Genomic DNA, 65,381 nt, shown 5'->3' on the forward strand with positions numbered 1-65,381 from the left:
AACTGTGACATGGCAAAAATACCAGAAGTAAGGCAAAGATTACGTGAAGTTTTACCATTCTTTTTTCTGTTCCTGGTGGGTTTGTCGTTACAGTTTGGCTATAATAATCTGTGTCTTCAAGGCTTCTGGGAAGTTGAGGGAACACTATCGTCACCTAACAGGGTGAACCAAAAATTTTTTTCGTGCCGTATCTGTAGATTTTATGAAATACAATGTCATATGAGCTTATCTCATGTGACTAGTTCTCTTTAAACTGTCACTTTTGTCACCCCTTAAGCCCATGCTGTAATGGTTGCGCTTCACGAGGACGGACTCAAGTGCAGAATTTCTTAAAAAAGACGTTTAATAAAGCCAAAACGGAATCCAAAAACAAAGTAGTGGGACAGGCGAAGGTCAGACAATCAGCAAACGTAGTACAGAGGACTAGACAAAGAACGTGGTCAGGAAATACACAGGCAAAGCTCGATGTCGGAAAGGTTCACTGTAACACTGGCGGAGAAGAAACAAAGGAAGCAAAATAAGATTCCGCATCCAGGCTTCCTCGGCGTCCCTCTTTATAGTCGTTTCCATTAGGAAACAGCATGTGTCACCCATGTGCCGGCTGCGAGGGACGTGACACACATGCTCTCATGTTTCATCAAACATTTACCTAATAATTATGTTCTCTTGGCTTTAAGTCGACCTGGAGTGTTGGCGCAGCCATCTCTGCGTTAGAGAAGAGATAAATGCATTATACTTAACGGAGGTAACAAAGTACACGCTCACACCATCGGTTTGCTTAAACCGGAAGAGAAGAACATTCATTTACATACGTGCTTCATCAGAACACATCACGTACAACAAAGGTCATGTGATCGATACTTCACCAACATGAGAGCATACTGAATAGAATCTCCAACACCCCCACTTGCTCTCATTCTCTACAAGCCTAATTACAATACAACACACAGTTACATTCCTGTATCAGCAACATTTATGCCCCAAACATAAAGCTTTCAAACTTTTCTTTCTTATACTTCGTCATTGGTTTAGTCATCACATCAGCAACCATTTCTGTTGTTGGACAGTACTCAGTTGTTATTTTACCATCACTAATTGCTGATCGAATAAAGTGGTACCTAACGTCAACGTGTTTACATCTTTGTCGACAAACAGGGTTTTTGGAAAGAGCAATTGCACCTTGGTTATCCTCAAAGATTTTTACCGGTGCATACTGACATCCATTTTCCAGTCCATTCATCAGTTGTACAAGGTACAGACTTTCTTGTGTGGTCGCAGCCAGTGCCATATATTCCGCCTCGCATGTTGACAAAGCAACTGTAGGCTGCTTCTTTGACTTCCAGGAAATGAGGGGACCATTTTTGGTTAGACTAAAACAGTATCCAGTCGTACTTCGTCTGTCATTTGGATCTGATGCCCAGTCAGCATCGCTGTATGCCGTAAGTTTCAGCTTCTCGTTACTCTTCTTGTACATCAGTTCTTGGTTTACTGTACCTTTCAGATACCTCATCACATGCTTCACTGTACACCAGTGTTGCTCATTTGGTTTTGACATAGATTGAGAGAATTTACTCACAGGTTTTTCACCAGTATCTGACTTTACCTCAAAACCTTCTGGCTGTTCCACATAGATCTCACAATCAATTGGAGCATGTAAGTAAGCCGTTTTCACATCCATCTGATGTAGAACAAGGTCATACTGTGCTGCCATTTGCATCAAGACACGAACTGATGTGATATTTGCTGTCGGAGAAAAAGTTTCCTTATAGTCTCTTCCCATTACTTGACTATAACCCTTAGCAACATATCTAGCCTTATACGTTTCATTGTTATCTGCATTGTTCTTGATTGCATAGACCCATCTACCCCCCACTGCATGTTTGCCTTCGGGTAGAGCCATCAATGTAAAAGTTCCATTTTCTTTTAGAGAATCCATCTCTTCTTCCATGGCTTTAATCCAGACCTGTGATTTGGTTGAACTCATGGCTTCCTTGAAGGTTTGTGGTACATTACACATTCTGTAACAGTAGTCAATATTAGTAAGTATCTGATCATCATCTTCAATATCAGTTACGTAGTCAGATAAGTATTGGGGAGCTTTCCTGTTCCTTTTGGGGTTGCATCTATTCTGAATATTTTCAGTCTGATCATCATTTTGAAGATCTGTTTTGTCTCCACTATCTTGAAACTTCCCTGAACTCTGTTCAGTGATGTTTGTTGTTACCTTAGATGGCAAACAACTTCCCCCATAAACATCCTCATCTGGTATTTGTGGGTCAGTTTGAGTTTGCTGCTCGACAGCACATTTCTTGAAGAATTTGACAAGCCTGTGTTTAAGGACTCTTCCAGTGTCTGTGTAATACACTAGGTATGAAGGGCTATTCTTGTCATACCTAACAAATATTCCCTTCTCACAACGTGAATCTAGCTTCTTTCTGTCGTGTTTGTATGCATAGCACATGGATCCAAAAACTCTCATCTTTGAAAGATCCGGTTTTCTTCCTGTCAACATGTAGTATGGAGTCTGCTTTACTCTGTTATTAATGCATCTGTTGCGAATTACTGCAGCAGTCATCACAGCGTAAGTCCATAACTCTTTTGGTAATTTACTCTCAAGGAGCATGCATCTGGCCATTTCAAACAATGTTCGCCAACTTCTTTCAGCAGTACCGTTTTGGTGGGGTGAATATGGTGCAGAGGTCTCATGTTTAATGCGATTGCTGCTTAGCAATGACCGAAAATCTGTTGCTGTGAATTCAGTGCCATTATCTGACCTAATGCACTTTTCAGCACCATAAGGAGCAGTGTCTGCTAAGAATTTTTCCGTAGCCTTTACAGTGTCACTTTTCGCTTTCAGGAAGTAAACAAATATTGTGCCTGAGAAATCATCAACAAATACAAGTGCATACCTGTGACCGTCTTTAGCCTCTGGTTGAACAGGACCAGCCAAGTCTGTGTGCACAAGTTCAAGTGGGACTTTGGCACGTGCATCGGGTTCTCCGTTCCTGCTTTGCGCAAATTTGCCTTGTGTGCAGACTTCACAGTGCAGTTTGGACTTGTCAATCTTTCCTTTGATTTCCATTCCTTCCACAATATCTGGCAACTTGGAAACATCATCATAGTTGCAGTGGCCGAGGATTTCGTGCCAAGTTTGAATGTCGTAACAGCCGTTACAATAATCTCCTTCCTTATCTATAGTGTTTAGATAGTACAGTCTATTATACTCTTTTATTTCAAATCTCGTGCCATCCTTGTGGATGAGCTCGTCATGTCCTTGTCGAAAACGAACAGAAGCCCCGTTGGCAGTCGCTGCTTTAACAGAGAATATGTCTTGTGGATATGAAGGAATGTACAGTGCTTTCTTTAGCGTTGTGCTCACTTGCTTTCCTTCACTGTCAATCAAACATATCTCCGCGTCACCTCTCTTCAGCGCAACGCCACTCGCTCTTGTCCCGTCCGCAAGCTCAATGAAATGTTTGCCCGTTTGGAAAGTCTCGTCAAATTTCTTAAACTTTCCGATGTCGGTAATTATGTGTGATGTTGCCCCCGTGTCAACCATTAGCCCTTTATGTTTCAGCCCGTCTAGTTGATAATCACACGTTTTGAAGACAAATGCATGTTTATCTGCGTCCTCTTCATGCGTCGCTTGTTTTACGTCGTCTCTTCTTTTGCGTCTGCAAGATGCGTCTTTGTGTGTTGAGCTTTTGCAATAGCTACACCAGTGTGTTTGACTTTTACGACGTGCATTTGGACATCTCCGGGCTTTATGTCCTTTTTGACTGCAACTATAACATGTAATATTATCAGGGTCTGCGTTTCTCTCTCTCCCTCCTCTTCTCTCACGCGCTTTCATAACGTTGTCGTCATTTGACCTAGCATACTTTTCAGTGTTTTCAAAACTTCTAAGCTTTGTCTTAAATTCTGCAAAAGTCATAGTTTCATCACTCTGTGTTACATGAACTGCGAATGGTTTAAACGATTCTGGCAAACATTTAAGAATCATTGCAATCAACAGTCCGTCACTGAGCGTCTCCTCAGCATTCCTCAGAGCTGTAATGGCCGTTTCTGCCCGAATAATGTAATCCGTAACACTTTCCTTTGCAGTTTTCTGAAGGGATGTTAATTCTGTGTACAGGTTAATAATTCGCGGCTTCCCTTTTCCTGCATAGTAGCCCCTCAGTATCTGCAGCGCCTTTCTTCCGTCATCTGCGGCTTCTCTCATTACAAGGGAAAGACTTTTATCATCCAAAAACTGAATCAATTCCGCATAGACTTCTTCATTTTTATCAGTGTCGTCAATCTCATCTTCGTCCGCGCTTTCTCTATCGCTCGGTGTGGGGACTTTCAATATGGTCTCTTTCAGTCCCAGCAAACGCAGGTGCCCCAAAAACTTTGTCTCCCAAAGTTCGTAATTCTTTTCATCTCCGTCGAAACACAGTCTACTCAGTCTATTACCAACTTCTCTCCTGGGCCCATAACCTGTTGGCGCAGCCATCTCTGCGTTAGAGAAGTGATAAATGCATTATACTTAACGGAGGTAACAAAGTACACGCTCACACCATCAGTTTGCTTAAACCGGAAGAGAAGAACATTCATTTACATACGTGCTTCATCAGAACACATCACGTACAACAAAGGTCATGTGATCGATACTTCACCAACATGAGAGCATACTGAATAGACTCTCCAACATGGAGGATTAATTATCATCTGCAATAATGCTGAATGTAGACATGTTCAAGCTATTTATGTGTCAGACGAGATGATGTACTGTCATGGTCGCGTCAGAGGGAAGCGGCGGACCCAAGTGCAGAGCGGTAATCGTGGTGTCTTCGGGGAAATCCAAGAGAGGAGGTCAGAGGACGGGCAAAGGATCTTCGAGGTGCGAACGTCGTAACAAGGAGGATCCAAAAGGCGAGGTCAGTGTGCAGGCAAGAGGTCGATAATCCGAAGGAGGCAGTAGATCGGAGGAACAAGGGACGGGTTCGGGGAAGGCGTTCAGGAACAGGAAATGGCTGGAGAAGGTCGCTAACGAGGAGGCAGATCAAGGTTCCGCATCAGCTGGTTGTCCGACGCAGCCTTTTATGCTGCGGTCTGCGTTGGGTCACAGGTGTTCCATGTTGGTCCGAAGGTGTGGGCGTGGCAGTACCCCCCCCCCCCGAGGATCGGTCCCGAACACTCGAGGGCGACCAGGGGGACGGCCTCGAGGCCGAGGTGCGGGCCGATCCGGATGACTGCTGTGGAAGTCGGCAATGAGGCTTGGATCAAGGATGTCTCGTGCCGCTACCCAGCACCGTTCCTCAGGTCCGTATCCTTCCCAATCCACCAGATACTGGAGTACCCCTCCACGACGGCGGGAATCCAGGAGCGCCCGTACCGCATACGCTGGTGCACCACCGTCAGGCAGGAGAATTGGGTCTGGAGGCGTGCTTGCGGGCTGGTGTAGGGAGGTGGCCAAGGGTTTGAGGAAGGATACGTGGAACGTCGGGTGTGTGCGTAGGTGTTGGGGCAGTTGCAGGCGATAAGAGACCGGGGTAACTCTGCGGATAATCTTAAAGGGTCCTATGTACCTTGGGCTGAGTTTCTTAGACATATACGGTCCTTGGAGACCCCGGGTTGACAGCCACACCCTCTGTCCGGGTGCAAGGGAGAGGTGCCGCCGATGTCGATCGGCTTGACGTTTGATACGGGTTTGTGATTCTTGGAGATGTCGTCTGACAGCTGCCCATACCTCGCCGCTGGTTCGGTACCAAGAGTCCACAGCCGGCACATCGCTGGATCCTGGTTGCCATGGGAACAATGGTGGCTGGTACCCCAAGATGCACTGAAAAGGAGAGACACCTGTAGAGGTATGGGTGAGCGTATTGTGGGCGTACTCTGCCCACGGAAGGTATCGAACCCAGTGAGTTGGGTGTTCAAGACAATAGCTTCTGAGGTACCGACCGATGTCTTGCTGTAGCCGTTCAACCTGTCCATTGGCTTGAGGGTGGTACCCCGATGTCATACTCACTGTGACCCCGAGTTTCTTCCAAAAGGCCCTCCACACAGGCGATGTGAACTGAGGACCCCTGTCGGACACTATGTCTTCGGGTATACCGTAGAGCCGGAATACATGCTGAAACAGCAACTCTGCTGTCTCCAAGGCAGAGGGGAGCTTGGGCAAAGGAATCAAGCGACAGCCCTTGGAAAAACGATCGATCACGGTCAAGATGGTGGTCTTACCATCTGACAGTGGGAGGTCCACTAAGAAATCTAACGCTATGTGCGTCCAGGGACGGTTGGGTACCGGCAGGGGTTCCAGGAGCCCGGCTGGACTCTGATTTGAAGCCTTGGACTGAGCACAGACTGGACACGCCCGGATGTAGTCCTGTACGTCCTCCCGGAGGGACGGCCACCAGTAGAGCTGCTGGATCCTAGCCTGAGTCTTCCCAAACCCTGGGTGCCCTGCCGCTGGATGGTCATGGGCCCATTGTAGGAGAGTCGTCCTCAGACCTGGTGGAACATATTGTTTTCCAGAAGGTTTACCTGGTGGTTCGGGGTCCCCTTGTTGGGCTTGGGCCAGGTCCTGGGTGAAGTCCCACTGAACGGGTGCTACAAAGCAGGACCTGGGCAGGATGTAGTCCGCTTCCGTTACCTCCTGCGTTTCGTCATGCAGCCGGGAAAGGGCGTCCGCTTTGATGTTCTTGGGACCTGGTCTGTAAGTGACAGTAAAGTTGAACCGAGAAAAGAACAGCGCCCACCTGGCCTGACGCGCGTTGAGGCGCCGGGCTGTCTGCAGATATTGTAAATTCTTATGATCCGTGAATACCAAAAAAGGGTGTTGTGCCCCTTCTAGCCAATGCCTCCACTCTTCTAGGGCTAACTTAATTGCCAGGAGCTCTCTATTTCCTATGTCGTAGTTTCGTTCAGCCTCAGACAGTTTCCTGGAAAAGAATGCGCAAGGGTATAATTTCACGGGCTTACCTTGCCTCTGAGAAAGGACAGCGCCTACCCCTGACTCAGAGGCGTCAACCTCCACCACGAATGGCAACTCAGGGTCGGGTTGATGCAGAATGGGGGCTGTAGAGAACTTGGATTTGAGGTTCTCGAAGGCTCGTTGGGCTTCTGGGTTCCACGGGAGACGAGGGGTTTTACTCGCTGTAAGTGCTGTCAATGGTGCGACGATCGTGCTGAAGTTCCTGATGAATCGGCGGTAAAAATTGGAGAACCCCAAAATCGCTGGAGAGCCTTAGTGGTGGTTGGGCGAGGCCATTGCTGGATGGTCTGGACCTTACCCGGATCCATAGCAATGCCGTCTCGGGTAAGTATGAACCCCAAGAAGGAGACCTTCTGCTTGTGGAATTCACATTTCTCCAACTTCACATATAATCTGTTCTGCAACAGTCTCTGGAGCACCTGTCGGACAGTCAATACATGCTTGGCCAACGTATCAGAATAAATCAGGATATCGTCAAGATATACCAGGACGCCTTTGTGGATCATGTCCCCGAGCACATGATTCACAAACGCCTGGAATACACTGGGTGCGTTCGCAAGACCAAAAGGCATAACCAGGTATTCGTAATGACCCAGGGTGGTACTGAAAGCAGTCTTCCATTCATCACCCTGCCGGATACGGACTAGATTGTACGCACTTCTCAGGTCTAGCTTTGTGAACCATTGCGCCTGCTGAATGTTCTCAAGCGCGGCTGAGATCAAGGGCAGAGGATGTGGATATTTCACACAAATATTATTCAACCCCCGATAGTCAATACAGGGGCGTAACCCCCCATCCTTTTTCTCGATGAAAAAAAACCCGGCAGACGCGGGGGACGTGGATGGTCGAATAATTCCTGTCTTTAAGGCTTCGGTGATATAAGTCTGGAGGGCGGATTGTTCGGGTCTGGACAACGGGTAAATGCGACTACGCGGAGGCGTGGTACCCGGCAAGAGATCAATTGCACAGTCCCACGGGCGATGCGGTGGGAGCTCGGATGCGCGTTTCTTGCTAAAAACCTCCGCTAGATCCTGATACTCGGGAGGAACTGGCACCTGCAGTGTCGATTCTGAGCCTTCTATAGACGTAGCTCGACAGGGTAGCTGTAAGCAGGTTCTCTCACATTGGGGTCCCCAAGCCACCAACTCCCCAGTACTCCACTGAAACACTGGGTCATGCTTGGAGAGCCAAGGGAACCCGAGAATCAGGGGCAACTCCGGAGACGAAATCAAATAAAAACTCAACATTTCCTGGTGACATACACCTACTCTCACAGTTACAGGGGCTGTCTGGTGGTCCACAAAACCCTTACCGAGGGGCTGGCCATCTAGGACGCCCCCCAATGGGTTTGGAGGGAATGCTATGAGACCGAGCAAACCCAATGTCCATGAAGCACCCTGCTGCTCCCGAATCCACCAGTGCTTGCGTCTGTACCTGTCCTGCTCCCCAGGATAACATTACAGGTACCGCGAGGCGGTTACAACAGAGGGTGCCACTCACCTTGATCTCAGGGCAGACCGGGCACTGGAGACGGAAGTGACTAGGGTCACCACAGTAAAGACAAAGGCGATTTTGTAGTCTTCGCTGTCGTTCGGGGAGGGGCAGGCGCCCCAGCCCCAGCTGCATCGGTTTTACTTCCTCCTGTTTGGGACCGCATCTTTCTGGAGCCGGTTCGGAGGCTGGTCCCTGGGTTCTGATCTGATTATCTAAGGTTACCGCGGTTTCTATGAACCGATCAAGGGTCCAACTTTCTCCTCGGAACACCATTTCACCACGGATGCATGGGTTTAGACCACGGCGAAAACTAGCCAACAAGGCTTTCTCTCCCCAATCGCTGCGTGCTGCGAGAACACGAAATTCTAGGGCGTAATCTGCCACGGGTCGGTTACCTTGCTGTAGATTCAGGAGTCTTTCACTTAGCTGTTCCTCCGGTTGAGCCAGTCCGAAAACGGCGAGGAACCGGCTCTTGAACTGCGCATAAGTGCTGGGGAGGCCATTTGTCCAGACTGCTGTCGCCCACTCAAGTGCTTTGCCCGTGAGCAGAGAGAGGACGTAGGCGATCCGGCTTTGTTCTGTGCTGTAAACTGGGGGCATACTGGAAAAAACGAGCTCACATAGAAGCAAGAAGCCTTCACATTGTGCTGGGGTCCCGTCAAAGCGGGTCGGGGGAGACAAGTGGAAACCGCGTGAAGGAGAAGGAGTGGCGTTCGACGAGTCAGGCGCTGCAGGACCGGCTGCGCGTTTCTCAATGGGTTGTGTGGGCGCACGCGACGTATTCAGCACGCTTACCACCTGCTTGTAAGAGGCGATGAGGTTGTGCAGCGTCTGTTCCGTACCTGCCAAGCGTGCTTCACGCGAGTCCAACTCCGCTTGGAGATGGTTCAGCTCCGCTGGATCCATATAACAGGCGGAACCTTCTGTCATGGTCGCGTCAGAGGGAAGCGGCGGACCCAAGTGCAGAGCAGTAATCGTGGTGTCTTCGGGGAAATCCAAGAGAGGAGGTCAGAGGACGGGCAAAGGGTCTTTGAGGTGCGAACGTCGTAACAAGGAGGATCCAAAAGGCGAGGTCAGTGTGCAGGCAAGAGGTCGATAATCCGAAGGAGGCAGTAGATCGGGGGAACAAGGGACGGGTTCGGGGAAGGCGTTCAGGAACAGGAAATGGCTGGAGAAGGTCGCTAACGAGGAGGCAGATCAAGGTTCCGCATCAGCTGGTTGTCCAACGCAGCCTTTTATGCTGCGGTCTGCGTTGGGTCACAGGTGTTCCGTGTTGGCCCGGAGGTGTGGGCGTGGCATGTACACTATAAAATGTATATGACCGATTTTTGTCTGCATAAGCACACAAATACGAGGAGCGCTTTGACTGTTGCAAAGGTCAGTGCTACAGCACTTGGTGTTAACTGTTGTCCTGTCAATTCCAAAATTAATGGAATCAGAGATACACAGTTGGGGTGTTGTGCAGGACTTTGCTGATGTTTCAGTCAGCACAGAATTTCCTGAAAATCAAACACACAGATCACTACAGTTGTGTTTGTCAGATTGAAAAAGGCAAAATTAGATGAAAAAGAAAATATTAATTTTAAGTTACTGTAAGGGCTGACATTAAATAATGAAGGACTACAATCAGTTTCTACATGCTATTAATTATTATATGGAGTAACCATGTTAAAAGGTTGATTAAACAAAAATATAATGGCTTTGATTTTCCTAGCTACTGTTTTCAAAGTCTAGGCAACATACAAATATATATTAATAAATATAAACATAAATTTTACAAATTTGTCACATAATGTTTCCAAGCAGTTACCAATTGTGCTTTCTTTACTTGAGCATTCCCTTTTCACTGCCCTTTTTCACCCTCAGTGTCACACTGCAGTACTACCTCCGTAGAGAGTCATTGTTGTACTTTGACAAGTGTTTGGACAGGATGGACTCACTGTAGTCTGTGTGCATTGTCCATTGGAGTCAGATGTGCATTGGTAGCAATTCAGGGGATAACCTGAAATAAATCTCTTTGTTATTAATGGAAATTATATATTAAAAATAGGAAATTAAATAATTATAAACAATATTTCAAGCAAAAATACATGAAAAACACAGTTTGTTGCAATGAGATCTTTTTTTAAAGGTGCCATTCCCAGCAGTCAAGGCGAACGTAATGTTTTATTATATAAGGGAAGGCAGCAGTCCTGGTAGTCCGGTTATACCTGTTGCCATTTCATGGTTTTAGGGCTCCGAAATCTTTGAATATGGCTCATGATCGGTAAATCGTTCAACAATCAGCAGTTTTTTTATAATGGGGTTGTGGGGGGGCAGAAGAACTTGAGGGATGCGAGGTCTAAGGATGCCAAGCAATGTTTAAAGCTGCTCCATGTATGTAGGTTGTGCTGGAGTTCATATTTCCATGAGATGGAAAAGCATTAACGATTTGAATTTAATGCGGGAGAGATACTGCATTTGCAGTTGCTGTTGAATTTGGTCGGTTTAATATGTGCTGCGCCGATACACCTCATCATAAGAGACAAGAGATGCTCAGCTTTCAGCCGCTAATACGTACTTCTATTGTGGGAAAGGTTCTGTAAAAGTGACACTGTCACTGACACGCAGCATTATTTTAAAAGAACAAAGAAATAACGCACAAATTGGAAATATACTTAATAACTTGTCCGTGTGGTCGTAATTGTGACTCAGAGTCACGAGTTATATTTTTACATCATCTGTTTCTGTCATATTCTCCAGACTCAGCTTTTCGTGACACTCACTGGTGCTGTTATGCAACAACGACAAGTATAAAAGCTAGTTATTTTATTTATTATATCTAAAATTAAACTTGCAATTAACTGTTTAATATACCGTGCTTAGTTTGTTGCATCTCCCGTGCAATTTAAGTTACCAATGCGCATTATTACTTTACAATCGGAAACAAACTGTACTATGTTACTGTAGAGAAGGTCGCACAGGTGAGGATCATGAGCTGGAAGAGAAGCTTCATCATAAGTTGTTCGTGTGGTGCACAATTGTGAGTCGTTTTATTTCGCTTTTTATACCCGTCCGAGGAGTGACGCAGAAGGGCGCATTTTCTGACAAATCAAATATACAGAAGTTAATTGAATTGATATTAAATTACTTTTAAATTACTACTAGTCCTAAAGACGGCGCCACTGCGCCCCCCCCCCTCATGTATTAATTTGCAAATTTAAACATTTCAGAAAGATCACGTCTACTTTTCAAATAAACATTTCAAACAACCAAACTATGTCAAACATTAGAAGCATCTGCATAACACTAACTAATAATACAGCCCCAGTTCGTTCACATGTGTTATCTTTACACATCTTTGCTGATACAATGAGATAATCTACTAGATTATATGTGAAAAGGTCAGCTTCTATCTTCTAGTGTGATCTTTCTGGTGCACTAGGTGTTTTAAGTGGTTCTGCTAGGTTACCTGCCTCTACCCTGATACTTTTGACATTGGCACAAGTTGATATTTTAACTGTCACATCATGATTGATTGTGGGCCAGTAAATTACCTCACCTACCTACACTTTTCAATCCCCACATGTCCCTAGTAATTCATTATCAACATTTCTTTCCTCAACATCTTGGATATAACTATTTTCTTTACTTTGTAGATTATTTCATCAACCACTGTCAGTTCAGCTGTCACACCCCCCTCGGTGCAACGAGGATCACCTGTGGCAGATTGGGCGATGGGTGCATAAAAAGGAGGTTTGGAGCACACTCAGGCTGAGGTGGGTGCTTGATGAGTTTATTGAGACTGCTGGTATGCTTGACAATTTCACCCAGGGCTGTGAGCCCTGCCCAAGACATGTTCCCTGTCCTAGAAAGCATCTAAACCCCTGCAGCTAGATCATGGCTGCCTCACTGCAGAGGAATTGCAGTGGACACTCCAAAGCCATCTGTGTCTCGACTGTGGAGACCTGGGGCATTGACTGCCTGGTTTCACCAGAGGTGTTCCGTAAGGAACAAGCAGCAGTACTTTCTCCACATTGGCCCTGGGACTGTACCATCGATCACCTCTCTGGAGTGACACCCCCCAGAGGCTGGGTATACCCTCTTTTGATACCTGAACAGCAGGCCATGTCGCACTACATTGCTGAAGCCCTCTCAGCAGGTATCATATGTCTCTCTACCTTGCTAGTGTCACAATTTAATTGTAACTTTGTTTATTCTCTGTGTAGTCATTCAGTGGCTTTTGTAACTATATAGCTCAAGGTCTGTGGTCTCACTACTTTTCCCACCCTAACTGATTATTTCTTTAATAGGTAGAAAGGAATTTCCACTATTTCTTCAAAAGATATGCACAGAAATCCACTCTAGCACATATGATGAAACCATCTTTAATAATCTGAAGACATGGGGAGATGAGAGGTTGGATCAAGTGCTGGTTTTATTGTTGTCATGGTTTTGCTTCAATGAGGATGGACTCAAGTAGAGTTTCTTGAAAAGATGTTTAATAAAGCCAAACTTGTATATCAGGCAATCAGCAAGTCTAGTACAGAGGACTAGACAAAGAATGTGGTCAGGAAATGCAAAGCTTGATATGGGGGAAAGGTTCACTAACACTCCCAGAGAGGAACCAAGGGTGGCAAAATGAGGTTCTGCATCCAGGCTTCCTTGTCCTTTATACTCATTGCCATTAGGAAACGGCAGGTGTCGCCAATGTGCTGGATGTTACAATTGTAGAGAATAACCCAGTGGTTCCTGGGGTGAGGTGAAGTTGAAGACAAGGTGGTTTTGATCTGTGGTGCAATTTGAAAACTGCAGGAGCCTGTGAGATTCTGTAGGTGGTGGTGCTGGTTTTATGCCTCACCTTGATCTGGTGCAGCTGTGTCTGCTTGAGATGCTGGAACATGTTCTGGAGCCTTGACTGATCTTGCAGGATCCAAAAATGTAGTACCGGTTCTTCTGTCAGCAGTTTGTTTCATTTCCAGTCTGCTAGTCACTCTTCAGAGTGGAGCTCATATCTCTTAAGATATGAACATTGCCATGTAGCTCACCATTCCATTGAACCTTAGAACACAAATATTTTTTGTGGGGAAAATGGCAGGAGGTGTACCAATGCATATTTGACACAAATCAATGCTATACTAAACAAGTATAGCTGCATGATATGCAGTATATGTATAAAACATTCATGTAAATGACAAAATAGCTTTGAATGTGATATGGTTCAAAATGTTTTATGCTCTATTTTTGTCTAAAATATGTGAACATTGTCTTTGCAGCAGTTGATGGTGCCTCACTGAGTACCAGAAAAAGGAAATGTTTCAAGTACCTCTACATATTACAAAATGGCAAAATTCTCCAACAAATTCCTTATGCAGCATAGCTGCCTTAAGTTGTAAGGTGATAGTATCGTGTGTGTGTGTGAGAGAGAAACTGCATTAAATAAGCATTTGTTGTTCACATACCATATTTTACTTTTCATTTAGACTTCAGATGTGTCCAAGAGTTCAGGTTAATTTGCTTTAAGATTTATATGTGCCATAATATACTTTGTACATTTGAAATCATAGCAGTTGCAAAGCTTGCCTGATCACTATTTCTGCCTAGAAAAACTAGTCACAAACTGCTATTGTACTATAGCTAATCTTTTTTGCTCCCTAGTTACTTTTTCAATGTAAAAGTGAAGTTTTGTAACAAAGGCAGGGTTCTAAAATTAAATGTTCTTGACGTTTCTAAGATCTTATCTGTAATGTGATAATGGGTTATTTCTTTCAGTGTAAATGTTCACGCTGCTGAAATCACCCAAATGACCGCAAGTCCTGAACACTTTAAGCACCTCTTTGTATGAATCGACAAATGTCCAGATGTCATCTGAAGTACAAATTGACACATTTGTTCACGTCTTAGAACTCTTCCCGCCGGAACTTATTACAAAAGCCCCGCATTTGCCTGTATCAAAATACTATCATTATAAGCTTCTCCGTCAAGATCTCCTTGGTAGGGAGCCTATCCCGAAAGCATCAGGCAAAAGGCTAGTCCACCATAAGAAATCAATGTATCTGTCGATTAAATGCAGCTGGGGTATCGCATTCTCCGGAAACGTTAAGTGAAAAGACTGATACGACAGTCATGCCGATTAGCCAGTAAAAAGGCTGAAGAGTAACGAAAGGGCGCGATATCGGAAGAAGCGCATCTTAAGCTTCGTTTTACTGGAAACTGTAGTGTTTACAATTATTCTTATATAATGGTTCTTTGAGTCACGCCTACTAAAAGACTATTGGTTATGCAGCACGATAAAAGAACTAAACGTTCACTCCCTTTCACTGAAAGTGAACACATGGCATAACGCGTAGTAATTTCAGTTAGAATTCAGTCTCCCCTCTGATTTAGGCGGGACCCAAATCCTACCAGTAAATCGAAAAAGAAATCTGTAAATCGACGCATTCGTTTTAGTCTTTGCTCTGACCTTCATCTTAATCTACGTGTCTATATTTGAGTGTAGGTCTACCTTTGCTCTATTATCGGGTTTTTACTTGTTCTTAGTAATTGTATGTCTGCAGCATACCTTCAGCAAAACATATTTTGATTTACTTTAATAATCAAAGTGGGGGCGCGGTGGCTCAGTCGGTTGGACCGGGTCCTGCTCTCCGGTGAATCTGGGGTTCGAGTCCCGCTTCGGGTGCCTTGCGACAGACTGGTATCCAGTCCTGGGTGTGTCCCCTCCCCCTCCAGCCTTACGCCCTGTGTTGCCGGGTTAAGCTCCGGCTCCCCGCGACCCCGTATGGGACAAGCGGTTCAGACGGTGTGTGTTGGTAATCATCAGTGTCAAACACCCAAATTCTAAAACTTTTGAAAAGCTAAATTAAAGTTGTGAAGCTTTTAACTCGACTTTTGGCACATTCCCTTTGTCTCTGCTGTGTTCTTACGGGTCTCTCTTTACCTATTCTGGTAAAGAGGTGGCTAGTATTTATTGTAACTATTTGCCCTACTTTGTCATTCGGTTCTTACAACGTGTTTGAACTATATCACGGTATATTAAGAGTGCAGAATTTCTCTGGCTAATGTATGCGGTGGCTATCACACCGCAAAAGACTTCTTCATTATGATGATGGAAATTAAGTGGACGCTATAATGATACATACGTAACTTATAAATTATGCAATATACATTTTTCAACATTCGAGAAAAGCAGCAGTTTCTTCGTGTGCTTTGATTCCTTTCACTGGTCGTCTCTATATATCCGACACTTTCACATTTAATTCCAGCAGTAAAAATTAGTTCTGTTTCCCGTTGTGCTTAAACTATGGTTAGTATGTCTCTATCGATCCATGAACACCACTAAAACAAGCAGGAGATGGGTGGTCTGTTAAATGTTTGTTTCTTAGATGATCTGATTCCATCATTTTCATGAAATGGATATGGGCGTGGTACGATAAATTAACTTTTTGAAAGCGTCCCCCCCGAAAGGGGTGCCAAGCGTGATACTGAGACTGCACTGAAAGCAGTTAATATTCGTGCTTGAAGTGAGACGGTCAGCTCCTGCCCTCAATCACTCCAGGCGTCTGTATTGGGTGTTTTGGTGAGTTCATGAATTATGAAACGCCGCGCTTTGCTCAGCCGTTCAGTTCTTTCTCCTACTTTGGCTTCTCTAAGATCAATTATAGTTGCGTATATCCCAAATCGGATATGATACTGTGGCGCCCAGCACTCTGGGTTTGGATGAGGCGAAGGACGCCCAAGAAGGGTTTATTGTGAACGTTTATTTGAACACCCGAAAATAGGGAACTAATGCTCTGTTGGAAGACCCAGTTTCCGCAAGGACCTGCGTCTCAAACCAGCTTTCCCAGCCTGCTTAGCGCCTCGAGGCTCTCTGCTTTCTCCCCCCGCAGACGCAGTCACCCCCTTATATTCCCCGTACGTCACCTAAATCCAACCAGTCACAATAAGCAAATTTCCCGCTCAAACACAGTAGCGCGGGTCCTTACATTACTACAGTATATTAAGTGTGTTCATGAGTGACTCCAGTAAGCGTGACAATACGGCACTATTCAGTTCTGTTCAATTTGTTCTTATTGGCAAGAAAGTCTTATAAGGTTGTCTATAAATTCTTTTCCGTAGAAGCGCAAAAGTGTAAGATGCTACAAGTCCAATAACTGCAAATCCAGTTACTGGTAATAACTGGAATTATAATGGACCCACTGTCTTTCAGAGAAAGGGCAGCAACTTCAGAATCGTGCATGTGTTCTCAAAACTTCGTTGAATGGCACTCCTGTCCAGGAGGCTGCTTTGACTCACGAAACTTCTTTGCAGTTGTAGTAGCAGACAAGAGCCTTCATCAAGTTCTTACTGTTTTATCTGAGTCTACATGTAGCATAGGGGTATGGACAGTGAATTTTCTTGGGATTTCATTACATGTTTCTAACAAGTGATGCAGCATTGTTTTATACTATATGCTGTGGGTTTGAATTCTGGCTAATGCTTCAAAATTAATACAACACTTAACCTGAATTGCTCCTGTAAAAGTGCACAAGTCTCAATAGGTACAATATTGTGTAGCCTGTCATTGTTGCAATTTATTTCCTCAAACAGTTCAAAGGCATGTTTTATAGGTGATCTGGTGACTCGAGATTGCCCTGTGTGTGTGCACACACTCTTGGGCGCATGACTGGAAGAGCATGCATTGCTCTGGAGTACAACTGAGTGACTGTGGGTGATTATCTATCATTGCAAGTCACCTGGGATAATGTCTACTATGCAGTATTTAGTTGCTTTGAAAGAAATGTATTGTAAATCATCAAATGATCAGATTCATTTGGGTTAGGATATGAATTCAACTATACAAAGATTCTTTTAATACCCTGCTTCAATTTACAAAGTGTTTCCTAGGAACAAACTTGGATTTTGCACCCATTCTTGCAGCTACAAGCAGTCCCCAGTCACCTGAAACATGTATTCAGACTTTTGGAGGAGTTCCTCTCTAGGAGGGGGAGAGTTTGCATGTTTTACCCCATGTTTGTATTTCCACCCTTGCACAGAATGCAGCACTGGCACTTACAAACCACTTCTGTTCCTCCCTTGCCTTAGAAATGACAATAGACACCAATAGTAGAAGTGCCAGCCAGTTGAATCCTAGCTCCCAGACATTTAAATGCTAGTTCATATTTTTCATTTAACACTTCTCCAAAGTGACTTCCAGTGAACTCTATGTAGTGTCATCAGCTCACGCACCATATTCACCAAGGTGACTTGCACTACTTACAATGCATCACTCATCCCTATATGAGTGGAACACATTCCCTCTGTCACTTGCACACTGTGTGAACCTGAACAGCATGTCTTCAGACTGGGAGGAAACCCATGCAGACATTGGGAGAACATACAAATTCCACACAGCAGGGATCAAACCCATGTTCTCACTCCACCCATGTTCTGTGAGACAGCAGTGCTGCTCACTGTGCCACCTGGCATAAATGCCTATTAGTTTTGGGTTTTAGGAATGCATTAACTTAGTTGACAATTGTAATTGTCTTCAAGTCATGAGGATTCCTGTTATAAAGGCATTCCCAGGAATGCATTAGCTTTTTAAAATTGGGAGAGACTGTCTACAGTGGTGTGAGCAGGCCTAAGATTAATTGCATCACATGTCTTACTATGTTAGGTCAACTGGTGACTTTCAAGATGTCAGGCAGTGCTTTCAGAAATTACTTGCAGCTTATCAAGGTAGTTTTGGACATACTTTTATAGTTTGCATTTTTGAATCCAAAGAACTTATTTACATTACAGGGCAGTAGGTAGGGCAGTGGTTTAGTGCCTTCTTCCTGTTGAAGGATGGGGGGGGGGGGGGGGTTAAATTCCACCTTTTGCTACCCTATCTTTGAGTGGTGTTGATCTTAAATTAATCAAAAAAATAGCCAGCTGTGTAAATGTAAGCACCAGTAAAACAAGTGAATTTTAATATTTTTCAAAAATCATTGTTTCCATGACAGTGATTTTAGTTATGTGGATGTCTAAAACCCCTTGGAAATGAAAGCTATACAGCTGCCAGAGTACTGCCATAATGAAAACAGTTCCTATACCAAGAGTTTGTAAAGCAGGGGGGTTCTTTTTTAAGATGGGGATGCATTCGGGACTTCATGGACAGGCCCAAATATTTCCACTCTCCAAACAGTGTCAAGCAATAATAAAATGGTAAGCTCTTAAAGAAGGAAGGAAATAAATTAAGACTAAATTGGAGTAGAAAGTTTACTAAACTGCAGTGCACAGGGGGGTACACAAATGAACCAAAATATAGCTCTACATTTAGTGTTTGCAACACAAATGAGGCTGTTTCACTGTCAAATGCAATCACTATTACCTAAGTATTTGTTTACAAGACAGTCACTATCTCCTTTTAAAAACTAGGAATTTTGACTACACAACCACATTTAGTGACATGCATGTCAGATATTGAGTTGCTGTTAAAATTTGCATATTACAACCAAGTTAGCATTTAATACTAAGTTTGACATGAGGGGACTCCTGAAATTTCAGCTTTAAAAGCAAATAAAATGATCATCATGTAACAGGGCAGTGATAAGTAATTTAAATATATTTCTATAGGTGGGGTGTGGTGGTGCAGTGGGTTGGACCAGGTCCTCCTCCCTGGTGGGTCTGGGGTTCGAGTCCTGCTTGAGGTCGTCGAAAGCACGTTGGGCTTCTTGGGTCCACGGTAGTCGGGGTGTCTTGGTGGCAGTCAGGGCTGTTAACGGGGCAGCAATGGTGCTAAAGTTTCTAATGAATCGGCAATAAAAGTTAGCAAAGCGCTGGAGAGTGTTAGTGGGATAAGGCCATTTTAGGATGGCCTGTCCCTTCCGGGGATCCATAGCTATGCCATCGCTGGAGAGTATGAAGCCAAGGAAGGAGACCCGTTTCTGATGAAACTCGCACTTCTCTAGCTTCGCAAACAAGCGATGCTGGAGCAACCTCTGCAGCACTCTCCTGACCAGTTGGATGTGGGATCACAGGGATGCGGAGTAGATCAAGATGTTGTCTAAGTAGACAAGGACCCCGTTCTGCACCAGGTCCCCTAGGACATGGTTGACGAATGCCTGGAAGACGCTGGGTGCATTTGCGAGCCCAAAAGGCATGACTCGATACTCGAAATGCCCCATGGTAGTGCTGAAAGCCATCTTCCACTTATCCCTATAAGATTATACACACTGCACAGATCTAGTTTAGTGAACCATTGGGCATGACAGACTTGTTTTAAGGCTACAGTGATCAAGGGCATGGGGTGCAGATACTTTATTATGTTTAAGCCTTGGTAGTCTATACAGGGATGGAGCCCCCCCATTTTTTTTTTTTTTTTTTTTTTTTTGCAATAAAAAACCCGGCAGATGCAGGTGAAGTGGAAGGATGTATTATACCAGATGCAAGGGCTTCAGAAATGTACTGCTGTAAAGCCTGGAGTTCAGGGCGTGACAAGGGATAGATTCGGCTGCGCGGTGGTGTGGTACCTGGAAGGAGGTCGATGAGGCGGGAGCTCTGCTGCCCACGTCTGACTGAACACTCCTGCCAGGTCGAGATATTCCGGAGGGACGAGAGTCTGTTGCATACGTCGTTTAGAGGGGTGATCCAGGAAGCAAAGTCGGTAGGGATGCAAGGAGTCGCTAAACTGGGAAGCCATGTAGGTAGATGGGAACTGGGCTCGGAACGGGGAAACCGGGCAAGGAGCGGGGCAGTCATGCAGGTGTCTCGCGAGAACTAAGGCGAACAAGGTTCCGTGTCAAACTTGGTTCTGGCGTTGCCTTTTATGACCCCGTCCTGACTGGTTCCCAGGTGCGGCTTGTGTCGGTAGTGCTGACGTGGCAATACAATGGCTTTTTTCTTCACACTCATTTTGTTAACAGGTATTTTATTCACAATCTAACATGTTTCACTGTGCAAAGCAGGTAGACCCTATGATTCTTCCATCACTAAAACTACTGTACATTCTTCCTGCTTACATTCACAATCTTGGTCAATCACATTCTGGTAAACTGCAGTTAAAATAGATTCAATACCAGCTTTTAGAAATGAACTCTGTAAGCATGCACATATTATTCAAATCATAAAACCTTTGATATGAATACCCTTACATAAAGTTTCTCTTGTGGTTTTCCAAGTCAAACTTTGAAGGTGACATGAATGGTCCAAAAGCTATTCATTCACCTATAGAATTCATGGTAGAGTAAAAATAATTTGGATAATGTGATAGAATTCAGTAATTTTTCATGCAAATATTATACATGTTAAAATCTGTATACTGAATGATTTTAAAGTACCTCTGTAAAACTTAGTCCTTCATAAAATACAACTTACTTTGGTTCATTTTTTATTTCAGGTGATATTTTTTAATCTGGGAGATGATTATGTATTTCTTTTCCATTAAGAGATAATGGTAAAGCAGCCCAACCTCCCAATTAATCCAGAGGCAAAATTTACTTTTCTTAAATCTGAGAGCACCTCAACTTTATGACTAAATAATTATGTGGTTCTATTCCAAGGGTTCAGAGGACAACGTAACCCCATCCCAGATCTGAGCAAGATGGTGGAACCCAGTAAGACACAAAACACACCACTACAAAGGTGATGTGTTTGTGCCTACTGTCAAAGATAATTTTATCATTCATGCTGATATTAGATTTTTCAAATGACCAGGCCTCTTAGTGCTTAGTGATGATGATGATGTGGCAGAACTGGTAGTTTTAATGTGGAATGTTGTGCAGTTTGACAGCCAGTGAAGAGAGGCTGGGGTACACACACTATCGAGGGAGCACAGAGAAGAGAGCAACCACACCTGACCCTTGCCATCAACATACAGCCACATAACCCAAAAGGCACATGCGAACATAGCATACACAGTAACATTGCTAACTGGCACATCAGGCACTAAGGCTGTTAGACCCCAAGAAGCTACAGAACTACAATTTCCTGATTTGTCCAGTCTATCCTCTCCCTTCATTTATAGCTCTGGCAACAGCAGTAGGTTGACCTGTTCATGTGTGCCCACATCTCTCCAATTCATAGTAAATATCTTGCTCAAGGGTACCATAGCAGGAGGTTAGGCAAGGGATGGGTGCATTCATTCACCAGGTCTGTGTCCAGCCTAAATAACATGCCTCAGAAGCTATGCCATAACTTGTATTGTATTTCCATTGGTTTATCACACTTATGATTTTACACTTTAAGTCATAAGGGGAAAATTTTGCAAAGTCTCAGAAAACAAATAATGGCATGACAGTTTGGCACTGTACAGTAAGTCTGCTGTTTGTCTTACCCCCCATGTTTGTATTTGATGTGAAAGTTTACCACTAGCAGGTTGGGCCGCGGTCCTGCTCTCCAGTGGGTCTGGGGTTCGAGTCCCACTTGGGGTGCCTTACGACAGACTGGCGTCCTGTCCTGGGTGTGTCCCCTCCAGCCTTCCGCCCTGAGTTGCCGGGTTAGGCTCCGGTTTCCCGCAACCCCGTTTGGGACAAGCGGTTCTGAAGTGTGTGTGTGTGTGTGTGTGTGTGTGTTTTTACCACTAGCGTCTCCAAAATGATTGTCAGAATTTGAGACAAAACTCTTCTGTCTTGACATTGTCTTTCTGAAAGAGTGCAAATGATGGCGCATTTAATTCGTATATGTAGAGCTCCGAGGTTTCTTGAGCACCTGCAGTACTTGTTAGATCTGTTTAGAAATGCGACTAACACCTGACCACTTGGTCAGGGACTTCAGAGAACTAAATATTATGCAATGTGACAACACAAATTTGCAAAGTGCTATCTGACAAAGCTCTAACTGATTTTGTGTACTGTATTTTCATCAGCTGTCTAGCCAAAAGCGCACATTAGCCTACTGCACTGACCTCCAAGATGCTTTTCTTTGTAACCACAGAATTTATTGCAATCCTTATCTTCTGCCTTTCCAAATCTCCATTTTTACCTGAAGTATGGTTGCACATCTGGCTGGAGTTATTCAGGATTATATTACTGCACTCTTAATATTGAGCATAATATTTCCAAACATACCATTTATTATTAATGTGTTAATTCTTGAACAAATTGAATATATTTATATCATGCCTGAGGGACAGTGGTGTGGAGTGGCAGGGTACAGTATGGCATGGCAGATTTGGCCTGTGCCTGGTGTATGGTGGGTCGAGGGTTCGAGCCCTGCTTGGAGTGTCTTGCAATGGACTGGTGTCCTGTCCAGGGTGTGTCCCCCTGCCCTGTGTTACTGGGTAGGCTCCAGCTTGCTGCAGTCTGCTTGGGACAAGCAGTTGTAGACAATGCCGATCATGCCAGGTGTATCTTAATCTGGATCTTTCTACAGCACGGCCAAATCTTTTTTGTCTCAGATTCCTTTGTGCTCCCACAAGCCAATACCCAAAGCATAAGCACATGCCTGTTTGTCCACACTGGTTCACAATGCCAGTAGCAAATTTGCCACCACCTACCGTTTTTTTCAGTCTTATCCACAAAAGCGATGCCCTACAGAAACGCAACAATTTGTACATGCCTGTGGATAGACATACAGACTCATAACAAGCATAGGCACATTTTTGCACTCTGGAACATAGTTCTTCAAATCAGAGCTTGAACCACCCAGAAACAAAAGTAGAGTGAAAAGTTCAATTTTTTTTCCTGGAATTATAGGGAGGAAAGATTCTGTGCTAATTTGCATAGCCTTCAGAAAAGATTGCATGGCCATTGGAACCCATGCTAGTTACAAAATATAAAACTGATAAAAATTTACTAAATGGAAAATATTCAAAGGTTTTGACCATGCATTTAATAATTTTATATACATTTTAGCCTTTAATGAAACACATTCCTGTTCCACCACAAGACAAATGCAGTACAATTACATGGAATACAATATCTGATTCTTTCACTTAGTCTTCCAAAAGGAAAGCTGCATTAAGAGGAACTACTACTGATGTAATAAAGGATTTCATTCTTCTAATTAGATCCTTTAAAAGACATGCTGTTACGTCCTCCAACTACAACTGAAGGATACTCTCAAAACTAATCCACAAATTAAAACATTGTTCAAGTAAAAGCTTGTTACTCCAGTACAAGTCATCCTATTATATTCACTCCTGAAATCCAGCAAAGAACTGTAAGAGAAATGAGTAATACTTTATTTTTTGGACAGATGAAGGGGTTTGTTTTCCTGATCAGTATGTGAATGTCTCATGGATATTATCTACAAAAGCTGTATGCTCCTGCAAGTACTTCCTTTTTTTCTTCATGACATGACTAGACCCTGAAAGAATACTTCCTGCTTCAATGTTGTGACTGCGGACATGATGACCACATCACTTGCCTATAGGAAAACGTGAGCAAGCAGCACTGATTTTATAAGCAAATAGTGATGACCACACTAATAACATTTCATGTGTGTGTTTCTTGGCTGGTTGAGAGAGGCTTCTAGCTTTTTCTTATGCTCTGCTTTATAACACTATCCCACTGTACTAAACTTGTTCCTGTGTCCAGGTACAACTGGGACAGGTGCTTCCAAAGATCAAAGAATTAAACTAATTTTTAAAGTGTAACTATGTCTTTCACCACAGACTTCTCAACCCCATCCTGGCTCCAAGCTGCATAGTGGAACCTTGCCAGATCCAAAACAAGGAACTATGAAAATTTTAAGCAAGACACAATATCTTATCACAATTTTAATTCAAACATGTCAGTATTACTTTTTACAGCTACACAATGCAGATTGGGAGACTGCCAAAGAATTTTTTAAAATTAGTTAATTCATGACTTTATTATTCATATTTTTATGAAAAAGCAATATAAATCTCATTTTTTTGATCTTACCAGTTTTTCTCTGTGAGGATGGGGTGGGAAAGCTGGCAGCAGGTGGGACACTGCTGAGACTTGGCTGCGCAGTTTGGCAATGATTGAGGAGAAGCTGGGATGCCCCCTGTACCCAGGAAGCAGAGAGAAGAGTGGGACCACACCTGACCCTGGTGACCAAAGCAGAACCATGTTATATACATAGGGGACATAACCCACTGAGCACATGCAAAAATATACTTACCACACACGGAAGTGTTGTTACACTGTTAGCCACTTCCAGGCCCCCAGACAACAGAACTTTTCTGACCTGCTCTTGTTAAGCCATCCTCTGCCTCCGTCTCTAGCACCGGCAGCAGAAACAAGTTGACTTCTGTTTCCAAGTAATCCCTTCCCAGGCCAGGGAAGATGTTAGTCGAGCATTGATAACGTGCCTGAAAACATATGTTGTATCATACCTACAGTGAACACTGCAATTCACTGAAGCACTTCACAACCTTGCTCATAACGTGAAGAACTCCTACAGGGCCGAGTCAAACACAGGACAATGTTGAGTCTGGGAATAGCTTTCTGCCTCACCTTTGTATGTTAGGTGAGAGTGAGCCATTAGTTTGTCTACCACGAAGTGCATTTTCTTCAGGTTTTGTTGACAACTCCATCTTTGCTGTGTTCTGCAGGAACACTGGAAAAACACAAGGTGAACACAGCAAGTTTGTACATGCATCCTTCCGTGTTTTCAGAGCTGCCAGTTCTGAGCTTGAACACAACCTTAAAATTGTACGATGCTATACAGAAATACAAATAAGAACAGAATGGATTTCAAAGAAAAAAACTGCCTGGATGTTGCACATAATGTGTCATATGATGTAGTTTCAGCTGTCACCTGGCAGTCCACTGGTTCTCATATCTTTTTCCCTGCCGTTTCAGTTCTTTTCAGCATAATTATGAATTCTGCTAAGTTGGTAGCACAGTGGGGGGGGGGGGGGGGCAGGTCCTGCTCTCTGGTGGGTCTGGAGTTTGAGTCTGTTTGGGGTGCCTTGTGACGGACTGACATCCCATCCTGGGTGTGTTCCCTCTCCCTCTAGCCTTGCGCCCTGTGTTGCTGGGTTAGGCTCTGGTTTGCCACGACCACACTTGGGACAAGCTGTTTCACTCAGTGTGCGTGTAAAATCATTAAGATCATTTCCACAACTGTCTACAAACTGCGTACCTTACCCTTTCTGCTGGGAGCTTTGCTAAGGTGATTGGGGTCTTCTGCAAGACAGGCCCCAGTGGCTCCTCACTGGCATCCTGTTGACAAAGTGAAAAGTTGGTCTATTCCATTGCTTAGCAAATACAACAGGAACTTACGAGCGGGCACCCATCAACAAAGAACCAAATACAGGCTTGCCTTACATAAACAACACACATTACAAGAATTCAGACTTATGAGTACATGTAATTTGTAGGAAGGAAAAGGTAAGTTCTGTCCTTTGCTAAGGGAGGGTAAAAAAAAATGTCATTTGCTATTTTCTTACTAAATGCATGCATTTGGGGGGGCACGATGGCACAGTGGGTTGGACCGAGTCCTGCTTGGGGTGCCTTGCGATGGACTGGCATCCTGTCCTTTGTGTGTCCCTTCCCCCTCCAGCCTTTCACCCTGTGTCGCGACCTCATGTGGGACAAGCAGTTGCAGACGGTGTGTGTGTGTGCGTGCGTGCGTCTGCATGTATTTGGGTGCGAATAACCCCAAGAACATGGAGAACATGCAAACTCCATACACCATGAGCTGGATTCAAACCGATGCATGAACAAGCGTAAAGCAGGTGGCACGATGGCACAGTGAGTAGCGCTGTTGTCTCACAGAGCCCCAATGGTGCGAGAGGACATGAGTTCAGTCTCTGCTCAGTCTGTGTGGAGTTTGCATGTTCTCCCCGTGTCCGTGTGGGTTTCCTCGGGGTGCTCCGATTTCCTCCCACAGTCCAAAGACATGCTGCTCAGGTCCCCCATAGTGTGTGTGTGAGTGACAGAGAGAGTGTGTGTGTTCCACTGATGTATGGATGAGTGACCCAGTGTAAGTAGTGTATCTAGCAGTGTAAGTCACCTTGGTGAATAAGGTGTGTGGGCTGATAACACTACACAGAGTAGTTGCTTTGGAGAAAAGTGTTGCCACGCCCACATCCTTGAGCCGACGCGGAACACCGGGGGCGCGGCGCAGACTGGGGCATAAAAGGCTGCGTCAGACCAGGAGCTGATGCAGAACCTTGTTCAGCCTTGTTGTTAGCGACCTCCTAGCCTCTTGCTCTACTCCTTCCTGATCCGTCCCCTGCTTCTACTTTCCTGTACCTCCTTATGATCATCGACCGCTTGCCTGTGTATCGACCTTGCCTTTTGGATTCTCCCTGTAACAGCGTTCGCACCTCGAAGACCGATTGCCTGTCCTTTGACCATCTCTCTTGAATTTCCCTGAATAAGCCCCGAATCCCGTTCTGCACTTGGGTCTGCCGCTTCCTTTCGGAACAATCCATGACAAGTGTCTGCTAAATAAATAAACAAACGTAAATGTATGTAATCTAACTGTGAGGCACCACTGACAATTACTATAAACACCTAATAAAAACAAAGATTTCAAGCTAAAATATGAGCACTGCTGATGCCATGCATGACAAAACATGAGCAGCCCCCCATCCCCACATGTGCTGTGGCTTCTCAGTCGTCTAAATGTTGACACCTACAAGCATCCCTCTAAAATCCTTGTGATTTTTTATCACAGTGTAAAACCTTCATCTCTCACAAGTCCTGAAAGAAAGCTTTAATGACAGTGCTAAAAATTTTCCTTACCTATACGTGTAAAACTTCAAGTGACAAATCACACAGCACTCTACTGAAAGACAGTATTATTTCACGACTTTTCCGTGATTTCAGTGAGTACACATTAATAATAACAATTTAATAATATAATAATTTCTGAGATGTACATCGCTTTGGAGAAAAGCATCTACTAAATGAAGTGTAAATGTAAATAACACAAGACAATTTATTAGTTCGACAGAAAGAGGGGTTGCAAAGTGTTACAAGTGATTAAATGATCGATTACAAGAATTCCATCTTATGCAGTGTAACAGTGATGATGATGATAATAATAATGATGATAATTTTTATTCTATATAGCCAAAGCAAGCATGAAGAGAATATCATCTAAACAATACACACTCTATGTATCCAGCTAGGCACCAAGCCACTGAGCACGTGGACGTTAAAGATGACTCTGAAGTCGGTGTTGGGAGTACTACTAATATACTACTGGGCTGTTTTTCACTATTGCTCCGTGAGTGCAGTGCTATGTGTTAACACGCACCCTCCGCTCCCGAGGCACATATTCCCGCTCCCTGCCCGGCCCAGACAGGTTCTGTCCAGGGGGGCCCGGCTCTCGATTCTGGCGTCGCCTCCTCCTCCGTCCCGGGCCGTACATGCCAGGCTGACTGTGGCCGGACTCGGACATCTCTCCAGTGTGCACTAAACGAATATGAACATGAACATGTTGTATGTGTATAATTTACTGACTCAGTCTCCACAACATGTTTGGAAAATTGCCGCTGGCATTGAATTTCAGCTTAGTAAGAAGCAACATCTTTTATTAATGTAATTTTATTTCTACTATCGGAACTGCTGAAGCATAAAGTACCTATCAACACACACACACACACACAAAACGGAGCGTCTCTGAAATATTGGCAATAGATCTTCAAAAAAATACGAGTATATGTATATACATATATATATATGTAAAAATCTATGGACCGTGTAAATAATTTAATAGCCCTCCATTGTGTCATGTTTTGGATGCGCCAAGTACTTTCAGTTTCACTAAGACATGATATTAGTTTACATTTATTTCTTAAGCAGACACATTTTTCTCCATTTTCCCCATTACATCAACACGACAGCTTTTTTACTAAATTACTTGGCAGTGATTTATATCAGCTATTACTGGATTTTGAAGAACTTTAACATCTGCTGCTGTTAAATAAGAAACATTCTTCCTTCCACATCTCAGTTAAAATGGTGGAAACTGAGCTTCAGAAAAAGTCCTAAATCCAAGTGAAAGGAAAAGGACAGCTTATTTTAATCTAGGCCTATCTTAAGCAATTAAAAATATATGCAATGTACAATTTAAGTCAAACCACCTTATGGCTCATGTCATTGAACAAAGAGGAACTTTTCTTAATTTTGGGGTTCAGTGATAGGAAGTGGATAGTGTAATTTATAGAGTAAGAGCGGGTGGAATGTAGGTCAAGTGGTAGTTTTTGTCTTGCGGAATAAAGACTGGTGGACAAACTTGATGACTTGGACTAGACTGTATTAGTGTGTCCTGCTATGCAATTCTAAAATCCACATTTAGTGGTTAAATGACAAAACTTGGAAGGGGTGTGGGAAATGTTTTATACTGAGGAAATAAGAATTTATCCAAAGGTCTTCCAAATGATAGTCCATCACATCATCTATTGCATTGTTCCCTTGATTCTTAAAAATAAAGATGCCATTTTATGGTTCAGTCACTGCAGGTCAAGATAGCGGGCGCCAATAGTGACAGTCATGGAGTCCCCAGTGTGTCTGATTGAAAACATTGATGGGACCCTCAGAGTGGTTCAAGAAGCGACAGAGTATCTCATGAGGATCAATCAGCCAGTGGTGGTTGTGGCAGTGGTAGGACTGTACCGCACTGGCAAGTCTTACCTTATGAACAAGCTGGCTGTCAAGAGGAAAGGTGGGACTGATTTCCACTCGTAAAACTATGAACATGGGTATACCCATGCCTTTTCTTGTTCTACAGTGATTATTCCTCTGTTCTGAAGAGTCTCTTTGTTCCCAGCAGGATTTGCCCTGGGAGCCACCGTACAGTCCAAGACCAAAGGCATCTGGATGTGGTGTGTGCCTCACCCAGTGAAAGAGGGCCACACTCTGGTGCTGTTGGACACTGAGGGACTAGGAGATGTGGAGAAGGTGAGGAACTGATCATAATATATTTTTTAGTAAACATTAAATCAAAAATAAAAATAAGTTAGTAATCTATACATGTCAGACTACACACAACCAGTTTCTGCTCGAAATCTCCAAGAAACACTTTTCTGACACATGGGCAGTCGTGAAATACCGAACAAAAGAAATAAAAACAAAAGCACAGAAGCTACAAAAATAATAGGGGGGGAGTATTGATTACAAATCCACCTACATGCATGTCACATTTAAGATGAAGGACACTTATCAGTGTGTCAGCTGTGAAAGAGGTCTGACAAACAACACCTTTTTGTAGTCTTTCGTCATCTTGCGAGAATAATACGTTCCATTTGTAAATTGACTTCTCATCAGTCTAGGACATTACCATTCGTTTCAATGGTTAAATATGATACATTCCGTAGCCTCAAAGCTGACACCTATTTATACTAATGGAGCCATGTTACAGTATCAGGAAACAAGTGGCTTTAGCAAACAAGGGGCAGTGGAGGTTCAGAACATAATGTAGCATCAGCCAAAGTGTAACTGTAAAGATCACATGGTGTCACTAATCTCTGTACTCAGTAACATGGTGGCAATAACTGTACAAGTTTCAAAATTAATGGGTGGCTGATTACTGTTTGAATTTTGCCAGGGAAGCAATGATGAAAACGATGACTGTCTATTTCAAATGAGGAAATGTCGCAGTAGAAAAACGGAAGGCAGATGTCACGCACTTCCCAAAATCTAGGCAGGGCTGTCATTTGGAAATTTCTTGAACTTCTGATAAATTTATAAAACCCATTCTGAAGCAAACACATGAGAATTGGAGGTCCAAGCAGGAGAACAAAGCAGTATGGTGTAATGAGTTGTATTCTACACTTGCAGAGATCAGGACAAGTTAGTTTTTGGATTGAAACCAGAGAGTTTCTTAATGCCACAACATCTGTTGCAAACTTCCTATATATAGTTTGTCTTCTGTATTTGTTTGTGTGTCCATCCTATGGGAATCTGTGTATGTCAAAGAGTTTATCTTTGTATAAGTGCAAACATTGTTTCTTTACTGCGTTTTCATACCAAAGCAACAGTGGCTCCATACATGCACTTCAGGTGGTTCAGAATTTATTTCTCATGAATACCAGCATGAAGTTGCATACCTTCCATGTCACGGCAAGTTGCCAAATGTGAATATCGTTGATCATTTGGACAAGGTGTTGAAAATCTGCCTTTCACATAGACCTTCAACACCTCAGTTTCTTTATAAACTAGAGTCTTTGCTTGACCAGTGCTGCAGTATCCACCTGCAAGTAGTTCAACACTTTCAAGACACTGTTCCAAGAAGAAATGAAACAGTTTTGAATTCAAAGTATTACCAAAATTTAACTTGCATATTTTTCTATATTTTGTATTTGCAACCAGTGTTTTTGGTGTCATTTAAGAACTTTGTTTTTTATTCTTTTACATTGTCATCTGCATGTTTCCAGGGAACACCAAAAGATGAACAGACTGGACTCTAACTGTAATTAATAAAATTTAAATTTATTTAACCTGGTGATGTGGGCTAACTTCTTCAGGGTGACCAGAAGAATGATGCCTGGATTTTCTCTCTTGCCATCTTGCTGAGCAGCACTCTTGTGTACAACAGTCGAGGCACTATAGACAACCAAGCTGTGGAAAACCTCCAGTATCCTTTTGTTGAGTTATAGTACAATAAAATGTGTGCTCAACTCAAAGAAGGGTTGGCTGATGACAGCTGTATCCATCCCAGACAAGCTTACTTCAAAAAAACTGCCTTTATAGGTCACTAGTCACAGTTTCTGGTTGTAGTTTGTGTAAAAGGGCTTTAAAGAATGTGGGATTTGCTCATTGTGATGTAATAATTTACTTTGATCCTTTGCGTTAAAACGCTGAAATAGAACAAGAGTGGGTGATACTGTTTAGCGCTATGTGTGGAACAACATACTGTGTTTTGAGTCACAACCAGGAAGCGTGAAGACATTTTAGTGGCTGTAAGTTAAACCCAAAATCTCCAGCAGGCCATTGTTCCTCAACCTCTGCAGATACGTCACAGAGTTGACAGAACGGATTAAGGTCAAAGCCCCCAGTGCTTCATCTGCCGAGGATGATGATGCAGAAGACGCCCAGTTTGTTCAGTTCTTCCCCAGTTTTGTGTGGGCTGTGAGGGACTTCACTTTGCAACTACAGATAGATCGGAGGCAGGTGAATGAAGATCAGTATCTTGAACATGCACTGACTCTTAAAAAGGTAAGAATCATGCTACACGTGATTATATATCAGTGATGTTAGTGCTAAACTAGTCCAATGGGTTGTGTTTTATTCTGTCTCTTTTTCTTAATAAAGACAGACAATCCCAGTTCTAAAGTAACTGTTTAATAAACTTCAAACACTGCACTTACAAACTCAGATTGCGTGGGCTAGCTTTCTCCTGGTGCACACTCTAAAAGTGGCACCTGCTGCAACAGCATATATAAGAATAGTTCCTATTGTTACATCCTTTCTCATTTTTTTTTTTTTTTTTTTCTTTTTCCTAAGTAACAACACTCGAAAACTTTACTGGGTATTCTTAACTATATCACAAACATACATTTTTGTTTCTTTTCCCCCCACAATAATTAACATTATCCAAAATATCACCGTACATAGTCTAAGTACTGAGGTGCCTTTACAACTCGACCAGCTCTCGTGACAACAGTCGACTATGCGTCCATCCGCATGGCTCCCTGGATCTGTTTGGCTATGGATGTAGTGACCGTTGGTGTGCTGACTGGAACATCCGTATGTTCAGTACCATCCGAACTGACAGCATCTGTGCTCATAGTCACTGTAGGGTTTGCATCATGAGCCTTTCTGAGGTGCCTGCGGTTTCTCCTGATAACACTTCCAGAGTCTAACTGAACTCTATATGACCTTGCGTCGAGTGGCTGCACCACGGTGCCCGTCCGCCAGGTGGTATGAGGCTCAAATGGTTGTATTCTCACTGCGTCACCTTGTCGTAATATGTCCATGTCCTTAGCTGATTTGTTAAAGTAGGTCTGTTGTCGATGTTGGTTGGCCTTCAACTCTCCCAGTGAACATTGAACTTTCGGTTGTAGAAGACTCTCTTTTGTAGGTAACAATGTTCTAGTCCGACGGCTAAGCAGTCTCTTGGCTGGGCTAGCTGATAGTCCTTGCGTCAGCGTGTTTCTGTGGTCCAGAATGGCTAAATAAGGATCCTGTTTTGTCTCCTGTGCTTTAAACAGCAGTCTCTTGGCCGTTTTCACAGCTGATTCCGCCTTGCTGTTGCTCTGCGGATAGCCCGGTGATGAAGTCTTATGTTGATATTCCCAGCGAAGACTGAATTTCTGAAATTCCTGGGATGTGAACTGTGGGCCGTTATCTGAAATGGCAATGTCTGGGATGCCCTGTCGCGCAAAATGAGCCTTCAGCTTCCTGATCACAGTAGCCGCTTTGGTGTCAGGCAAAAAATCTAGTTCCCAGAAATTTGAGTAGTAATCTACTGTAATAAGGTAATCCTTATTATCAAAGGTAAACAAATCGATGCCTACCTTGGCCCATGGCCTGTTTGGCATTTCGTGTGGCTTCAACGTTTCCTTCTGTTGGTTACAGTCCACCGACCGGCAGGTGTCACATTTTTGTATATACGTCTTGATTTGGTCATTCATTCTCTGCCAATAGACACACTCTCTGGCCCTCCTGAGGGATCCTTCCACACCTAAATGAGATGAATGGATGCGCTGGGTTATCTCTTTCCTTAGTACATCCGGAATGACAACCCCTTCGCCCCTGAAGACAATTCCATCCTGGTAACTCAATTCCTCCTGAAACAGGAAATAATGTCTGATCTCATTTGGCGTGTCTGCCTTTTCCTTTGGCCATCCATGTTGAATGGTTTTGATCAGTGTCTGTAATGTTCTGTCCTCTTTCGTGGCGAAACGGATCCTGCCAAGTCCATCCTCTGAGAATGGGAGATGCTGTACCATGTTGACCGTCTCTATCTCAGTTTCTACAGATCCAGCGGGCGGACTCTCAGTCAAGTAGGCTCTGCTCAGAGGGTCTGCTAACACCATATCTCGGCCTGGAACATAGACGATGTCCACATCATACTTCTGAATTCTTAACATCATTCTTTGAAGTCTTTTTGGAGCGCTGAGCAGTGGCTTTCGCATTATGTTCTCTAACGGTTTGTGATCACTTTGTACAGTTACTCTCCGTCCATACGTGTATTGATGAAACTTTTCCATACTGAAAACTAGAGCCAAGAATTCTTTCTCTATTTGGGCGTAACCCCGTTCTGTTTGTGTTAATGCTCTGCTTGCGAATGCTACTGGCATACCTCCCTGCAGGAGAGCCGCACCAAGACCTGTGTCAGAGGCATCACACTGGATTGTAAGTTCCTCATCTGGGTTGTAGTATTTCAGCACTGATGCGTTTGCGATGATTTCTTTTATTTTGCTTAGTGCCTCTTCGTGCCGTGCTGTCCAACACCATTCTCTGTCTTTGTGGGTCAATTGTCTCAGAACCTCGCAATGGTCTGAAAGGTATGCACAAAACCTCGAAAGGTAATTCACCATCCCCAACAGTCTCTGGATGCCTTTCACACCTGTTGGTTTAGGCATGTGTGTTATGGCTTGAACCTTGTCTGGATCTATCTTCAGGCCATCCGATGTCAAGAGGTGTCCAATGCTGGAGACTTCCTTTTGTCGCAGTTTGAATTTGTCAATGTTAAGTTTAATGCCTTTCGCCCTGCATCGTGTCAGACATGCTTTCAATTTCTCATCGTGGTCTCGCTCTGCTGTTTCCGGGGTCTCTCCCTGTCTCGTAATAAGCACATCATCAGCTATAATGTATATGCCTGGCAAACCCTCCAATGCAAGTGTCAGCTTTCTTTGAAAGATCTCAGGAGCTGGGCTTATGCCTATCGACATCCTGAGCCATCTGTACCTTCCAAAAGGAGTAGCGAAAGTGGTGAGATAGCTGGACTCCTCCTCCAGCTTGACATGCCAAAACCCACTTTTGACATCACATACAGTGAACACTCTGGCTTTGGATAGGTCAGGGAGTATGTCCTCAATGGTTGGTAGAGGAAAATGGCTGCGTTTTAAAGCTTTGTTCAAAGGTCTTGGATCAATGCATACTCTCAGTTTACAGTTGGGTTTCTGTACCACTACCATATTGCTGATCCAATCTGTACTCCTGTCCACTGGCGCAATGATTCCTCTCTGTTGAAGATCTTGCAGTTCTTCCTTCAGCGGTTTCATCATGGCTACTGGTACTCTTCTTTTTGGAAGTTGTACAGGTTTCACTGTGCTGTCAATCTCAATTTTGTAATCTCCTTCCAGGCAGCCATTACCTGTGAATACATCAGCATACGCTGTCTTTATTTGTTGCACTGACAGTGGGCTGCCAATGGGTTCCTCAGTGGTGACTATGCTGTCTATTGCTAAGATGTTCTCATAATGTACTTCAATTAGTTTCATGGCTTCACTCGCCCTCTTGCCCAACAGCGGAACAATACAGTTCTTATCCACCACCTGGAATTCCAGTCTATACAATTTCTGGTTTCTTGGATTTCTCAGTTTCAGCTTGCATTTTGCAATTGGTCTCACTTTGCTTTGGTTGTACATTACTAGCACAGTCCCTGTATCTTCTAGTTCTGTGTCTGGACTCAGCAGATTGATAGGAATTACGTTACAGCTAGCACCGCAGTCAATCTGAAATTTCACAAGTTCTTTTCCTACAAGCATGCCTGCAAACAGCCATGTTTTCTTTCTTCCGTCTGTCTCTCGTTTGTTTACGGTCTGTGTGTCCACTGCACTGACGGCGAGAATGTCCTCATATCCATCACTGAGGTGAGTCTCTGAAACACTGTGTACAGCTTTCTTCTTCCTCTGGTCTAACTGAGATTTACATTTGGCTGCAAAGTGGTTGCCCTTTCCACACTTTTTACATTTCTTCCCAAAAGCTGGGCATTTAGTTTTATTCCTTTCGTGCACTTTCCCGCAGAATTTGCATGAAATTGTATCGCTGGTTTCCTCCTGACCAGGACGCGTAGGACGTGCTGCTCCCCTCACTGCGTGCACTTCTTCCACCGCCGCCCCCGCAGTGGTTATACTGTTCTCTCTGGACAGTTCTGCTGCTCTGCACATTTGTACGCACGTCTCTAATGTCAGGTTTTTCTCGCGAAGCAATCTCTCTCTCAGTGCTGCGGCGTTAATCCCACAAACAATCCTGTCCCTTATGAGCAAGTTTTTAATTTCTCCGAAATTGCAGGTTTTAGCGAGAGTTTTCAACTCCGTGACGTAATTCTCAATTGATTGTCCAACTCGCTGGTTTCTCGTAAAGAATCGATAACGTTCAACAGTCTCGTTTATACTGAGAATACAGTGTTCATCCAATTTTTCTATAATGCTCTGTACCGTTCGCGCGGCTGTGTCACCCATCAGAGTGTCCAGCAGTTCCCGGCCGCTCCCGCCTATGACAGACATGAAAGGGTCTAGAGAAGCCGTGGAGAATGTTATGCTGCCTGTAACATCGTTCAGCATGACCGGTTTGGTGGTGGGTCAGTGATGGTCTGGGGAGGCATATCCATGGAGGGACACACAGACCTCTGCAGGCTAGACAATGGCACCCTGACTGCCATTAGGTATCGGAATGAAATCCTTGGACCCATTGTCAGACCCTATGCTGGTGCAGTGGGTCCTGGGTTCCTCCTGGTGCACGACAATGCCCCGTCTCATGTGGCGAGAGTATGCAGGCAGTTCCTGGAGGATGAAGGAATTGATACCATTGAATGGCCCCCACGCTCGCCTCACCTAAATCCAATAGAACATCTCTGGGACATTATGTTTCGGTCCATCCGACGCCGCCAGGTTGCACCTCAGACTGTCCAGGAGCTCAGTGATGCCCTGTTCCAGATCTGGGAGGGAATACCCCAGGACACCATCCGTCGTTTCATTAGGAGCATGCCCCGACGTTGTCAGGCATGCATACAAGCACGTGGGGGCCATACAAACTACTGAGTACCATTTTGAGTTGCTGCAATGAAATTTCAGCAAAATGGACTAGCCTGCCGCATCATTTTTTCACTTTGATTTTCGGGGTGTCCTTGAATTCAGCCCTCTGTAGGTTGATAATTTTCATTTCCATCAAACGATGTGGCATCCTTTCGTTCCTAACACATTACCCAGTCCATATCAGTATAGACATCCAGCATGATTTTTTTTCCCCATTGAGATCTGATGTGTTTTCAAAGTGTTCCTTTAATTTTTTTGAGTAGTGGTATATTCAATTTACAGTGGTCCCCCCTTATCCGCAGTTTCAGTTACCTGCAGTCCAGAAATGTTAAATGGAAAATTCCTGAAATAAATTCATAAGTTTTAAATTGCATGTCATTCCGAGTAGCATGATGAAATCTTGCGCTGTTTTGCCCGGGACGTGAATCATCCATTTGCACAGCGTATCCACGCTGTATACGCTACCCTCCTGTTAGTTACTTAGTAACATCTCGATTAATACATCGATTGTCACAATATCACAGTGCTTGTGTTCAAGTAACCTTTTTCTTATTTATTAAAAGAAATTTTTTAAAAAAAGTATAAATGGGAGGCATGGTGATGCGGCAAGTTCTGCCGGTGTGTATCTAGCAGTGTAAGTCACCTTGGTGTGTGGACTGAAGTCGCTTTGGAGAAAAGCATCTGCTAAATAAAGCAATGTAAATGTAAATGCCCTCTTTGTGAGTCTGGGGTTTGAGCCTCGCTTGCGATGCCTGTTCGCTGTGACCCCACTAGGGACAAGCGGTTGTCGACGATGGATGGATGGTGGGTGTACTTATATCCATGCTTTCAGGCATCCGTTGGGAGACTTGGAACATATCCCCGGCAGATTATGGGGGGCCACTGTACTTCCCACTAGGATATTAGACAAACAACAATACCAAAATGACTTTTCAGGAGGGAAATTTTATTCCACTTAACTCTGAAAAATAGTAAGCAGCCAACAACAAATATTTTGTCAAAACTTGAAACAACCTGAAAATCTGCATTTAAGATAAAATATACGAGCAGTAAAAAAAAAGGAAGTATACCGTATTGTGACAGCTACAAAAAAAGTAGAATTTTCCCATATAGACCAAATAAAATATAAGAATATATAGAAATTCAAAGCTGTTTTGCAATGACATGACCTGTACTTTGTAACAGTGTTGAACATAGGAGATTTGTATGCGTTATGTGTATGGAAAAATACCAGTGACCAGATTTCAGTGGAAACACTGTCACTGGATGAGGACAGTAGAGACCAGAGGCACTAGCAGGAGGAGGATGCTCTGCATGGTGCGCCGAGCATCATTGCACAGGTTTCCTTCACAGCAGTTCATGCTGACACCAACGCCTAGGCCAAGTTGTGCTGACAAGTCACCGGCAGCAGCACAAATATTTGAGGACACACAGCCTTTCATGGTCACCACCCCACCCTGTGCAGAAACTGAAAAAGAAAATGAATAGAGGGACTTGAAAAACAGTGTTTTTTTTTTTTTCCTATGAAATAGTTGAAATATGCTTCAATGCCTTTTTTACTATTAAAGAAATAACTTCCTATTATAAAAGTCTTACAGTTTTAGTGAGGTTTTCAGGGGTAATTGCTGTTCAGTGTACTGAGAGGTGGAAGAAGTGTGGAAAATAGAACCAGTAATTTTCATTCATGTGAATCATTTGTTTTTATCAGAATTCATTATCAAATTTGGTTTTAGTTCTAGCTACTATATCACTGCATATTTCTCCCCATTTGGTATGCATCAAACTGAAGTTGTCAGGCAGACGATTCCTACCAGTGGTCTTGAGGCAACTATTTTCATCTCCAACACAGTTAAGAATTGATGTGCAGTCATTGCCATTACAGGTGAAGCACCGCTTTCCATTTGGGGCATTTTTTGACCATGCTGTAATATAAAACAGTAGAAACAAGTAATTTACGAATAGCAAAAGGACAACACAGACAACTGTTTCTGTTGAAAGGCAGATACCACATAATACCACAGTGGGTTGATTGCTATACATCTCTGTGATCTATGCCACCTTTTAGAGTCTGACTGCAAGTTTTGCTTTGAATGCTGGTGTGAAATTGAGGGAACACTATTGTACTCTTGCACTATTTTATTTCTATGTAGACACGATTAAACTACATATGTGACAGGTGAGATTAAATATATGCAGGTAACGTCGATATTTGCATAATACCAGGGATGTTTTGAGAGTTGCAAAGGCCAGTGTTACAGCACTCAGTGTTCACTGCTGTCCTGGTGACTCCAAAATTGATGGAACCAGAGGTACATTCTTGAGGTTTTGCACAGGACTTTGCTGATGCTTCAGTCAACACAGAATTTCCTGGAAACCAAATGTACAGGTTATTGCAGCTGCACTTCAACTACATTGAACAAGGCAAAATAAGATGTACTTGCACTAATATTTTTACCTGAAGAAAAGATGTAAAAAATGAATCAAGTAATAGCATAATTAGTTTCATATCACGTAATATTATTTACAGTTACCAGAATAAAAGCATAAGAATTTACCTTAAAATCTGATGGCTTTATACGATTTCTTAACTGTTTGTTTTGTAATCTAGGTAGTATACTTGTAAGCATTTCAAAGATATAATTTAACACCAATTTATGCACAACTGCCAGTATTACTGGGAGATCAAAACAATTTTAGTAGCTTTCATTTTTCATATGTTACAGTAACCTCACAGACAGTACCAAAATTCATTCTCACCTATATACACAGTCGTAGTCATACTTCCACATTTGGTTTCATCAGACGGACAAGTTTTGGTGGTCTCTGTGCATTTTCCATTTGAGCCAGGTATACATTCGTAGCAATTAAGTGGATAACCTAAAAATATATTTTCGTATCATTAGTCAAAATTATAGCACAAGAACACAATGAACCATATATTCAACATAAGAGAAAAATAAAAGTTACAGTGTGCAGCAGTGGAGACTGCTTTAAAATTATAATTACTGGATTGTAGCAGTAATCCTGTTTATGCACATTTTGGTGCCGTTATACACACTCTGCATTGTGGCTACCCTGGTGTTGAGGTTTCTGTTCTACAGCAGAGGCACAACAATTGCAATTAGATGTATCTAATGACTTAACGGCATTTGGATAAAGATATGATACTTCAGTGTTACAAAAATAACCACAATGATCGGAGTAATATCAGCAAGCGGAGGTTTATGTTTCATGTGAATAAGCCTAAAGAGAAATATCTGAAGTTTACACAGTGTGAAAGAACAAGCAGTTAAAAATCCAGCCACCATCTGAATGTTTAAGAACAAGGAGGATGTGTTCAGCAAACTCTACTTTAGTACTGTACCTTTAGAGAAGGCTGCACAAGTGAGGATGACCTGGAGGAGAAGTTTCATCTTCAGTTCTTTGTGGTGCACAAGTGTGTGAGTCGTTTTATTTCACTTTTTTATACCCATCCGAGAAGTGACGCAGAAGAGAAGGGGTGCGTTTCCTGATAAACGAAACTGAATTTATGATATCCTATCCTTATGATATCCTGTATCCTGATCCTGTGTTGATGGGGATAAAGAAAAGGTTGCATTCCTGTAACTGAAACCTTTGGTTTATGCCAATAAAATATGCACTAAAATAGTAAAGTAAGATGAGCCAGTTTTTACTTATCTTTTCCTCTTGGCAAGGACAAATGAGAAAGAAGTAAATGAAAACATCTACTTATTGTAGCGTCCGGATGGGAATCCGACACGGACGCGGGTTGCTATTACGTCCGAACACGGAGGAAACGTAGAATGACCTCACGTGCAGGGTGATGTTAAAAGTGCACTGTGCGTATTGTAAGACACTCGGTGGAAGTGAAACAGGAAACACATGGTGTTTGAACTACGGCGAACAGTGAAACGCTACTCTGTGAGTATGACCGCAATCCCGAGACGTGACGAAATACCGGACTGGTACACTGGACCAGGACTGGAGCACAAGAAGCAGGAAGTGACAGGACGGGCACTCGGGAGTGGAACATGAACAGCTAGGAAACAGACTGAGGGAACAAGAGACTACTAATCGCCAAGAGGACACAATGGAACCGCTGATTAAGAATCCTCAATTGGTTCTGCTCCGCTGGCTCCTTTTATACCTCCGTGTCCTATGAGACTGTGAGGTGATACGTGAGTGTTACCTAGCAGCACTGAGTGGCGCCGCCGCTGACCAGGAAGGGCAGTGACCCCAAGGGACACACACACACACACACATTTTCAGAACCGCTTCTCCCATATGGGGTCGCTGGGAACCGGAGCCTAACCCGGCAACTCAGGGCGTAAGGCCGGAGGGGGAGGGGACACACCCAGGACGGGACGCCAGTCCGTCGCAAGACACCCCAAACGGGACTCGAACCCCAGACCCACGGGAGTGCAGGACCTGGTCCAACCCACTGCGCCATCACAGAAAATATCTCTGTTATAAGCGAAAATCTCTGTGGACTTGAATCCAGAAGAGATAGTCCATGGTGTCATTGTTGACAAGAAAGCGTCACTCACACATCCAGAGATTTGGTATACACTGGCTGTTTTGCCTGGGTTTTATCTCATCCAACCATCAAGAGCTCTGTTGTAATAGGTCTTAAATGGACCATAAACACACTTGCCCAGAGGCTGCAAGCGATGTGAAGTATGGGTTGCAATTGTGAGCATGACAATATCTTATGTTTTTGCAGTATCTAGTGCTCTCAATGAAATGTGTGAAGGCCATGGAACTGGTCAGCAAGCTTCTTGATATGGCTTACAAGCTCCCTCTCTGTCTCCTCTGTGAAGACCCTCTTTGCTTCCGCTGTTCCGCTGTACCCTACAGTTTTTACTTCCTTCTTTTTAATGTACCTTTGCAAGGATGACCGGTCAATATTTCTGTCTTTTGCCACTGATCTGATGGATTTTCCACCCACGGCATCAGTGACTCATGGGTCATCAGTCATCAGTAAGAAATAAAGGAGCATATTGGCCTAATTTACCCATGTGTCAGGAGACTGAGAGAGAAATTAACCTAACATTAAGAGCACTTTTGGGACATTTCTTCAGTGCTGGGGAGGATTCAACAGTTCTGAAGCAGAGAGGGAGTTTGTTTCACCACAAACTATTATTGAGGTTCCTACTTTTCATTATTTAGAGTCCACTTTTAAATAAAGAGAAGTGAAAGATTTTTCATTTCAAATATATTAAGGTTTGTAGATGTCTGATAGTTGTTTAAATGCTGTCGAGTTAAGGTGGCTGTTAGCATGGTATTTTCCCAACACAGAAAAGCTCTGTATGTGTTTCCTCAAGTGGTATTTAAACAGTGCTTGAAATATAAAACTCACTTTCACTCTCTGGTCCCTTTCACTGTCTCACTCATGCACACACCCACTCGGCTTTCCCACACCACAGGCAATTTTTTTCATCACCAATTCACCTGAACAGCATGTCTTCTGCTTGTGGCAGGAAACCTACACAGACACGAGGACAAGCAAACTCCAAACAGACTAAGCAGATTCAAACATATGCCCAAACACTGTGTTACAAGCTGTGCCACTGTGACACCATATTATAAAACTGTGCCGAATATTATCAATGGATACTAGACAAGCGGATAAACTCAGTCCTTCCATTGATGTAATGCACTTTTTGTACTGTTTTCTGAAATGTACGTTGATTTGGGGACAAGCACCTGATAAATGAGTGGATGAAAATGTGACATTGAAGACAAGATATAATGTTTCAAATATAGTTACAAATATACTGATTAAATTTATAACTGGTGCTACAGTGTTTGCTTTCTCTCTCCTTCCTTACAGCATTTCACAATAGCTGAGCTTGAGATTGAGCCTGTTTTGTAATTTACATGATATATGATAGATCAGAGGTACTAAAAAAATTTTCCATTTGAGAAAATTCAGACACAAAATAGTCAGCGATGCAAATTAAAAATCTCGCCAAAAGTTCAATATACTCAAGACTAAGGCCTATGACCAGTAAGAAAAAAGAAGTACATGATATTTTCTCAAGGGGGTGCGGTGGCGCAGTGGGTTGGACCGGGTCCTGCTCTCCAGTGGGTCTGGGGTTCGAGTCCCGCTTGGGGTGCCTTGCAACAGACTGGCGTCCCGTCCTGGGTGTGTCCCCCTCTCTCCAGCCTTATGCCCTGAGTTGCCGGGTTAGGCTCCGTGACCCCGTATGGGACAAGCGGTTCTGAAAGTGTGTGTGTGTGATATCTTCTCTCAAGACTATAGAATAATGTAATAAGTAAAAGTACAATCATCCCATATATAAGTGATTTTAAATGAAGGTATAGACAATGTGAAGCAGTATACAATGATACAATTTGTACTTTTTAAACAATATCTAACATTGGAGAGGTGGAAATATTTTGCATATGGTTAAATGCCTGAAACAATTAACAAATTTAAATGTTTTTAAATATACACTTTCTGAACTGAATTCTGTTTGTGTAAGGGAACAAGATCCTGAATGTATGCAAATCACTGTGCGGCCTGGCCTGAACCCACACCGTTTTCACTCAAGGTGAGATGACTTACACTGCTAGATACACTACTTACAAGGGGTTACTCATCCATTCGTCAGTGAAACACACTCACTCCATGACACTTACACACTATGGGGGAACCTGAACAACATGTCTTTGGACTGTGGGAGGAAACCCACGCAGACACGGGGAGAACATGCAAACTCCACACAGACTGAGCAGCATCGAACCCACGTTCTCTCACACCACCCAGGCACTGTGAGACAGCAGCACTACTCGCTGTGCCACCGAAATATATGATTTATTGATTGAGAGGAGGGCATGGTGGCACAGCAGGTTTGGCCAGGTCCTGCTCTGTGGTGGGTCTGGGATCCAAGTCCTGCTGGGGGTACCTTGCGATGGACTGGCGCCCCGTCCTGGGTGTGTCCCCTCCTCCTCCAGCTTTCAACCCTTTAGTTCCAGCATTCCATTTTGTTTGGTGAACAATCCTGTTTGTCATTTGCCCATCATTTCGCTGTTTTCTCTGAGTAATGTTACATTCTTCCTGTCTCAGCTCCATCTTTGATTCAATATCCATCTTCGAACCCGAAATTCAAAATGATTTTGTTATTATACCTATGTTGTCACTAACCCTTTTTCAGCCTCTTGAGTTCACAAATGACGAGACCGACTTCTGGGTTTTCCAATAACAACATTACATTTCATTAAAACACCAACAAAAAACATCTATCGCTCAACTCGTACACTCTACGAGGCAAACTCTTCTTCTCTGCTATATCACGTTTTTGCTAAAACAAAGAACGTTATTAACGTATGGCCATCTAGTGGCAGCTCTATAGGTTGCATTCCAAATTGTACAATTTTAACTCACCGCCAACCACACACACACATTTTCAGAACCACTTGTCCCATACGGGGTCGTGGGGAGCCGGAGCCTACCCGGCAACATAGGGCATAAGGCCGGAGGGGAAGAGGACACACCCAGGACAGGACGCCAGTCCGTCGCAAGGCACCCCAAGCGGGACCCGAACCCCAGACCCACCAGAGAGCAGGACTGTGGTCCAACCCACTGCGCCACCGCAACCCCATGATCACCACCAACCACTTATCAGCAATCACAAGTTGGCAACCAAAGACAAACACCTTTCCACACAACATCAAACAGCACCAACCCAAACAATGAAAGATACAACACGATATAGGCTTTCACATTTCTTTTTTCACTCACTGGCACTTTTGGTGGAACTGCTTGGAAAAGTGTGCCTGCTGTGTATATTATTTTGCCTGGTGAATATGTCACTTTCAGTGCATAACACACGCACACACTGGCTGAAACCTCTCATCCTGAGTGGGGTCACGGCAAACCAGACCTAACCCAGCAGCTCAGGGTGCAAGGCTGGAGGGGGAGGAGACACACCCTGGACAGGATGCTAGTCTGTTACAAGGCACCTCAAGCAGGACTCAAACCCCAGACCCATCAGAGAGCAGGACCTGGTCAAGCCCACTGCACCACTGTGTCCATTACAGCTTAATCATCATTTTCTCTATTCTCCATGAGCAGTCATTCAGTGGCTTTTGGAACAATACAGTTAAAAGTGACTGGTTGGTCTCTACACTATTTTCCTACCCTAACATAAAATGATGATTTTTCACAGGTGTAAGTCATTTTCCACCATTTAAAAAAAAATTTCTTAAAAAATCCACTCTGTGACACATCTGATGAAATCTTGCTTAGTAATCTGAGGACACGGGAGCATGAGAGATTGATCCCAAGGGCAGGTTTTATTGAAGAGAATCGGGGCAGTGGTTCCTGCGGCAAGGTGATAAAGAAAAGCCATTGTTGAGGTCCATGTTGAAGCTGAGTTGGTGGTCTTGATCCGTGGGGCAATTTCAAAATTTGCAGGAGCCACAGTGAGATTCTGCAGATGGCGTGGGTGGTGGATCTGGATTAATGCCTCCATTTGATTTGGTGCAGGTGTGCCTGCTTGAGCTGCTGGAAAGTGTTCTGGGGTGTGACACCTTAACATGAAAATTAAGCATTGGTTCTTCTGTCGGCTGTTTTTTCAGTTGATTTCATGCTGTCTCACGTTTATGGTTTCGTTTCCATTATGCTTTCTTTTCAGTCTTCAGAGTGGAGCTATTTACTTGGATTGGTCAGTTATGAACTTTGCCATGTAGCTCACCATTCCAGAGACCCTTTGAACATCTTTTTTTCCTCCATTGAACATGTTTTCTACAACTGAAATCTTTTTTGGGTCTAATACTGCCATGCCCATGCCACCAGAGCAACGAGGCACACCTGGGGCTCGGCAAAGACAGACGCATAATAGGCTGCAGCAGAACTAATGCTGATGTGGAATCTTGTTTGCCTTGTGCCTAACAAACCTAGTGACTCAACCTTCTTGGTTTCCCTGTTCTCTACCTTGCTCTTTAGCCTCCTCCTGACCTGATTTGACTCCCTGTGTTCTTTGACCTATTGCCTGTTACTTGACTATGCCTTTTGGATTTCCCTTGAAAAGACAAACTTGTGACCACGCTTCTTGGATTTTCCAAAGTAAAAGTCAGATTGCGCTGCACTTGGGTCTGTCTACTCATTTCTGGAATGGAACATGGCAAATACCTTTACTGCTAATGATGTATCCAGCAATTAAGTTGTTCTGTTGACATTTTCCTTTATTCATTATTTCAGGTTTGCCATTATTAATGTTGCTAATGCCTTTCTCCATGTCATGAACAGGGATGGGAAACAGGAGGTAGGGGTTTGGACCCCAGTGCAGGTATGTTTATTTTGGGGCACTCATTGAATGAAATAGAGAACATAGGTCAAGGACAGGCGTGGGTCTTCTGAGGCGCAGACGTCATTTTCCAGGGTGAAACAGATCTCGGTAACCAGGTGAGCAAGCAAGGGTCAGAAGGCAGGAGACCGGGGAATCACAAGCCAGGCAGGCGGGCGTTGTAAGATTCTGCAACCCTGTGTAGTGACGGCACTCCTTTTATACCTGGTCATGCTGACTAGCAGCAGGTGCGGTAATTTGCTGATGAGGGCATGGCCTGACACTCAAACTGTAATCATGTTGTTCTTTTGATCTTCCCCGTATGATTATATCATCAGTTGAAAATATCAGATTAAGCTGTGCAATGCTGAATTCATAAAAGATCATGTCAGAACCCTCAGGACTTAGTTTGACTGTGTGGAACAATGCCAGACACAGTACACTAAAGTACTTACAATCATTCCCCCATTCACAATGTAACACACACAGAAAATGGGCAATTTTAACTTCCCCAGGTCATCTGAAACACGTCTTTTCACTGTGAGAGGAAACCCCCTGAAAACTGAGGGGAACCTGCAAACTGCACATATTGAGCCAGATTAAAACCCATGTCACACTATGAGACACGAGCGCTACCCTCTGAGCTACTGTTCTTTCTTAGTCTGAGTCTTAGTGTGCTTTTCATTAGCTGAAATGGATTCAACCTCAATGTGTTAAACCTACAGTTTCCAGAATCAACCTGTTCCCATGACAAAGCTGCAAAAAATCAGCGAAGCAAAGATTCAGGAGATAAGCAGCACGGTGAAGTCACAAGTGGTCGCAGAAGTGGTGGCACAGATTCAGAACATGCTTGGACAGCTGATGTCCACCACTCTAGAGACTGCAGTCACAGGAGAGTCTGGGTCAGGGAAGTCCTCATTCATCAACGCTTTTCGGGGGATTTGAGATAAAGACCCAGAAGCAGCAACAACTGGTGTCACAGAGACAACCGGAGAGGCTAAGGTCTATGCCCACCCTAGCGTTCTCACTGTCCAGCTTTGGGATCTGCCAGGCATTGGAACACCCTCTTTTCAGCCCCAGGATGATCTGGATGCTGTGGGTCTATACCAGTATGACTTCATCATTGTGACATCTGAGCAATTCAAAGAATGTTGCGTAATCCTGCCAAAATGTGTAGAGCAAGTAGGGAAAAATTTCTACTTTGTATGCAAAAAAGTTGATAACAACATAAAGGCAACAAAGGTGTAGAGGTTAGGACTCCTCTACTGTATTGAATCAGATCAGAACCAACTATGAGGCAGGTCTCAGACAGTGTGGGGTTGACCATCCTCGAGTTTTCTTAATCTCATAGTTTAAGTCACAGTGCTTTGACTTCCCTCAGCTGCAGAAAATATTAGTACGCGATTGGTGTGCTACCCAACCTCACCTCCACTGTGAAGGACAAAAGGTAGGCACTGTCTGGGAGCTTGGGGAGAGCAGCCATGGCAGCATGTCTAGGAGCCATGACACCAGGAGGTGCTATATGTGGTAGTGTCCCTCTGCTTATGGATACACTGGGGTCCTACCAGTAGAACTTTGGCCTAGACACCAATTCCTTGCATCGACTGGGGGGCCTTACAGGAAAGTCATATGAGGTAACAAGTCATTTGGAAGATTGATGTGATATTTTTTCTTCCACGCGGCCTTCTAAGGTCTTGTAAAGTCTTTAATGTGTTTCATTTTGACAGTATCTGCTTTAAAATTAAATTTTCTCTGAAATTTTTATGGTTTCTATTGAATAATTATTTAAGCCTGTAGGCACCAGAACAATCTCTACTCCTAAAAGAGAGGTGTGCTCCTGTCTATGGATGATGTAGAAAGAATGCTTTTGCAGACTGCCAGGGGTTTACAGGTGCAGGGATATTGGAAAATTGGATCCCAGTTCAAGGCACCATTGCTTCAGGACAGGTCTTCATTGCCTCCTACTTGCAATTTGCATTTAATGACCTGAGAGGTGATCTGATGCTGAGAGGGTGATGCATAGAGTCCCGAATGAATCTGACCTGGAGTATCCAGGATACCAGGAAGATATTTCAGATCCAGGAGAATTCTTCGAAGACTGGTTGAGTTAAATTCAATGCTGATACCTGTCCAAATAATTTGGGTTTGGTGCAATGTAAATATGTCCATGTTTAAGTGGAAATCTACTGTAAAATCCCTATTTAACGCCCCTACCCATTTTTGAAAATACCCGGTATATTTTTTTTTGAGTAATCAGAAAAGAATGAAAAAAAGCTTACCGGTACCAAGTTTTAAATCCCATTCTCTTCCATAGTCCGTAACATGAAACAATCCACAAACACATTAATAACTATATGAGCACGTCAAACTTCCGTGAAAAACACTGATATTGACAACTGTATAACTGTATTAACACATTTACTTGTACTTGTGGCATTTGCATGAACTTTTTAGGGAGAGAAATGATGATCGATTACACTACATGACCTCTAATAAACGCCCCCCTTTTGGAAAATGTAACACCCCCGAGGACGTTAAATAGGGATTTTATGGTATCTTAATTTAGGCTGTGGGAAAATGGCAGGAGGTATACAGATGCATATTTGACACAAATCAATATTATACTACAAACAGTCCTCGAGTTACGAACGTCCGACTTACGTTCAAGCCGTACTTACGAACCACCCTCTTACTGACTGGAAGTTGATTTCTTTGTCACCCTTCAGTAACAATCAAATGAAACTTCATTGTTAAGTTTATTATATTAAAAACTTGAGTTACTCTATATTCGTAATAATAAACGGGCGTCACTTTGCCAAGCACATGAAAACATTGCGCATCTACAGCGGTTTGTCGGCTCATGGGTGGCCCGCATGAGGCCAGGGTAGGACAGATTTCCTTCTTTTCCTGTTAACAGTGTCTCGTGTTACTGTATTTGGCTTTAATTTTTTTGTTTTTACCCTCCTAACCATGACACCAAAGCGTAAATGTGATGCAAGTGCTGGTGATGCATCTGAGAAAAATTAAACAGTCACGATTGAAACTAAAGAGTAAATAATGAAGCGAAAGATGAAATGCCAATGAACATTGGAAAAGCAAATGTTAAAGTTTCTTTAATGTTTGTCCCTTTCTCTCTCTGAGAGAGCACTCGGTTACAAAAGACATTTTTTCCCAGTTGTGGAATCTCACTCCAGACAACCTCCCCCACTCTCTGCACTTCCAAGTCCTGTCTCTCATTGTTCCCCAGTCCCCTTCCACATCTCTTTGTTATCGACTGCCCGCCTTTTCCATCGACCACGATTTCAGATCCTCGCCTCTGTTGCTTTATTGATCAACCGACCGTTCGCCTGTCCCTGACCACGAGAAAACATCTAGTCCTTTGATTCTGAATAATCGAACCTGCACTTGGGTCCAGCCTCCTCTGTGTCCTCTGTTCATCATGACAGTAGTAACATTTATTATCTCTTTCTATGTTTCTCTCTATTAAAAGTACTGTAGTTACATGTACTATTATATTATCATTACATTCTATTATTATTACTTCATTTTTATATTAAAGATGTTTTAGTGTATTCGAAATGTTTCTTATGCATAGAAAGGTACACAATATACTTAGAGAAACATCTGACAAACTGACATACCTAACTGTTCGGACTTTTGTCAAAATCCAGACAGAGTGAGGACACGGAACTCGTTTGTAATTCGGGGACTGCAACTACAACTATAATTGAATGATGTGCCCTATATGTATATCAAACATACATGTAAATGCCCAAATACATAACTTTGAAAGTGTCATGGTTCACAGTAATATGCGTGTCTTTGTTTACACTATATCTTGTCTAAAATAACATGAACATTGTTTTTAATGAACCAATTGAGATGCTGCTTAACTGTCACTGAGTACCAGAAAAATTATATTTTTCATATTACAAAATGGCAAAAAATGCTCTCCAATAAAACTTTATGCAGCACAGCTGCCTTAAGCAGTAAGGTGGTAAACAGAGCTGATGACAATTGGATGAAGCATTCCTTCAGATGTGCGTGAAGCTGTTAAAAAAATATGCGTTTCTTTTTCACACATAGCATACTTCATTGTCTGAGTAAATGGCAGTGGGCCATGGCCAGCTTGAGGCAGGTCCTTTGTGTGCCTCCTGTTTGGCTTTTTGACAGTCTGCTTCTGTCCAGGGGGGTGCAGTGGCGCAGTGGCGCAGTGGGTTGGACTGGGTCCTCCTCTCTGGTGGGTCTGGGGTTTGAGTCCTGCTTGGGGTGCCTTGCGGCAGACTGGCGTCCCATCCTGGGTGTGTCCCCTCCCACTCTGGCCTTACGCCCTGAGTTGCTGGGTAGGCTCTGGTTCCCCGTGACCCCGTATGGGACAAGCGGTTCAGAAAGTGTGTGTGTGTGCTTCTGTCCACCTGGTTTCTTCCTCTGCCTATACCTTGGAATGATATTTGCAAATTGACTGACCCCTGCCTGTCCCTTTGAATAAAGAAGCACCTGTGATTTAGTCAGTTTGCTGGATTCCTGTGTTCAGCATAACACACGCTACATATGCCCATTTGCCAGTAAATAAAGAGTAATGAAATGGCGCAATATCGGAAGCAGCGCATCTTCAGTGTCGTTTTACTGTAAACCAAAACTGTAGTGTTGAAACTTGTTCTTACAAATAGCTGAGTCACGCCTACACACACTAAAACCACTTATCCCAAGCAAAGTCATGGCAAGCCGGAGCCTAACCCGGAGGCGCAGGGGACACACCCCGGGCAGAGCGCTAGTCCATCGCAAGGCATCCCAAGCAGGACTTGAGCCCAACGCCACCAGGAAGAGGGACCCGGCCAAAGCAGCTGGGCCACCGTCCCTCCCCGAATGATGCCTACAAAAGATTATTTGATGATGTGGCGCGATAAAAGAACGAAGTTAAGACTTTTTGAAAGTGAACACGTGTAATAATTATAAAACATTTAATTTTAGATATTGTTTGAATATTATAACACTAAGCGACTATACACTAATTCTGAACGTGTCTGTGTGTGTGTGTGTGTGTGTATGTTGTAACGATCCGGCTAATGAGTTAGCCCAGATCCTCACGTGGATTCCAGAAAGGCGTATAATTATATAAATCCAGACGGACACGGACAAAAGGAAGCTCTTCTTTTTAATATCTTGTAGGCAACTATGCATGACATATTTCACACAGCTGTCCTTACAATAAAATAAACAACATTAAAGCAATCTCCAAAACGTGCGAGGCACAAAATGTGTACACGGCCAAGTATATCAGCATGCGCGCGCGGGAGCGAGGACCGAGGGGGAGGAGCAACCCCTTAGTCTCCACCATGATACGTCATCATTACAATGTGCTGGATATTTTCTCCCCTCGGGGCTTGCAGGCTGGATTTGTACATGCGCACTGGAGTGCATCAGTCTGCTTGTAAGTTTCACTTGTGTTGGCTCCAGTAAGAAAACTTGGAAAATGTTTGAAATCAGCCTCGACGGGTATCGAGTGTCATTTTCTTTATCTGTAAGTGTCTAGGTGAACCTTACACGAACGCTCGGTTATATAGTTTCAGTTAGAATTCAGTCTCATCATTATGCGGGACCTAGTCATTCATTCATTGTGCCGGTAAATCGAAAATCCGTAACTATAGTATCATCTTTTCCTCCTACTAGTCTCCGCGCGAGTCTGACCATAAACTATGATTAGTACTCTTAAATGTTTCCTATAAGAAATAGTATTTCCTAGATGATCTTCATCATACTCACGAAAGAGACAATGCGTGTGGTACAATAAATTAACTTTTTGAAAACTTTTCTCTTTTTTTTTTTTTTTATTTTCCTGAAGGGGTGTGAAGCGTGTTCGTGAAACGAAACCAAACTGGCAAAGTAGTTTGACTTGAAGTCAGTCAGCGCTGCGCTCTTTGCGCTCAATCCCGGCAACTGCAACCATGATGTTTACATTTACATTCGCATTTATTCATTTAGCAGATGCTTTTTGTCCAAAGCGACGTACGTCATCTCAACAACGGCACAGTTTATTCATTACATTAAGAAAAAGAGACATAGCAGCTGCAGACATGTGTGACTCAAGCAAACCTAGTTTTTTACCTACCGCTTGCTGAACTGAGGTTCATCGTTCAAGTAGGTGCATAAAACACAGGAGACAAATCCTGATACCCTCCTACCATTTTTTATTTTATTTTATATTAAGATACCCAAGCAAGCAAAAACAGTGCCAGAGTAGTGGCTGATAAAAGGCTTTATCTGGTGATGGTCGTGAAGTTACGGTGCATTAACATTTACACTGTACATGAGCTGGAGAGATCTTGGGCAAAATGGCTCTGGAAAAAGGTGAGTTTTCAGACCCTTCTGGAATGTAGACAGTTTCTGCAGTTCTGAATGAGAGGGGAAGGTCGTTCCACCACAACGGAGCCAGAACCGAGAACCTCTGTGCTTTACCTTTCATGCCTCATGTTATTTGCCTATAAGAAAATGTCAGCAAGCAGCAGTGGTTCTCTAAGCACACAGTGATGACCACACTAACAACATTTCACCAAACAAAGTCTACCAAAATTGTCTGAGTTGCCCTGCTAGATGTAACTTATTTCAGAAATGTAAAAATGTCTGACTTTTGAATTTTTTAACAAGTAGGCCAACTTTAATGTTGGAATTACAAGATGTATACATAGGACAGAAGACATCTCGTGCGGTTTTGGAAGCTTTGGGTTGTTTGGGGGCATTTAGTGAGACAGAGCTTCCTGAGCTGGATGTGACTCATTTCTCTGTAATATGGGGGTGTCAAGCAGGTGCCCAGGCTCCCACCAACCTGGCATGGGCAAGCAAGCTTGAAGTACAGACAGATGTGATAGGTCTTTCCACACTTGACCATCTTTCATGCATTTTGGATGGAATACCAACAAGTTCCAGACTTTTTTTTTTTAAAATTAAAGATTCAAAAAAGAACCCTAATATGATTGCCATTACCAGTGACTTGAAACAGAAAAATGTTCAGTTTTCCTCTTACTGCGGCATTTAGCTTTAACATGCTAAGCAAGTTTTGCACTGCTGTTGACTCATATTTACTGCCTGGAAACCAAAGCCCAAAGTAACTGCCATGCACAGTCAGGCTATGATGTTATCAGTACTAGTCACAACCCCTTCCCCTACCCGAACCCTTTCCCAACACAGAAAAGCTCTGTACGTTTCCTCAACTAGTAATCAAACAGTGCTTAAAACATCACAGAGATCACTTTTAACTAAGCGCCTGTCCTAGTCATTCTCCAGATAGTCTGCGACCCTCACCCTGTCACGGAATCACTGGGCAGGTACACCCTGGATGAGATGCCAGTTCCTTGGAGGGAAGCCATACACACACCACAAGCTATTTTATCAGCACCTGAACTGCATCTATTTAAATCATGGCAGGAAACTCACACAGACACGAGGACAAGCAAACTCCACACAGAGTGAGCAAATCCAAACATTTGTTGATGTAATGCAATTTTTGTATTTTCTGAGATGTATGTCGCTTTGGAGAAAAGTGTCTGCTAAGTGACTGACTGAATATATGACATTAAAGACAAGATAAAAATGTTACAAATATTGTTATGTATCTTACAAATATTGTGATTGATAACTGCTACAGTGTTTGCTTTGTCTCTCCTTCCTTACTGCATCTCACAATAGTTGGAAATTTTGAGCGTTAATTGCAAATTTACTTAATTCCAGGATGCATGACAAATCAGATTCTAAAATAATTTTAGAATTAGGAGAATTCAGACACAAAATGGTCAGCAATGGAAATTAAAAATCTCACCAGAAATTCAAAATACTCAAGACTAACATGTATGATGAGTAAGAAAATTGGAAGTACACCATATTTTTTGTCAAGACCCTCAAATAATGTAATGATAAAAAGCTAAAAATACAAACGATCATCCCAGATATGTGATTTAAAATGAAGGTACAGACAATGTGAAGCAGTTTTATTAAAACAATTTTCCATTTGAGAAAATTCAGACACAAAGTAGTCAGCAATGCAAATTAAAAATCTCACCAAAAGTTCAATATACTCAAGACTAAAACCTATTATCACTAAGAAAAAAAGTACACCATATTTTCTCTCAATACCATTGGAGAATGTAGTAAATAAAAATACAATCATCCCATATATATAAGTGATTTTAAATGAAAGTATAGACAATGGGAAGCAATATTACAATGATACAATCTGTACTTTTTAAGCAATATCTAACAGGTGTAAATATTTTCTCTATGGTTTAAATGCCTGAAACAACAAATTTAAATGTTTTTAACAATATAGATTCTGAATTTTATTCTTTTGGTGTAAGAGATCAAGGTCCTGAATGTATGTAAATCACTGCACAGCACGGCCTGTGGACAGGGTTTGAAAAGAAGAAAGAAGGTGCAGAACAGTCTGGACTAGCTCTACATTTTCAATAGAGGAGGAAAGTGGAGGCCAGAGGCACCAGTAGGAGGAAGATGCTTTCCATGATGCGCTGAGCATTGTTGCACAGGTTTCCATCACAGCAGCTTATGTTGACACCAAGATTCAGGCCAAGTTGAGCTGACACGTCAGCAGCAGCAGCACAAATATTTGAAGAAACGCAGCCTTGCATGGTCCGCTGTGAAACTTAAACAAATCACAATATGTATTAATAAAAACAATAAGATTTCGTTTGCCCCGAGACAGTGAAAAGGTGCTATAATGCCTGTAAATCATTATTGTGGCAAAGTTATGATTCTGATTGTTCTTTTATTGTGTACTGTCAACGTAAGGCAGCTTACATTAATTGGTCTGTACTCTAAGCAACTTACTACTGGCATAAAGCTTGTTGTTGCATGTTATACTGGAGCAACTAAGAGTAAGTACCTTTCTCCTGGGTGTTACAGTGAGAGCAGCACTTTCCAATATCAAGACAATAAACGTGACCACTATGCCACTACTTGTTTCAATAAGTTAAACACAGCACGTCAAGCAAATATTTCAGAAATATAATGAGTGAGTGCTTAATAATAATAAGCTAGTACCGAGTGAAACTACTTTCACTGCAGCCGAGGACAAAATGTGTATTTACTCAAGTAAAGAATTTTTAAATGTGAAAGGCTTTCGATAAGTTTTTGGCAAGAATCACAAGTGGGTTCAGTCAACACTAAAATGATTTAAACTGATTAGCAGTTTTTTACTTGCAGATTGTACTGTATTTGCAGTGATTTAAAAGGGAAACACATAGTCTTACAACAATTAATTAAATGTAACTTGCATTGTTACATTTGTACACTAAGCTATACTTTCAACTGTCCAGGTATTTATACAGCTGGGTAATTTTTACTGGAGAATTCAGGTTAAGTACCCTGCTTATGGCTTTACAGGGACAGGATTCTAGTCAGGGTCCGTTGAGTGGAAGGCAAAAGTTGTAACCCCTACACTCCCTGACCCCATGTATGTGGAATGGGAGAAGTGTTACTCAGATGTAAAAAAGCCTAAATCTCAGCTGTGGCTTTTGAATGAGGTTTAATCACAGTTTATCCTCTACGATATTCAGACTCGGCTTTTACTTTCCGCATTTGTTCTTCGCACAATTTCTGCACAACTCGCCATCAAAGTTTATAACAAAAAACACTACTCGTGAAAAATTTGCAGCACAAACCTTACACTCTCTATACCGGACATAATGGCATAACTGGAAGTACTGTAGAAGATGCATTTATTCAGTTTTACTCCTACTTTAAAACATTTTGTGAATTAGCTGAAAAGAATTAACAGAGCATTTGACTTAAGTTGGTGGACCTTTTGCTCTGCATATGAAAAGATGTGGAAAAATAGCAGAGATGTGATTTTACCAATGAATCATCTATTCTTAACAGAAGTCTTGGTCTGATTTTAGTTCCACTTCATACATTGCTACATCATTTTTTTCCCCATTTCCCCCTATTTTGTATGCATTTAACTTGCTTTGCTACTCAAAAGATTCTTACCTGTAGCATTGATGCAATTGTTTTCATTTCCCAGACAGTTAATAACTGACGTGCAGTCATTATTGAGGTCACAGCTGAAGCACTGTTTCCCATTTGGGGAATTTTGTGCCAATGCTATAATAAAGTGCAATAATAAGTAACAAGTACTGAAACAAAAAGATAACAGTGGTAACTTCCACTACTGAAATACTGACATGGCATAAACACCAGAAACGTAAGGCAAAGATTACATTAAATTTTACCATTCTTTTTTTCTGTCCTTCATGGGTTATATTTGTTATTACAGTTTGCCTATAATTTGTGTCTTCAAAGCTTGTGAAGTTGAGGGAACACTATCCTACATGTTACCTAACACAGGGACAACCAAAAATTGTTTTTCCTGTGCCGTATCTTTAGATTTTATAAAATACAATGTTATATGAGCTTATCTCATGAGACTAGTTCTCTTTAAACTGTCACCTTGAAGTCACCCGCTGTAATAAAGCTCCACAAGCTCTACATGTTTTACCTAACATTTACTACACAATAATGTTCCCTTGGCTTTAAGTCTATGGGGAGGATTAATTATCAGCTGCAATTTTAATACTGACTGTAGACATGATCAAGCCATTTATGTGTCAGACGTACACTATAAATGTATATCGCAGATTTATATTTGAATAATAAATACCAGGAGTGCTTTGACTGTTGCAGAGATCAGTGCTACAGCACTTGGTGTTCACTGTTGTCCTGACGATTCCAAAATTAATGGAACCAGAGATACATAGTTGAGGTGTTGTGCAGAAGTTTAGCGATGTTTCAGTCAGCACAGAACTTCCTGGAAACCAAGAAAATCACTACAATTGTGTTTGTTAGATTTAAAAATGCTAAATTACATGAAAAAGAAAATATCATATTAATATTAAGTTACTGTAAGGGCTGACATTAAATAATGAAGGAATACAATAAATTGCTACATGCTATTAATTATTATTTGGAGTAATCATGTTGAAAGGTTGAAAAAACAAAAACATGTCTTTGGTATTTCCTAGCTACTGTTTACAAAGTCTAGGCAACATACAAATATATATTTACAAATATAAACATATATTTTATAAACTTGTCACATAATGTTTCCAAGCAGTTACCAATTGTATTTTCTTTACTTGAGTATTTCCTTTATTTACTCCTCTGTTTCACCCTCATGGACAGTGTCACATTGCAGTCCTACCTTGGAAGACAGTAACTGTTGAACTTTGACAAGTGTTTGCAGAGGATGGACACACTGTAGTCTGTGTGCATTGTCCATTGGAGTCAGATGTGCATTGGTAGCAATTCAGTGGATAACCTAAAATAAATATCTGTTATTAATAGAAATTATATTGTCACGACTCACGGGGATAATACCGCTCCTGGCCAGAGGAGGCGCCACTCAGTGCCCCTGGCCCAGACCCATGTATCTGTTCACAATCTCATAGGTTGCCGAGGTACAAAAGGAGCAAGCGGTGGATGACCGATTGCGGATTCTTAATCAGCATTTTCATTGTGATTTCCTTGCGATTAGCAGTCTCCTGTTTCCTCAGTTTGTTCCATAGGTGTTTATGTTCCAGTCCCGAGTGCCCGTCTTGTCAGCCCCAGCCTCAGTCCTGGTCCAGTGTTCCAGTCCGGTATTTCGTCACGCTTCTGGGATCAAGTCATACGCACAGATTCGCGTTTCACTGTTCACCTTTTTCGAACACATTGTGTGTTTCCTTGTCCTGTGTTTCTTGTTTCGCCTCCATCGAGTGCTTAAATACAGTCCGCACAGTGCACTTCTAATTATATCACTCTGCACGTGGGATCATTCTTCTTTTCGTCCGTGTTCGGATGTAACAGCAACGCGCATCCGCGTCGGACTCCCGACCCGTCCTCACGCTACAAAATTAATTTATTAATGATTAAATGAAGTACAATCAAACCAATATTAAAGCAAAATATATGAAAAACACAGTTTGTTGGAATGGAAATCATGTTTTAAGGTGCCTTTCCTAACAGACAAGGCTGACTAGACTAAATATAATTGTTTATTCTAAGGGAAGGCGGCAGTCCTGGTGGTAGTCCGGCGGTATACCTTTTGCCATTTCATGGTTTTTAAGCCGCTCCAAAATCTTTGAATATGGCTTCGGTAGATCGTTCAACAGTCATCAGTTATTTATGATGGGGTTGTGAGCGGGGGGGGGGGCAGAAGAACTTGAGGGATGCGAGGTCCAAGGATGCCAAGCTATGTTAAAGCTGCTCCATAGGTTGTGCTGGAGTTCATATTGCCATGAGATGGAAAAGCATTTAAGATTTGAATTTAATGCGGGAGAGATACTGCATTAATTTGTAGTTGCTGCTGCATTTGGTCGGTAAATATGTGCTGAGCCGATACACCTCACAAGAGACAAGGAGCTCAGCTTTCGCCCAGGTACTTCTTTTGTGGGTCAAAAGGTTCTGTAAAGTGACACTGACAGGCAGCACATTTAAAACAACAAATAAATAATGCACAAATTGGAAATATACTTAATAACTTCTCCGTGTGGATATAAGTGTGACTCATTGTCATGATTTACATTTTTACATCATCTATGATGTTCTGTAGACTCAGGTTTTCACAATACTGCAGACACGCTCATGCCATGCCATGGTGTGTGGGTTGGTAACACTACACAAGAGTTCTTTGGAAGTTTCTTTGAGAAAAGCATATGTTAAATAAATAAATGTAAATTTAAAATCGAGCACAGCATTCGGGGTAAGACAGGATACGGGTAATAAATCAGTGATTTGTGATTTTTGTTACTGAAGCTGTCCAGGTTGAGCAAGTAAGGGCAACAGTCATGAAAACGTCGTCGCTGTGAGCCTTTTGAAATTTAGTTTCTTTTTGGGTTACTGCAGTTAATTGTATTCAATTTTAAGTACCGAGTGAAGTGAAAACAAGCATTTTCATAATAATTAATAATAAACTTGCAACTGCTTAATGTAGCCTGCTTTGTTGCATCTTCCGTGTAACTAAGTTTAGTTACAAAACGCGCATTACTTTGTATACAATCGGAAGCAAACTGTACTATGGTACTGTACCTTTAGAGAAGGTCGCACAGGTGAGGATGAGCTGGAGGAGAAGCTTCATCTTGAGTTGTTCGTGTGGTGCATAAGTGAGTCGTTTTTCCGTTTTTATACCTATCCGAGGAGTGACGCAGAAGGGGCGCGTTTTCTGACAGACTAACTTAAGTTAATTAAGGTCTAATTTCTTGTAACTGATCAGTTAAAAAATAATGGTAAGTAAATGTTTAAAAAAACTATTTAAATGTTGTGGAACGTTCATAACTCTCTCCAATTTGCTATAGCTATGATGAAGTGGAAAGAATTGTATGCGATATTGTTTAAACCAATAGTAAAATATACAGAAGTTAATTTCATTGATATTAATATAGCGTAATTAACAGACTTTGTATAGGACTGGTAGCATATATGATAAAATTATAAATTTTTCAGAACCGCTTGTCCCATACGGGGTCACGGGGAACCGGAGCCTACCCGGCAACACAGGGCGTAAGGCCGGAGGGGGAGGGGACACACCCAGGACGGGACGCCAGTCCGCCGCAAGGCACCCCAAGTGGGATTCGAACCCCAGACCCACTGGAGAGCAGGACTGTGGTCCAACCCACTGCGCCACCACACCCCCTAAATTTACGCTGACAAAACTGAAACTACCGCTGTTCAACTGATGGTATTTGCCTACAAACAGCACAAACAACAAACCTCAGCTCATGATCCCAGTCCAGATTAATTCAGTTCAATTTATTTATAGGGCGCTCGGTCTTCTTACAATAATGTGACACAGGGCGCTGAACAAAGGCAAAGGGCAAAGAAAGAAATACATATGGAAAATAAAACTTGGTTACAGACGAGCGTTAAACACTACCAATGCATTTATTAAAGCTAAAGTATTCCTACCAGCCACGGACGGAGGAAAGGAATCAAAAACTCCCAACTGAAAGTAAAGGGAGAAAAAAAAACACCTCTAGGGGTCCAAGTGCCAGTAGCTAATTTCAGGGTTTATGAATGGACAATCAATTATGTATACAGTACTGTACTTTTACTTGAGTACTGTTTACGTTACTCTCCCCACCACTCACTGTGCAGCTAGTTTTGATATGATAAATAACTCGTGTAGAAAGTATTGTGATTTATTTCATTAAAATGTTTTGTTATTTCTCAAGTGTATTTACATATTCTTTTGTTGAGTTTACTGTAAACTGATATAATTTTTGCTTTAATCATATAAAAAGTATTATACCTTTCATATATACAGGGGATAACTTTTGGTTGTGAAGAGCTCGTGTGTATCTGTGTCTCTCAGCACAGAGGCTGTGTGTGAAAACCAGCAAGTCTTGCGCAGGTCTGTTGATTGTAGCGGCCTGCAACTTTTCAGTCTGCTCAGTCCGTCAAAATTGCACCGGCCAACTGAGAAGAGCCCGTCTATCCAGCTTGGCATAAAATTACTCCATTCTTGGGTCAAAAATTTCAAGGACTGTAGAGGAATATAATTTTTTAAAAGGACTTTGAGACATTACAGCTTAATGCAGCAGTCAAAAACTGTCCCCTTTCTCTGCACCCATCTGAAAGTAAGGCATTACTGATACACCGAACGTTCACCAGACAAGAATTAATCATTTCTAAGTTAAGTAAGGTATTTGCTCTTATATAGAAAAGAAACAGTTTAGATTTACTATCTTAAATACAGGCCCCACAGTAGGAACTCAATGCAACAGAAGTCGCTACAATTTTCATTACTGAGATTCAAATGTTTAATTTTTTTCAATACTTCGTATGTCCACCTTTATTTTTCATCACAATATATGTGTGTGTGTGTGTGTGTGTGTGTGTGTGTGTGTGTGTGTATATATATATATATATATATATAGTACTTTTCCGATCCTAGCACAAACTGATGAAGTCTTTCATAGGTGTGAGTTTCCACCATATAGCTTCAAAAGATATATGCATAGGAATCCATTCTAACACATATGATGAAACCTTCTTTAATAGTCTGAGGACACAGGAAGATGAGAGATTGGACCCAAGGGCAGGTTTTATTGAAGAGAATGAGGGCAGTGGTTCTTTGGCAAGGTGATGAAGAAGAGCTGTTGTCGAGGTCCATGTCGAAGCCGAGGTGGTTGCCTTGATCAGTGAGGCAACTCTGAAATCACATGAGCCTCAATGAGATTCTACAAGTGATGTGGGTGGTGAAGCTGGTTTTATGCCTTGATCTGATGCAGGTGTGCCTGCTTGAGCTGATGGAATGTGTTCTGGAGCCTTGACTGGTCTTACAGGATAAAAAAATTGTGCCAGTTCTTCTGTCAGCTGTTTTTTCAGTTGATTCTATGCTGTCTCATATTTATGGTTTCATTTCCATTCTCCTTTCTTTTCATTCTGTCTTCAGAGTGGAGCTATTTTCTCAGATTTTTCAGATATGAACTTTATCTTGTAGCTCACCATTCCATTGAACCTTTGAACATCTTTTTCCTCCATAGCTTGGACATGTTTTCTACAACTGAACTCGTTTTTGCGTGTAATACCTTCACTGCTAATGTTGTATCCAGCAATTTAGTTGCTCCGTGCTGACATTTTCCTTTGTTAATTATTGAAAGTTTGCCATTATTAATGTTTCTAATACCTTTCTCAAACTGTTATTATATTGTTCTTTCGATCTTCCGTGTATGATTATCCATTGTGAATATCAGCTTAAGCTATGCAATGCTGAATTTATGTAAGATCATGTCAAGAACCCTTTGGACTTGGCTCCAGTGAGTGCTACAGTGCCTGACACTGTACACTAAGGTACTTACAATCATTCCCCATTTATACAGCACACACAGACAACGGGCAATTTTAAATTCCCTAGTTCATCTGAAACCTGTCTTTTCACTGTGGGAGCAATTCACTGAAAACTGAGAAGAATGTGCAAACTGTACAGTGAGAGCTGGATTAAAACTTTGTAGCCCCAGTGCGCTGCCAGTTTCTACCAAGAGCTTGCAGGCTGCGCAGGCCTCAGAGACAGCGCCACCAGACAAACACAACGGAAAGGAATACGTGCCCACCTGCCTGCGCTCCACTCTAATGCCAGTGGACACACAATTCTCCTTCCTCAGGACACCCCAGCATCCGGCAGACTCTCCCTTTTGCAGGGACAGTTCTGGTGGCCGTCCATGTCTGACGATGTCCAGGATTACATGGTGGCTCTGTGGTACATGTTCCCAAGCCTGGAGCTCAGCTCTGAAGCCCGCAGGTCTTCTGGAACCACTGCCTGCTTCTTCATGTCCCTGGACCCATCGACTTCCTGGTGGATTCCCCCCGCCTCGGAGGGTAAGATGGTGATTGTGATGTTATCAGACCAGTTTTCAAAAACTTGCCGTCTGATCCTTCTCCCCAAGCTACCAACCACCTTGGAGATGGCCGAGGTCCTGTTCAACCAGGTGTTTCAGCTGTTCAGGCTGCTGGAGGACATAGTTTCAGACCAGGGATCTCATTTCATTTAGAGGTTGTGGAAGGCTTTCTGGGGACGTTTGGGAGTTAATGTGAGCCTTACCTTTGGCTATCATCCTCAAGTCAATGGTCAAGTGGAACACCTCCACCAGGATATTGCCAGGTATCTACGTTCCTATTGTTCGCAAAAACACCATCAGTGGGTCAGGTACTGGCCGAGTACGCACATAACACAGCACCCCATACCATCACCGGGTTGTCTCCTTTTCAGCGCATGCTGGGATATCAGCCTGCTGTGTTCCCTTGGCAGACCACTCCCAGTCAGGTACCAGCCGTGGAGGACTGGCACCGGGACAGCGCGAGACATGGCAGTCCATGCAAGACCACCTGTGAGCGCACATGGAGCGATATAAGTAAGAGGCAGATTGCCACTGATGGACCCTTTCTTTTGTACCCAGACAACACGTCTGGCTCTCCACCTGGGACCTTCAGTTGAGACTGCCCTCAAGAAAGTTATGCCCCTGCTACATCGCCCCGTACAAGGTATTGCGGCGAGTCACGCCATTCACGTACCGACTACAATTGCCTTCTGACATGCGGGTACATCCTACCTTCCACCTGTCCCTCCTTAAGCCCTGTGGGACCTCTCTCCATCAGCCAGCCGTCCCGAACAATCTACCGCCTCCAGTACAGGTCAACGGGGTCCAGCATATACCTTCTGGTCCTTGGTGGACTCTCACAGGCGGCGTGGGAGACTTCAGTATCTGGTCTATTGGAAGGGCTACAGCCCAGAGGAATGGTCTTGGGTGGACACTCGTGACATTCTCGACCCAGATCTAATTGCTACTTTCCATAGGAACCATCTGAAGTGACCGGCACTGCGCCCCGGTGGCGTCTTCCCTCTCGGCATAGGGCATCATGTGCTGCCCCTGGGGGGGTAACTGTCACACCCCTACTGACTGGCTCATCTGCAACACGTGCTGCTAATTTAGATGAACAACAGATAAAAGGTAGCCCAGAAGACCTTTAATGTGGAAACTCTGTGCTCCTCCCTCGATCATGTTCTGTGTTTCCTGTGCCTGCTTCCCTGGTATTCCAGGACCCTTCGCCTGTTTGTTCTGACAATTCTTTTTTCTCCCTCTGGACACTGTTTGCTGATCGCCTAACCCTTGCCTGTTTATTGACCACTCTTTTTTCATCTGATTTATAACACCAAGAAAACAAGCACCGCTCTTGAGTCCACCGCTCTGTTCCGCCCGGTCACCATGACAGAAATTGAAACGCAAAATGATAATTACGAATCCTTCGCCTGTTTTTTGTTTTGAAAATGAAAACAAAATTATGAATTAACTGTTTCAAAAAGCAATTTTTGCTCAAAATGTAAAATATGCCTCATTTATAGTTTCTTGCCGTCTTATTTTTTTGACTTGAGTTATTTCGTTTTGGGGTATTCTGAACTACTGGAATGTAAAGTATTGAAACTACGCATAAACCAGCAGTGGCTTCAGTCAAACATGCTGGCTTGCTCCAAGTTATTACTTACGGTAATATGGTTCACTAGGTGCTTTTTAAAAGCAGCAGAGAGTGACAATAAGGGAGGATGACATGTCCACCGAGAAAATCTCCGGATTTTTCAGGTGCTACTCTTAAGAATCTTATTACTAACTAAGCGCAGGTATTAAAAGCACCATGAAGTTCTAGTTTACATTTATTTATCAGATGCTGTTGTCTAAAAGCAACTTCCAGTGAACCTTATATCTAGTGTTAATGAATAAATGCAAGTGTAATGTTATAAAGCATTACCTTGATGTATTTAGACCGTAGGTAGTATCAGCCCACACACCTTATTCACCAAGGTGACTTATGCTGGTACATACAGTGCTTACAATGGGTCACTCATCCATACATCAGTGGAACACACTCTCTTTTGTCACTCACACACTATGAATGAACCTGTAACAGCATGTCTTTGGACTGTGGGAGGAAACCCACGCAGACACAGGGAGTACATGCAAACTCCACAAATGTTTATTCCACCAGACACGGGTCTCCTTCCTTGGCTTCATCCTGAGTGCTGACGGGGGAGCTGTGGACCCGAAGAAGGTGCAGGCAGTGTTAGACTGGCCCCGGCCCATGTCAGTCAAGGCCCTGCAGAGGTTTCTGGGCTTTGCTAACTTTTACCGAAGATTCAAAAAGGGTTTCAGCTCGGTGGCGGCTCCGCTTACAAGCTTCTTACGGGGTGAGGGGAAGAAGTTGAAGTGGACCGGGAGGCCCAGACACGTTTCAGACCTTTAAGGACAGGTTCACCACGGCTCTGATCTTGAGACACCCCGACCCCTCATTACCGTTCATGGTAGAGGTGGATGCCTCGGAGGTCGGGATCAGTGCAGTCCTGTCCCAGAGACAGGGCACTCCCCTGAAGCTCACCTTGCGTGTTCTTTTCACGAAAACTAACACCTGCTGAGCGGAATTATGACATTGGAAATCGAGAACTTCTGGCAATCAAACTAGCTTTAGAGGAATGGCGACATTGGCTGGAGGGAACTGCGCACCCGTTCCTGATTCTAACTGACTATCAAAATCTAGAATATCTGCAGAAAGCATGGTGTCTGAACCCTCAGCAGGCATGCTGGGCCTTGTTTTTCACCAGGTTCAGATTCACAGTGACCTACCGGCCAGGGTCAAAGAACCTCAGCCTAGGGGGCATCCTCCCCGGCCCTCGGTGGGCGCAGATGCCACCTGTGGAGGGGCGGGCTACTGTCACGCACCGGGAACGAGCAGAGCGGCAACACCTGCACCCAATTAACAGAACACAAATAAAAGGAGATCCATGTCCACCCGTCGACGTGGATTCTTACAGATACTTTCGTGGTTTTGCAGTCTCAGTGTCTTTGTCTTGCTTGTTCCTGGTTTAGACTCTCACCTGTTCTCCTCAACTACTGGCTCCGGATTGCCTGTGCTACTACATTCATGCCTTGAAAGACCTTTGGCCTGTCCCTGATTTCGATTGTGTCCAGTCCTACGAACCTCATTAAAAGATTAAAACCAACCCGCAATTGGGTCCACTACTTACCTGTCCCCAGCATGACAATATGTATACCAAACATACATTTAAATGACCAAATAGATAACTTTACATGCAACATGGAGAATCGGATCCCGTTTAATGTTAATGTAAATAAAAGCATGAAGAGTAATGAAATGGCGTGATAGGAAGCAGCACATCTTCAGTTTCGTTTTACTGGAAACCGTAGTGTTTACAAACTTGTTCTTATCAATAGTTCTTTGAGTAACGCCTACTAAAAGATTATTTGGTGATGTGGCATGATAAAAGGACTAAGTTAAA

At 43.0% G+C, this 65,381-nt stretch overlaps 3 protein-coding genes and 1 pseudogene across 3 annotated transcripts; 2 read left to right on the forward strand and 2 right to left on the reverse strand.

Moving 5' to 3' along the window:
- Positions 1-28,794: 28,794 nt before the first annotated feature.
- On the forward strand, positions 28,795-31,623 carry LOC114909722 (guanylate-binding protein 1-like). Its single transcript, XM_029249531.1, has 5 exons — positions 28,795-29,002; positions 29,111-29,238; positions 30,804-30,913; positions 31,290-31,494; positions 31,591-31,623. The coding sequence occupies exons 1-5, from the start codon at positions 28,831-28,833 to the stop codon at positions 31,621-31,623; spliced, it is 648 nt and encodes a 215-aa protein (XP_029105364.1). The 5' UTR covers positions 28,795-28,830.
- A 5,714-nt stretch (positions 31,624-37,337) lies between these two features.
- LOC114909734 (urokinase plasminogen activator surface receptor-like) lies at positions 37,338-40,015 on the reverse strand. Its single transcript, XM_029249539.1, has 5 exons — positions 39,628-40,015; positions 39,021-39,140; positions 38,484-38,630; positions 38,075-38,185; positions 37,338-37,731 (listed from the first exon to the last, which is right to left on the reverse strand). Exons 1-5 carry the CDS (start codon positions 39,674-39,676, stop codon positions 37,523-37,525), a joined length of 636 nt encoding a protein of 211 aa, XP_029105372.1. The 5' UTR covers positions 39,677-40,015; the 3' UTR covers positions 37,338-37,522.
- Positions 40,016-46,303: 6,288 nt separating this feature from the next.
- LOC114909723 (T-cell-specific guanine nucleotide triphosphate-binding protein 1-like) lies at positions 46,304-47,127 on the forward strand (annotated as a pseudogene).
- Positions 47,128-53,844: 6,717 nt separating this feature from the next.
- On the reverse strand, positions 53,845-58,705 carry LOC114909738 (lymphocyte antigen 6D-like). The gene is made up of 5 exons (XM_029249543.1): positions 58,628-58,705; positions 56,763-56,879; positions 56,223-56,369; positions 55,553-55,666; positions 53,845-54,206 (listed from the first exon to the last, which is right to left on the reverse strand). Exons 1-5 carry the CDS (start codon positions 58,674-58,676, stop codon positions 54,010-54,012), a joined length of 624 nt encoding a protein of 207 aa, XP_029105376.1. The 5' UTR covers positions 58,677-58,705; the 3' UTR covers positions 53,845-54,009.
- Positions 58,706-65,381: the final 6,676 nt, after the last annotated feature.

This window comes from Scleropages formosus, unplaced genomic scaffold (genome assembly GCF_900964775.1).
Source record: "Scleropages formosus unplaced genomic scaffold, fSclFor1.1, whole genome shotgun sequence".
Taxonomy (NCBI): Eukaryota; Metazoa; Chordata; class Actinopteri; order Osteoglossiformes; family Osteoglossidae; genus Scleropages; species Scleropages formosus.

Bases quoted from the DNA above. Each gene is read 5' to 3' on its own strand.
- LOC114909722 (XM_029249531.1), top strand. From the start codon at position 28,831: ATGGAGTCCCCAGTGTGTCTGATTGAAAACATTGATGGGACCCTCAGA. The intron at 29,003-29,110 runs GTGGGACTGATT...TGTTCCCAGCAG, and splicing joins GCTGGCTGTCAAGAGGAAAG to GATTTGCCCTGGGAGCCACC. The intron at 31,495-31,590 runs GTAAGAATCATG...TTCTTAATAAAG, and splicing joins ATGCACTGACTCTTAAAAAG to ACAGACAATCCCAGTTCTAA.
- LOC114909734 (XM_029249539.1), bottom strand. From the start codon at position 39,676: ATGAAACTTCTCCTCCAGGTCATCCTCACTTGTGCAGCCTTCTCTAAA. The intron at 38,186-38,483 runs GTATTATGCAAA...TTTATATTACAG, and splicing joins CAACTCTCAAAACATCCCTG to CATGGTCAAAAAATGCCCCA. The intron at 37,732-38,074 runs GTAGGAATCGTC...TTTCTTTTTCAG, and splicing joins TAGTTGCCTCAAGACCACTG to TTTCTGCACAGGGTGGGGTG.
- LOC114909738 (XM_029249543.1), bottom strand. From the start codon at position 58,676: ATGAAGCTTCTCCTCCAGCTCATCCTCACCTGTGCGACCTTCTCTAAA. The intron at 56,370-56,762 runs GTAGGACTGCAA...CTTGGTTTCCAG, and splicing joins AACAGTTACTGTCTTCCAAG to GAAGTTCTGTGCTGACTGAA. The intron at 54,207-55,552 runs GTAAGAATCTTT...GATTTGTTTAAG, and splicing joins CAATTGCATCAATGCTACAG to TTTCACAGCGGACCATGCAA.